Consider the following 72089-nt stretch of genomic DNA (forward strand, 5'->3'; position numbering starts at 1 on the left):
TACAGCAGTTTAACTGAACCCCGTCTCCACATTCCCCATATTTTTATAATTTTTACAAATGTCACCTTTATTTAAACAGGTAGGCCAGTTGAGAACAAGTTCTCATTTACAACTGCCACCTGGACAAGATAAAGCAAAGCAGTGCGACAAAAACAACAACACAGAGTTACACATAAACAAACGTACAGTCAATAACACAACAGAAAAATCGATGTACATTGTGTGCAAATGTAGAAGAGTAGGGAGGTAAGGCAATAAATAGGCCATTGAGGCGAAATAATACAAATTTAGCATTAACACTGGAGTGATAGATGTGCAGATGATGATGTGCAAGTAGAGATACTGGGGTACAAGAAGATAAGTAACAATATGGGGATGAGATAGTCGGGTGGGATATTTACAGATTGGCTGTGTAAAAGGAACAGTGATCGGTAAGCTGCTCTGACAGCTGATGCTTAAAGTTAGAGAGAGAGATATAAGACTCCAGCTTCAGAGATTTTTGCAATTTGTTTCAGTCATTGCCAGCAGAGAACTGGAAGGAAAGGCAGCCAAAGGAAGTGTTGGCTTTGGGGGTGACCAGTGTAATATACCTGCTGGAGCACGTGCTATGGGTGTGTGTTGCTATGATGACCAGTGAGCTGAGATAAGGCAGGACTTTACCTAGCATAGACTTATAGATGACTTGGAGCCAGTGGATTTGGCGATGAATATCTAGTGAGGGCCAGCCAATGAGAGCATACAGGTCGCAGTGGTGGGTAGTATATGGGGCTTTGGTGACAAAACGGATGGCACTGTGATAGACTACATCCATGCTGAGTAGAGTGTTGGAGGCTATTTTGTAAATGACATCGCCGAAGTCAAGGATCAGTAAGATAGTCACTTTACGAGGGTATGTTTGGCAGCATGAGTGAAGGAGGCTTTGTTTTGCGAAATAGGAAGCCGATTCTAGATTTAATTTTGGATTGGATATGCTTAATGTGAGTCTGGAAGGATAATTTACAGTCTAGCAAGACACCTAGGTATTTGTAGTTGTCCACATATTCTAAGTCAGAACCATCCAGAGCAGTGATGCTAGTCGGGCGGGAGGGTGCGGGCAGGGAACACCAGGGAACTGCGTTTACTCTTACCCTTAGTTTTACTTGCATTTAAAAGCAGTTGGAGGTCACGGAAGGAGTGTTGTATGGCGTTGAAGCTCGTTTGGAGGTTTGTTAGCACAGTGTCCAAAGAAGGGCCAGATGTAAACAGAATGGTGTCGTCTATGTAGAGGTGGATCAGAGAATCACCAGCAGCAAGATCGACATCATTGATATATACAGAGAAAAGAGTCTGCCCGAGAATTGAACCTTGTGGCACCCCCATAGAGACTGTCAGAGGTCTGGACAACAGGCCCTCCGATTTGACACACTGAACTATATCTGAGAAATAGTTGGTGAACCAGGTGAGGCAGTCATTTGAGAAGCCAAGGCTATGGAGTCTAACGATAAGAATGCGCTGATCGACAGAGTCGAAAGCCTTGGCCAGGTCGATAAAGACGACTGCACAGTACTGTCTTTTATCGATGGCGGTTATGATATTGTTTAGGACCTAGGTTGAGGTGCACCCATGACCAGCTTGGAAACCAGATTGCATAATGGAGAAGGTACGGTGGGATTCGAAATGGTCGGTGATCTGTTTATTAACTTGGTTTTCAAAGATTTTAGAAAGGCAGGGCAGGATGGATATAGGTCTATAACAGTTTGGGTCTAGAGTGTCTCCCCCTTTGCAGAGGGGGATGACCGTGGCAGCTTTCCAATCTTTGGGGATCTCAGACCATACGAAAGAGAGATTGAATAGGCTAGTAATAGGGGTTGCAACAATTTCGGGAGATCATTTTAGAAAGAGAGGGTCCAGATTGTCTAGCCCTGCTGATTTGTAGGGATCCAGATTTTGCAGCTCTTTCAGAACATCAGCTGTCTGGATTTGGGTGAAGGAGAGGCAGGGGGGGGCTGGGCAAGTTGCTGCAGGGGGTGCTGACATGTTGGCTGGGGTAGAGGTAGCCAGGTGGAAAGCATGGCCAGCTGTAGAAAAATGCTTATTGAAATTATCGATTATCGTAGATTTATCGGTGGTGACAATGTTTCCTATCCTCAGTGCAGTGGGCATGGAGGAGGTGCTCTTATTCTCTATGGTCTTTATAGTGTCCCAAAGCCTTTTGGAAATAGTGCTATAGGATGCAAATTTCTGTTTGAAAAAGCTAGCCTAAGCTTTCCTAACTGACTGAGTGCATTCGTTCCTTACTTCCCTGAAATGTTGCATATCACGGGCGCTATTCGATGCTAATGCAGTACGCCACAGGATGTTTTTGTGCTGGTCAAGGGCAGTCAAGTCTGTGGTGAACCAAGGGCTATATCTGTTCTTAGTTCCACATTTTTTGAACGGGCATGCTTATTTAAGATATGAGAAAAGTACTTTAAATGAGCAACCAGGCATCCTCTACTGACGGAATGAGGTCAATATCCTTCCAGGATACCCAGGCCAGGTCGATTAGAAAGGCCTGCTCGCTGAAGTGTTTTAGGGAGCGTTCGACAGTGATGAGGGGTGGTCGTTTGACCGCGGACCCATTACACATGCAAGGAATGAGGTTGAAGACAGCAGAGGTGTATTTAGAGGGCAAATTGGTCCGGATGATATCTAAGAGGGTGCCCATGGTTACGGATTTAGGGTTGTACCTGGTAGGTTCCTTGATAATTTGTGTGAGATTGAGGGCATCTAGTTTAGATTGTAGGACGGCCGGGGTGTTAAGCATCTCCCAGTTTAGGTCACCTAACAGTACGAACTCTGAAGATAGATGGGGGGGCAATCAATTCACATATGGTGTCCAGGGCACAGCTGGGTATATGCATGTTCTCCCCTACATTTCAAATCAAATCAAATCAAATGTTATTTGTCACATACACATGGTTAGCAGATGTTAATGCGAGTGTAGCGAAATGCTTGTGCTTCTAGTTCCGACAATGCAGTAATAACAAGTAATCTAACTAACAATTCCAAAACTACTGTCTTGTACACAGTGTAAGGGGATAAAGAATATGTACATAAGGATATATGAATGAGTGATGGTACAGAGCAGCATAGGCAAGATACAGTAGATGGTATCGAGTACAGTATGTACAAATGAGATGAGTATGTAAACAAAGTGGCATAGTTTAAAGTGGCTAGTGATACATGTATTACATAAGGATACAGTCGATGATATAGAGTACAGTATATACGTATGCATATGAGATGAATAATGTAGGGTAAGTAACATTATATAAGGTAGCATTGTTTAAAGTGGCTAGTGATATATTTACATCATTTCCCATCAATTCCCATTATTAAAGTGGCTGGAGTTGAGTCAGTGTCAGTGTGTTGGCAGCAGCCACTCAGTGTTAGTGGTGGCTGTTTAACAGTCTGATGGCCTTGAGATAGAAGCTGTTTTTCAGTCTCTCGGTCCCAGCTTTGATGCACCTGTACTGACCTCGCCTTCTGGATGATAGCGGGGTGAACAGGCAGTGGCTCGGGTGGTTGATGTCCTTGATGATCTTTATGGCCTTCCTGTGACATCGGGCGGTGTAGGTGTCCTGGAGGGCAGGTAGTTTGCCCCCGGTGATGCGTTGTGCAGACCTCACTACCCTCTGGAGAGCCTTACGGTTGAGGGCGGTGCAGTTGCCATACCAGGCGGTGATACAGCCCGCCAGGATGCTCTCGATTGTGCATCTGTAGAAGTTTGTGAGTGCTTTTGGTGACAAGCCAAATTTCTTCAGCCTCCTGAGGTTGAAGAGGCGCTGCTGCGCCTTCTTCACGATGCTGTCTGTGTGAGTGGACCAATTCAGTTTGTCTGTGATGTGTATGCCGAGGAACTTAAAACTTGCTACCCTCTCCACTACTGTTCCATCGATGTCGCACATCTCTTTTTGCCTTTGCCCAAACCTTTGACAGTTATAGCAATGCAATGGTTTTGGAACATATGCTCACACATAGTAACTCATATACCCAATCCTAACCTTTTCTGGCAGTACCAGATCCTCAAACTGTAGTAGCGCTGACAAGCTATCCACCTTCTTCCCATCTTGTGTTATCTGGAGGCACTTTGCCTCAATAAGAGAGCCTCCCTTCCAATGGTCCTTTATTTCTTTCATGTTAACAATTTCTGGAAGTCATGTAATAACTCCCTTCATCCACTGCTATCCAGTTTGATCTGGCATGCTACCATCAACCACACGTTTACATACCTGCTTGAGTTTGAGCGCTTTCTCATACTGTTTAGCATTGATACACAAACAAATTAAATTTCACCAGTGATGACCCGTCTTTTTTTTGTCTGTTTTTTGTTATTTTGACATGAATAACATGTCACATAATGATAAAATATATATTTGCAAACTGAGTTAATAAAGCCACATTCAAACAGGTCTCTTTTTTGCTTTCTTGAGTATGGCCGCTCCAAAATGCAGGTGTTTCAAGACTAGTTCAGTGCTTTCTGTGGTGGTGGGGCAGCCAGCGGACAATATGGAGCGTAGGGGTTGGTAATGTTCTCTAGTTGCGCTGTGATTGAAAGAATGCTGAGCCACTCATGGGGACATTACATCAAAGCAAAATCTACAGGGAGAGATAAAAAAAATTCAAGCCCCTTGGGTAGTAAATCTAAGTGCATGTTGTGTAGTAAGCTGTTAGTAGCCAATGTGACTCCCCCTAATAATTTGGTCCCTTTCCCCCTCATAACTGAGCCTACTGTTCTGACTTGGTGGTGCACATGTAGCCTATCGCCTGTTTTAGAGAAATATAGTCATCGAATATTGTAAGAGCTTTCATTGTCTTATATATCCCCTTTAATTAGCCTACGGTTCTGAATTGGTGTACAGGGAGAATACTGTAAGAGCGACCCTTGTTCTGAATTCTGTCACTGTACATTTCAAAGTGCTGAACAAATGGTTGACTATGTCCGTCCTAGCTCACTCATTAATGTCTTATCCGCTCGTTGTCCCCTTATGCCATAGTTCTACATCTCAATTGTTAGTAGAAACCACCTTTGTTTAAGCAAGTTAGCCACATCAGCTATGTTTTTTTTAAAGTCAGTAAATTAAGCTGAATTGACTGTTTTGCTCCCTGACGAGGCTCCGCTGACGGCCAGGTGTAGCAGTGGTAAGGTGTTAGGACTGCTGTTGGGACAGCTTAATGTAGGCCATAACAGTTTGTGGGCACCGTTTGTCACCGTTATAGTGCAATTACTGTAAGGAAGGGCTATTATGCTGTGTCCGTAACCAAGTGGGAATTTACCACATGAAAATCCACTTGAATGGCTCTCCAACTGGTAATTACTAGTAGGAAAGTTGTCTTTCATCCTGAGCTCCAAATTATCCCACATATGGACCTCAGATGTCACCTACTAAGGAGATTACCTCGATAACAGTATTTTAGGCAGTTAAATGTAACAAAACATTTATAGAAAGCAGTCTATTAATATTGTTTTTGAACTCAATAATTTGTTTACAAGAATGATCACTGTAAGCTTAGTTTATGGGTTTTCAGCTTGTTGGCCATTAGCCCATCAGCGTTTCTAAATGAGTTCAAAGCACATGAACGCATCCAACTGCTATTAACAACTTCACAACTTGTACATTTCCACCTCCCACTTGGTTACAATCGCAGCATCAATGCTCCAGGTGAAGAGGGTTAGTGTTGATTGCATTAGTTTTGTAACGGGGCCACGTCCCGCGCATGAGCCATGTGCCCCGTTTTGTCCGACAGCGAAGTCAGCTCAAGACAAAGGAGACGTAGGTTAACCACATGGAGTAACTCAACGTAGCAAACGTTTAATCAAACTGCATTCCAAAAGGAGATGGCTAACAGTGAGCCATATGAACACAATGAATTACTTAAAGGAGTTGGGAAATTCACCTTGATACAAATAATTTGTATCACCTCAATAACCTAAATTGTGATCCTCACACAATCGACAATAAGAATCCACATTTACATGTCCTTTCTACATCGATGTATGAATGACAAATACATCTGTAAATTGCTCTGGATTAAAGTTTGACATGTGCCTCAACCTTCAGTGTGTAGCTTGGCTCTGGTTCTCTGTCCTTCAGTTTAGAAGCCGTCGCCAATTTGATTATATTCAAATAGGTCTCGACAGGAGGCTGACTAGGCCCGTGTTTCCTAACCCTGGTCCTTGAGTACCTCCAACAGTACACATTTTCCTTGTAACCCTGGACAAACACACCTCATTCAACTCATTGAGGGCTTGATTAGTTAACTAGTTGAATCAGGTGTGCTTGTCCAGGGTTACAATAAAAATGTCTACTGTTGGAGGTACTTGAGGACCAGGGTTGGGAAACATCCTCCTAGTCAGCCCAAATCTGATATTTCTTTCTCCTAATTGGTCCTAAGACCAATGAGATTTTTTTCATAGCTGGTCTGATTGGTCACAAAAGAACAATTACTGAAAAATAACAGAATTGGGCTCCCTTCATAAACACAACCCAAATGACAACACTGTAAAAAAAAAAAAAGAAAACTCAACCTGTCAATCACACTTTCAATCCAATCATATCTTTCTCACACACACACACACACACACACACGTGTATGTATTGTAAAATATTAACATTCAATTCCACCCATGAAAATGTTTCATGCCCAAGAGTAATCCATGCCAGTGCAAAAAGCAACTAACACCACCACTCCATTTGGACATGTGTTAAAGGAGAAGGAAATTAAACAAATCTTTTCATGACCATAAAACCATGTTTTCATAAAACTAGATAGGGGTAGACAACTTGAGTCTTAGGTATGTCATAGTTCCAAAAATAAACTAACAATAAAATGTCATTGTTATACTGAAAATAACACATGGTCTGTGGTTGTGAGGCCAGTTGGATGTACTGCCAAATAATCTACAATGGTGCCAGAGAATTTAATGTTAATTTCTCTACCATAAGATGCCTCTAATGATCTTATGGTAGAGAAATTAACATTAAATTCTCTGGCATCAGCTCTGGTGGACATTGCTGCAGTCAGCTTGCCAATTGCACGCTCCCTCAAAACTTGAGACATATGTGGCATTGTGTTGTGACAAAACTACACATTTTAGAGTGGCCTTTTATTGTGCATAGCACAGGGCACACCTGTGTTATGTTCATGCTTTTCAATATGCCACACTGGATGGATTCTTTTGGGAAAGGAGAAATGCGCACCAACAGGGACGTAAACCAATCTGTGCACAACATTTGAAAGAAGCTTTTGGGAAAGGAGAAATGCGCACCAACAGGGACGTAAACCAATCTGTGCACAACATCTGAAAGAAGCTTTTGGGAAATCTTTGGAATCTTTTATTTCAGCTCATGAAATCAACACTTCACATGTTGCATTCATATGTTTGTTCTGTATACAAGTCATAACTCAAACTATTATGCTGTTTTTTTGTGTCAGGCTTCATCACTTTTGCCAGCAGGGGGAAGATTTAGACAGGGCACATACTTCATGAGGTCACTGCAGTCTATCCGACAGGAATTCTCATGCTAGAAAGATACTAATTCTTCTCTACCTAGCCCCAATAACCAGAGGTATATTCATCGAGGTGAAACGTTGCAAATGCTCCTCACTGATTTGAATACACTGAAGGATTTACATGCAAATTCCCAGCACGCTTATGCCAGCAAGCCAGACCACATACCTACAGTTCTATATTCTGATAATTCATCATGCATCTTAAAACGTCCACCATACTGAAAATACGGTTTCAAAAGTATGAAAACTTGACCTTCCTCGGAATGTGTTCAGTAAAAAATGCCTTCGACGCCAAGCCTACTTCAAAACAAAAGGAAATGGCAACCTCAAATAGACATTTTGAATACTTGAATAAACAATACTTCTTCCAGTGTATTGAAAGCAAAAAACAAATTATAGTTCAGATATGACACAGCAAGTGATGAGCATTGCCAACCCCCCCCCCCAAATGTATTATGCAAATGTTATTAGATTTACTAATAAGATTTACTTACTACTGTGAAATTGCATTACAAAGATGAAATTGAACAAGTTACATTAGCATGTTTTTGTAAGGACCAGCATCGCCCACAGTAAGGCAACTGAACATCTCTGCTCGTGGCCTTGCTTAAGAGCTTGACAAAATGGCGCTGAACCAAGAGTTCACTCAACAGTTCCTTCTGCTTGTTTTCTTCAAATTTAATCACAAGCATTGTTTTGGCAGTGTGTTTTGACTGGTGTTTTGGCAATATCCTCCGTGGTGTCCTCCACAGGCGATTCAAGAGAAGTCATTTAAGGGCAGCGTCATCCAAGCTCAGGTAGTAGCCACTGGAGTGTGTAAAGAGACCTCTCCCTTCTGTTCTTTAGTCTTTTTATATTTGCAAAAGCTATGCAACACAAGTAACATAAAGGCAGACCAAATTAACTTTAAGGCAGATTTGTTTCCTTTCTACCAAACTAACATCAACACTAAACACGCTCTGCTTATGACCTGTACGCTCAAGAGTTCAAAAACCCTCAACGCTGAAGAGTGGTGACAGAGGGAAACGCAAAACAAAAAGGAGGTGAAAGCGCCCACTGGGCAGCCATTTAAAGTTGAGGCAAAAATAGGAAACTTTAAGAGGCCAGTTTGTGAGGAGACAACTGGTCAACTATATCAGCCTAGCCCTGGCTTACACTGAAATGGTTGAGGCCCTTGGTGGAACTATATCTGTGCTCCCTGCAAGTGGTCTCAGACACGGAAGCTTTCTCCCTTGCCGTCGATGTGACGCAGGCGCAGGTAGACGTCGGTGCCGATGCCCTGCATGGACTGGATGGACAGGGAACCGCCCAGGTACTCAGCGTATGCCCGGGAGGTGGGCAGCCCAAAGCCAAACCTGACGGGTACAGTTTCTCATTCGTTAATAATATGGTTTGTAAACTGGCACTCATTAACAAATTGATAGATTTTGCATTGCAACATGCGAGGACCACCTTGCAGACGTAAACATTATGCTCAGTCATAAGATTTTTGCACAAATTAAGTATTTCGTAGGTTTCATCTACATGACTACTTAATGGAAAAGAACAGTTAAGACAACCTTTTTTACTTCCATATCCATCCCCCTTCAAGTCTCAATAACTCATAAGATAAAGTAAACCCATGTGACTCAGTGAAATGGAAGCGTGTGATATTTTTCTACTTTAAGTGGCATCACCATGGCACACTGGCAGTCAATTCAACCCAGCATTAAGAACCCATGTAGTAGAAAGGGGATCGACAGACAGGACACAATGAACAGAATTATCACACATATCAATTACCTTGTTCACATTCACCATGAACTGGTGCAAATGTTTTCCAACTGAAATTGTATAAGGCCCGTCTAGCTCACCCGTGCATTGGGCCGGACTGAGGCCCACTGTTGGTCAAGGTGTTGAAAAGGTTGTTCATGCGAGGGTCTTGGTAGCTCTCTTCAGCTGTGCTGTAATGGTAGTCCGTCACCTTGTCCAGGATGCTGTGGGGGATGCCGCCACCACGGTCTGAGATCCTGACGAACATGGAGGATACCCCAGGATTACACAAGAGAAATTAAAAAGGTATTGTATATTCATGTTAACAAATTCTTATTTACAATGACAGCCTACCAAAAGGTCTCCAGCCAGGACGGGGGCTGGTATTAAAAATAAAATACCTGCCACAGTACAATACTGAACATTTGTTTGAATTAAGACAACTGAAACCAAAGAAAGAGAAGGCAGATGCTTACAGTATATTCTGTAGGATTACATTTCTGCCGATTCCAATTATTTTCATCCATGTGCTTGGCAATCTCAAGTCACTTAAACCTAACGCTAGCCCACATCAAGACTACTATGTCAAATGCCGGTACCATCCTTTGGTTTCTTATTCCCCTATTTGGCCACCAGTGGCGGTCAATGACGCTTAAGACTTTATGAGCATAGCCTTATTTTCTATTACAGCACACTAGATGACTGTCATTCATATTCCATTCACCCAGTTCAATGTAACCGTGATATGTTTTGGCTACTACATGATACTCTAAATTTTCCCTATACCCATCACGAGGTTGCTACAACCAAGCCTATAAATAGAAGTTTACAATGTAGGTGCAGGATCATTTTTTTTTGTAATCAAGTTGACAGTGACACATTCAATATCACCTTGTACACTCTTGCCTGCAAACAAGTTAGACAAATTCAGTTTATCCCAGTTGTTTCGGTTTCGTAGCTTCCGTTTAAGGGTGTGTTCGTAAAATCACTGGCTATCTGCTCCGATTCCAGAGCACTCTGATCAGAGTGTGCCAGAGCCCAGAACAACTGATCCCGAAGCTCAACAACCACTGAATAAGACCGGTGCCAGCAAAAGTTGGCAAAAAAAAAAAATTATTAAAATTGTTGCCAGCAGCACAGTCACTAGAGCGAGTAAAATGGTCAATGAGGTGTTCTCTCATTTGTGTCTGGAAGTAGCTAGCAAGATAGTCAACTTTAGCCACTTAGCTTGGGTGCTTGACTGCCGTTTTGAGGTCAGAACGTTTGGATCAACCCTACTCCTCGGTCAGATCAACTAGTGTGTGCGCTGAACGCGCCGAGAGCGAAAAGCTCTGAATTATGAACGGACAACCTGGCAAAGCTCTGAATTCAGGAACACCCAGAGCGAATTTATGAACACAACCTAAGAGTTCTTTTAAAAATATATTTCTCTCAACAGAAATGGGCAGAATGAATACACCTGGTCACAAGCAACCGGTTCACTTTCAAAGCAGTTTACATACTAAGTTGACTGTGCCTTTAAACAGCTTGGAAAATGTCATGGCTTTAGAAGCTTGGAGGTGTACCTGTGGATGTATTTTCAAGGCCTACCTTGAACTCTGTCTCTACTTGACATCATGGGAAAATCAAATGAAATCAGCCAAGACCTCAGAAGAAAAAAAAAATGGTAGACCTCCACAAGTCTGGTTCATCCTTGGGAGCAATTCCCAAATGCCTGAAGGTACCACGTTCATCTGGACAAACAATAGTATGCAAGTATAAACACCATGGGACCAAGCAGCTGTCATACCGCTCAGGAAGGAGACGCGTTGTCTCCTAGAGATCAATTTACTTTTCTGCGAAAAGTGCAAATCAATCTCAGAACAGCAGCAAAGGATCTTGTGAAGATGCTGGAGGAAACAGGTACAAAATTATCTATATCCACAGTAAAACAAGTCCGATATCGACAACCTGAAAGGCCGCTGAGCAAGGTAGAAGCCACTCAAAATCTCCATAAAAAAGATAGACTACAGTTTGCAACTGCAAATGGGGACAAAGACCGTACTTTTGGAGAACTGTTCTCTGGTCTGAGGAAACAAAAATAGAACTGTTTGGCCATAATGACCATTGTTATGTTTGGAGGAAAAAGGGAGAGGCTTGCAAAAAAAAAAGAGCCGAAGAACACCATCCCAACAGTGAAGGACAGGGGTGGCAGCATCATGTTGTGGGGGTGCTTTGCTGCAGGAGGGACTGGTGCACTTCACAAAATAGATGGCATCATGAGGAAAGAAAATTATGTGCATATATTGAAGAAACATCAAGACAGTCACGAAGTTAAAGCTTGGTCGCAAATGGGTCTTCCAAATGGCCAATGACCCCAAGCATACTTCCAAAGTTGTGGCAAAATGGCTTAAGGACAACAAAGTCAAGGTATTGGAGTGGCCATCACAAAGCCCTGACCTCAATCCTATAGAACATTTGTGGGCAGAACTGATAAAGCGTGTTCAAGCAAGGAGGCCTACAAACCCGACAGTTACACCAGCTCTGTCAGTAGGTATGGGCCAAAATTCACCCAACTTATTGTGTGAAGCTTGTGGAAGGCTACCCAAAACACTTGACCCAAGTTAAACAATTTAAAGGCAATGCTATCAAATACTCATTGAGTGCATGTAAACTTCTGACCCACTGGGAATGCGATTAAAAGAAAAAGCTGAAATAAATCATTCCCGTCACTATTATTCTGACATTTTACATTATTAAAATAAAGTGGTGATTCCTAACTGACCTAAGACCCGGCATTTTTACTAGGATTAAATGTCAGGAATGATGAAAAACTGAGTTTAAAGGTTTTTGGCTAAGGTGCATGTAAACTTCCGAATTAATCGTTTTTTTCATGCGTGTGTGTGTGTGGACACCCCTTCAAATTAGTGGATTTGGTTATTTCAGCCACAACCGCTGCTGACAGGTGTATCAAATTGAGCACACAGCCATGCAATCGCCATAAACAAACATTGGCAGAAGAATTGCCTTACTGCAGATCTCATTGACTTTCAACGTGGCACCATCATAGGAGGCCACCTTTACAACAAGTCAGTTTGTCAAATTGCTGCCCTGCCCCGGTCAACTTTAAGTGCTGTTATTGTTAAGTGGAAACGTCTAGGCGCAACAACGGCTCAGCCGCAAAGTGGTAGGCCAAACAAGCCCACAGAACGGGACCACTGAGTGCTGAAGCATGCAACACGTAACTATCGTCTGTCCTCGGGTTGCAACACTCGCTACCGAGTTCCAAACTACCTCGAAGCAATGTCAGCACAAGGGACTGTTCGGTTTCCATGGCCGAGTAGCCACACACAAGCCTAAGATCACCATTTGCAATACCAAGCGGTGGCTGGAGTGGTGTAAAGCTCCCCGCCATTTGATTTTTGAGCAGTGGAAACATGTTTTCTAGAGGGATGAATCACACTTCACCATCTGGCAGTTTCATGGACGACTCTGGATTTGGCGGATGCCAGGAGAACGCTACCTGCCCCAATGCATAGTGCCAACTGTAAAGTTTGGTGGAGGAGAAATAATGGTCTGGGGCTAAAGGACTGACATTGAGAAACAACATTCTCTGGTCTGATGAAACCAAGATTGAACCCTTTGGCCTGAATGCCAAGTGTCATGTCTGGAGGAAAGCTGGCACCATCCCTACAGTGAAGCATGGTGGTGGCAGCATCATGCTGTGGGGATATTTTTCAGTGGCAGGGACTGGGAGACTAGTCAGGATCGAGGGAAAGATGAACAGAGCAAAGTACAGAGCGATCCTTGATGAAAACCTGCTCCAGAGCGCACTGAAACTCGACTGAGGCGAAGGTTCACCGTCCAATAGGACAATGGCCCTAAGCACACAGCCAAGACAATGCAGGAGTGGTTTTGGACAAGTCTCTGAATGGAGTGGAGTGGTCCAGCCAGAGCCCGGACTTTAACCCAATCGAACATCTCTGGAGAGACTTGAAAATAGCTGTGCAGAGGACGCTCCCCATCCAACCTGACAGAGCTTTAAAGGATCTGCAGAGAAGAATGGGAGAAACTCCCCAAATACAGGTGTGCCAAACATGTAGCGTCATATCCAAGAAGACCTGAGGCTGTAGTCACTGCCAAAGGTGCTTCAACAAAGTACTGAGTAAATGGTCTGAATATTTATGTAAATGTGATGTTTCAATTTCTTATTTTGTATACATTGGAAAACATTTCTAAAAAACTGTTTTTGCTTTGTCATTATGGGGTATTGTGTGTCAGCTGTAATGTAAACAAATGTGGAAAAAGTCAAGGGGTCTGAATACTTTACAAATGCACTATGTAAATGCATTTGGGAATGACTGGAGTACAAAAGCACTTAATACACTGACCTGTTCTGCAATCTGTGCTGGTAAAACAATTTAGCATCAGTACATTTGTTCAGTGTCAACATTGATTTACTATTCTTAAATACTGCATGTGAGCAAGTCTGCTGACGGTGCGTTCCTTGTGGTCCTGAACTGCTGTTTCCATGGCGACCACACTGGGCATGATAAGCCTGCAGCTTAAAGGAAACTCACCCTGAGGCGTCAGGTTTCCCATTCAAACAGCTAAACCCAGAGTCTGGGACTCCTAACATGTTGAACGTGTTGCGTTCTCTGCAAAATAAATGTACACATGTACACACTTCCAAAGAAGAAAAAGCCTGGGAGAAGAGATGACTAGAAACGCGTCGGTTGACCGTTTTAGGTGTGGATTAGTTGTCGGAGTAGGGGACCTTGTGCATTTCAAGTAAAATAACTCAGCGTTTATATCCCAGAACAAATTAGCTAGAAACTGCGTAATTCTTTAACCTTGTTAAAGGAGTCTTGAGTAGATCGAGGTAAAGATAATCAAGGTGCCGAAGGTAACCCACTCACCTGATGACAAAGTCCACGTCGTTGTTAGCAATGGTGACTATGACATCAGGCAAGTTGTAAGGCGTGTCGAGATGGCTTTCCATGGTGGCCCTGTGGGAACAGGTTGAGAAGAGGTCAAGGGCAGGCTGTGAGGACATTATCCTGTGGAGTCCTTCAACGTAACCCGAAGCCAGATTGTTTAGAGCAGGGGTGTCAAACTCATTCCACGTAGGACCGAGTGTCTGCAGGTTTGTCCTTTCAATTAAGACCTAGACAACCAGGTGAGGGGAGTTCCTTAGTAATGAGTGACCTTATTTCATCAATCAAGTACAAGGGTGGAGCGAAAACTCGCACTCAGCCTTCCATGGAATGAGTTTGACTCTCACTGGTAGATGACACACCCTAAATACACTGCCTTCTAGGAAGGAGGAACATGAGTCAGAGTGAATGGTCTGTCTGCTAATTGTGACATCTGAGACAGAGCGCCAAGAACAGAACAGATACAACGGACTGAAAGGCTGATTATCTTATTGAAAACACACACCTTAGCAATCCTCTCATAAGTGCCAGGGCAACATTTCACCACCAAGAGCAGTAGCACACAGCTAAATACTTTGAAGAAAAGAGGTTGTCTAGCTAGAGATTTAGTTATGTATACTCTTACAATGGCTACCGTGGAGTCTGATTTCCTGTTAGATAAGTAGTCAAAGGGAAAAGGTGTGTGAGTTGTCAGAAAGTTAGTTAAAAGGATTAGTGAAGTGTTCTGGTACCTCATGGCGTTCTTCAGCAGCTCAGGCAGAATGTAGTCTAGGGGCAGGGGGATGAAGGGGAAGCGGGCCGCCACATGGCCGTTGATACGCACCCGCGGGGAGTTACCGTACTGGTGCTCACACAGACGCCTGCAGAAGACATGAGGGAGGATGCACACACACACTTACAATTGTGTACTGATACAGTACAGTACTGATACAGTGCATTTGGAAAGTATTCAGACCACTTCACTTTTTCCACATTACAGCTTCATTCTAAAATGGATTAAATAAAACATCTCAATCAGCTGGAAAGAGGTTAAGTGAGGGCTGAGAGAGCGAGAAAGCTGCACATCCCTAGAGGGGCTGAACTGGGACAACAAATGCACAGAGGCTTGTGCTTGTCTGTGTGAGTGGATATGCTATATCTTGTGTAGGTTGCATTGTGCCACACAAAACTGTGGTTATGACTATGAACTTAATACCTTGATACAGAGCCAGTGGAGTAAGCCAGGTAGCCTATTGGAGGTGACTTATGGTAGAGAAATTAACATTCAATTCTCTGGCAACAGCTCTGTGGACATTCCTGCAGTCAGCATGTCAACTGCACGCTCCATCAAAACTTGAGACATCTGTGGCGTTGTGACAAAACTGCACATTTTAGTGACCTTGTTGTCCCCAGAACAAGGTGCACCTGTGTAATGATCATGCTGTTCAATCAGCTTCTTGATATGCCACACCTGTCAGGATTATCTTGGCAAAGGAAAAATGCTTACTAACGGGTGTAAACAAAATTGTGCACAAAGTTTGAGAGAAGCTTTTTGTGCATATGGAGGGCCCAGCAGCAAAAGGCAGAGAGGAATAGGAGTTAAAGGATTGGAGGGATAGAGATGAAGCGAGGAGAGAAGAGGAAGAAAATAGTGGAAGGAGTGGATGAAGCAGAGGGAGAGGACGAGGGAGAGCATACCCGAGAAGGGAGCCTACGTTTCAATGGCGTGTGCCTGCCCTAAGTCCCACCATTCACCCTTGTAGCACCATGAAGGCATTCAGAATGCAGTTTGCAAACAGTCACTTCGTGATATGGCTACAGTGGCAGGAAGAGGGGATGCAAGAGTGTGGCATCTGGGTGTGCGGACCGAGTTGTAACTCATTTGAAAGCAGGTTAAGTTTGAAGGGCACAAGAGAGGGTGTGTGGGAGATGTGTAGAAACCTCCTTCGGGTGCGCTACGTGTTGTGCCACTTGCAGGATGGGGCCGTGCTTCCAGAAGTTCCATGACATGTTGTAGACTAAATCCAAACACTAAAGTGAGTGTGAAACATGAATTTGTACTACAAGTCGTGTCTCTGAACAGATGTTTTAAAAAAAAAATATTCTATCCAAATAGTTGTTTCATTCACATAATTGTCGTCAAAGTAGGCTACTATTTCTACATTGTGTGTCAGGCCTGGTCTGTACTAAATCTTATTGAGGTTACCTACATTTTGAAATAGTCTGAATAGTTTGAATTTTTACAGTTATCCATTAACAATTGGATAAGGTGGAACAAAGGCCCATATACAGTTCACAATGGCAGGCCCTGTGACAAGTCTGTACATGAGCTATATTTTCTTATCACAGAAAAGTAGGGGCAAATAGAAGGCAGAGCGTGACCTGTGGTCTAATACAGAAGTAGTGAGATTCTAAACTAAAGTAACGGAGCCACCACTTACCTTGCAAAATCAACCCACTTCTCAATGATCTTTTTGGGGGAGAGTCGCCTGCAGATGATGCCCACAAAATCAGGCTGCATAGAGGGATGAAAGGTATAAGAGGAGAAGCAAAAGCTTTATTCTTGACACGCTAAACATGAGATAGTTTGCCCAATTTCTTAAGAGTCAATGTAATCTTAGTCAGAATTTACTACATGTGCTAAATGGGGCAAGTAATCTCAAAATGTTTCAGAAAGAAACCAGCCGTCAAAGGATTTGATAAAACAGTGAGCTAGGTCTAAGTGTTGTTGGGCAACAAAACCATAACGGTCGGCGAGGTATCAGGTACTAGCGGCTAACTAACAGTCTCTAGACCTGGCAGACATGCTTCATCATCCTGACCACCAAAACGTTACATAGATCTTATAACTGAGTCAGATGAAATTATTCTGAGGCCCACTCACACTGGAACTTAGGTTTACGAGTGTTTTAAAAATGCATCTTTCCTACAACGGCAGAAGATGTAACATGCATTTCCCAAAACGACCGTTCTCTCTGCATGGTGTTAAGTGCGTCGTTGGCACATGTGTCGATACTGACAGAATCAAAAGGGTGTGCTGCTCTTGGATCAGCTTTCTCCATTCAAATCATACCTTAACATTATTTTGGGTGATAATTTTATAAACTAGGCAAGTTGGTTAAGTACAAATTCCTATTCACAATGGACAGCCTACCCCAGACGACACTGGGCCAATTGTGCGCCGCCCTATGGTACTCCCAATCACGGCCAGTTGTGATACAGCCTGGAATCAAACCAGGGTCTGTAGTGACACCTAGGCACTGAGATGCAGTGCCTTAGACCGCTGCACCATTGGACATTAGAATATAAAAATCGGCAAATGCATTTAGGAAATCTGTTCCAAAGTATTCCCACACAATTTGAAATGATGTTTTAGTCAAATGTTATATCCGTTTGGGCTTCTTGCAGTCAATTTGCAGTCCACAAATTATTTGGAATTATTTTTAGCCCCGCGACCACACCATTTATTAAAAATCTGCCTGTGGCTGAATCTAGTTGATCCCTGTCCTAGAGCTGTATTACCACCTACAGCTGCAAATATTGAGGCAGCTTATTCTAATGCTTACCCAATAATAACAATAATGCACTAAGTCCCAGACTTGGCACATCATTGCGCCTGATAGATTACACATCATGTAATATATTGACACAAATTACAGACGGTAGCCTACAAGTAGCAAAATAGAACTAGATTGAACATGAAATGCATTTTAATATGATTAACATAAGCCAATAGCATACCTATATTTTATTGCAGTCATCTCTGTATTCATTTAAAGCATATTTTTTATACATGGCTTGTTTGTATCAATTGCAAAGAGATTGGCAACTTTATTCGTAGTCAACTTTGTTCTGAAGTTAATCGGCAGTCAAAGACGGATAAACCATGCGATGTCTAAAGTGACGCGAGGGGGGGAGCATCTAATGAAGCACTTAGCTGTTCTACGAGTGGCCTGAGGCAGGCGTTTGATTACGAGCGTTCTCAAGTGAACGATGGTTTTGGGAAGCAGCTCAGATTTAACAATCCTCCTACGAAGGTTCTGGGGAACCGGGCCCTGTTCTTTGGTTGCATAAAGCGCATCAGGGGTTAATATAAGGACACAAAACTGGCTCTAGTAAAATTCATGGGGCCAGCAGACTGCACCAATAATAATGGCTTTGTCCATCTGACATGTTTTTTTCTTTTAGCTCGCATGAGTGATGCATAATCTAGAATCTGTCAATCGGGAGTGACACTGCATTTCACTGCACTGGTGGGCTAGTATTCACATTTTAGTGTATGCTAGAGTATCTATAGATATATTTGGAGATACTACTGCACAAATAAATTAATCAGATGTTTATTGTAATGCTTATAATCCAAACTAAAAGTGTTTGCAAGGCTGAAATGTTGGGTTCATGTTCTGGTGGGCACATTTAGTGTGAAAATAAATTAGTTATCCACGTATGCTTCGCCTCTTCAACTTATAATACTGCCCTGTAATAACCCCATGCGTGTTCCTTTTCTCAGTCTGTTAGCAATTGATGACTAGAAGGTTGATGGGAGACATACATTTTCTTCATGCAGGGCAAGGTGGTGTGTGGCTAACATCCGGATGCCCAGACGGGAGGTGAGGGTGGTGTCCAGAAAGTTACGGACCAGGGTCTCATCCTGGAACATCCAAACAAAACACTCAAGGCCAGGAATACATTACACCATGCTGTAAATCCTACGGTAACATTACAAAACAAAGAGTTCCAACAACCAACTTAGAACCAATTTAAATAAAGATCTACAACCTCAAGTTGTATTCCATACGACTGGCAGCAACAAGATGATAAAACAGCTGTTAAAGTGGAAAGTCAATGACTTGAATCAGCTGAAATTACATGCTTACGACCATTACCTGGATGTGCCGCCGACACTCCCTGAAGCCTTCAGCCAGCAGAGTAACCACATCCTTGTGGTCATCCAGGAGCTGCTGCACCAGCTTACTGTATCGAGCATCCATCTCCTGGTCCTTGATCTGACAAACAGATGATGCAGAGTGAAATCCATTTGAATTTAACCATTATTCAAATTCAGAGCTGGGATGAATTCCATTCTTATTCCGGTCAGGTGAATTGGTAAATTTCTCCACTAGAATAAAATATACTTGCAGAAGTGGCTTGAAATCAACTGTTTATCCACACACACCCCTCAGAAAGTATTCACCCCTCTACACACAACATCAAATAATGAGTGATTTTTTTTTTATGTATTGAAAATGAAAACAGAACAATATAATTGACCTAACTATTCACAACCCTGAGTCGATACATGTTATCTTTGGCAGCGATGACAGCTGTGAGTCTTTCTTGGTAAGTCTAAAAGCTTTGCACACCTGGATTGTGCAACATTCGCCCATTATGCTTTAGAAAAATTCTCAGGCTCTGACTAGTTGGTTGTTGATCATTGCTAGACATTTAAGTCTTGCCATAGATTTAAGCAGATTTAAGTCAAAACTGTAACTAGGCCACTCAAACATTCAATGTCATCTTTGTAAGCCACTCCAGTATATACAGTGCCTTGCGAAAGTATTCGGCCCCCTTGAACTTTGCGACCTTTTGCCACATTTCAGGCTTCAAACAAAGATATAAAACTGTATTTTTTTGTGAAGAATCAACAACAAGTGGGACACAATCATGAAGTGGAACGACATTTATTGGATATTTCAAACTTTAACAAATCAAAAACTGAAAAATTGGGCAATCTGGGTAATCAAGTCTCCGTATAAATGCACCTGCACTGTGATAGTCTCAGAGGTCCGTTAAAAGCGCAGAGAGCATCATGAAGAACAAGGAACACACCAGGCAGGTCCGAGATACTGTTGTGAAGAAGTTTAAAGCCGGATTTGGATACAAAAAGATTTCCCAAGCAGCACTGTGCAAGCGATAATATTGAAATGGAAGGAGTATCAGACCACTGAAAATCTACCAAGACCTGGCCGTCCCTCTAAAAACTTTCAGCTCATACAAGGAGAAGACTGATCAGAGATGCAGCCAAGAGGCCCATGATCACTCTGGATGAACTGCAGAGATCTACAGCTGAGGTGGGAGACTCTGTCCATAGAACAACAATCAGTCGTATATTGCACAAATCTGGCCTTTATGGAAGAGTGGCAAGAAGAAAGCCATTTCTTAAAGATATCCATAAAAAGTGTCGTTTAAAGTTTGCCACAAGCCACCTGGGAGACACACCAAACATGTGGAAGAAAGTGCTCTGGTCAGATGAAACCAAAATTGAACTTTTTGGCAACAATGCAAAACGTTATGTTTGGCGTAAAAGCAACACAGCTCATCACCCTGAACACACCATCCCCACTGTCAAACATGGTGGTGGCAGCATCATGGTTTGGGCCTGCTTTTCTTCAGCAGGGACAGGGAAGATGGATAAAATTGATGGGAAGATGGATGGAGGCAAATACAGGACCATTCTGGAAGAAAACCTGATGGAGTCTGCAAAAGACCTGAGACTGGGACGGAGATTTGTCTTCCAACAAGACAATGATCCAAAACATAAAGCAAAATCTACAATGGAATGGTTCAAAAATAAACATATCCAGGTGTTAGAATGGCCAAGTCAAAGTCCAGACCTGAATCCAATCGAGAATCTGTGGAAAGAACTGAAAACTGCTGTTCACAAATGCTCTCCATCCAACCTCACTGAGCTCGAGCTGTTTTGCAAGGAGGAATGGGAAAAAATGTCAGTCTCTCGATGTGCAAAACTGATAGAGACATACCCCAAGCGACTTACAGCTGTAATCGCAGCAAAAGGTGGCGCTACAAAGTATTAACTTAAGGGGGCTGAATAATTTTGCACGCCCAATTTTTCAGTTTTTGATTTGTTAGAAAAGTTTGAAAAATCCAATAAATGTCGTTCCACTTCATGATTGTGTCCCACTTGTTGTTGATTCTTCACAAAAAAATACAGTTTTATATCTTTATGTTTGAAGCCTGAAATGTGGCAAAAGGTTGCAAAGTTCAAGGGGGCCCGAATACTTTCGCAAGGCACTGTATACACATTTGGCCTTGACTTTTAGGTTATGGTCCTGCTGAAAGGTGAATTTGTCTCCCAGTGTTTATCCTCTTGGTCTTTTAAAATATTCACAAAAATAAAATCTTTAATTTAAGTAAAGTGAATGGAAAAAAAGTTAAACAAATTATTTCTCAAACATGGGTGTCACAATTATTGGCACCCCAAGAAATTCTTACTGAAGTATATCCCAATTTTAAGTTTAAGTTCAGCTGAGTGATTAGGAACACGTAAGTGGTAAGCCATGACTTACCATATGAGGTAACAGGCCAAGTTCTTATAGTCATCCATTACTAAATTGGAAAGACACGATAATACAGTAATGATGTGCGACAAAAGGTTGTGGGGCTGCACAAATCAGGAAATGGCTATAAGAAAATAGCTCAACGGTTGAAATGCCCATTTCCCCTATCAGGGCAATAACTAAGAAGTTTAAAGCAACTGGAGATGTTAACAAATCGGCCTGAAGAGGATGTGTGTCTATATTGACCCCACGCACAGTGAGGATGGTTCAAGTGGCCCAAAAGTCTCAAACTACAATTAGACGCCACCTACATAACCACAAGTTGTTTTTAGGGTTGCCATAAAAAAAGCCTTTGCTGTCATCAAACAACAAACTCAAGCGCCTACAGTTTGCCAAACGTTACTGGCACTTTCAATGGGACCAGGTACTATGGTAAGATGAGACCAAAATAGAGCTTTTTGGAAACAAACACCAGAGTTGGGTTTGGGGTATACAGAAAGATAACCATGCAGAAAACTACCTCATCCCCACTACGGACAATTCCTTCGACCTCATGGCTTGGTTTTTGCTCTGACATGCACTGTCAACGGTGGGATCTTATATAGACAGGTGTGTGCCTTCCCAAATCATGTCCATTCAATTGAATTTACCACAGACTCCCATCAAGTTGTACAAACATCAAGGATGATCAATGGAAACAGGATGCACCTGACCTCAATTTCGAGTCTCATAACAAAGGGTCTGAATATTTTTTTCACTTTGTAATTGTGGTAGTGTGTAGATTGCTGATAAATATATATATATATAAAATATATATATAAATACAATATATAGTCAATTTTAGAATAAGACTAAATGTAACAAAAGTTGGAAAAAGTCAAGGTGTCTGAATACTTCCCGAAGGCACTGTATGCATGCATGCAATACCTATCCTCTGTATACCGTTTATAAAACTGGTTGTATCATCTCAGCTGGATTTGTTACAATTCTTGCAAAAATAACCTTTCAAAATACTATACTTTTCATCCAAACAATGACACTTCCAGTCAAACAAATACAGCAGGTGAAATCTTTGTCTTTCCTAATGTTCTTGAACTTGGGATTTCATTTGAAGTCGTCATACACACACATACATATATATCTATATCTCTATAGCAGAGCACCCGGTGCCCACTCCACAAACAAATACATTAGTCAGTCTGGAGGTGTCAGGCCAGTCTGACAGCCTCTCCAGCTCCAGAGATAAATATGGAAGACCTGAGGGTCAACCCAACCTACTCCTCAGTGTGGCCGCTTGACTACTCACCACTGGGAAATCACTCAACACATGGTAGGCTCGAATGTAGAGCTCATGCTGCAGGAGGGAAAGAGAGTGGGTGTTGATTAGAATTCCCTCTGAGCACACTTAGTTAAGAGGAACCTCCTCTGCCTCCATAAGTGGGCCACAACACATCCCATGGGCGTACGTACATGTGTTCTGGCCTACATTCCAAAAACAGAGGATGTTTATGAGATTATAGCCTAGGTCTTCCAATATGACTCAAATTCTGAATAGTTGTTCGAGTGAATGAGTAATATTTCCCCATCTTAAAAAAAACAAACAATGTACAGTAATTTGTGCATCACTGGTTATGCGTTTTTGGTAGGAGAATATTCAGAGAAAGCATGAGGCCTACAGGCCTTGTAATACTGATCATGCATTGCAGGCACCAATTGTTTTTGTGTGTGAAAATGAAGTGCCTCTGCTGTGTGAGAAATCTAGTTAAAAGTTCATACAGTGTCAAGACAATCAGATGAAGTAAATAGGCCATGGGAAGAGAAAGGAGAGAAGAGAAGCCAAAGGGAGGAGTAGAGAAGGTTTCATAGTACTGCACATGGCAGCTAAAGAACAAAGGAAAACCTCCAATGTCACAGACGGCGTATCTTTTCAACTCAGCTCTACAGGAGAAGAACTTTCCACACTCAGGCAGAAATTGGGTATGCTGATAGACATTACTTTATCGAATTGATTATGGTTCTGTAGGCATAGAGTGATGTGGCTTTGTTTGTTAGTGTAAAGAAACCCTTCTCACGAATTTAGGAAGCTACGTGATGCAGCTAAGCTAATAAACACTAGCAGAGTGTTGTGTAACAAGTCAATTCTCAATGAATGGCTGTTCAAGGTTAGTCTATTTTGATAGACAGTGACAAAATTGTTTCAGACACCTGTTGACCACATGCCCTCCTCTCCCAGACGAGCACAATGATTGGAATGAGAGACTTGTCCCGCAAGTTGCAAAGGGGCCGTTACACCACCAGAAAGGTAAACCAGACATGTTGACAAAGAGAAGGGACTCACCACTTGCAGGATGGTTGGGTTGCAGCCAATGATGAAGGGAAGGCTGCGGAAGCCCTTTATACGGTGGGCAATGCGCACAGGCAACTCCTTGTGCAGGTACTTGGCACTACTCTACAAACAGACAGGGTGGAAGGGTGAGACACATACACACCGCAGACAATACAGAGCAAGGCAAAGTGATCAATGACTAGACACAACAAAAAAAGTTATGACCCAGGTTATTTAGAGTCGCATACTGTACTATAGTAAAATTATATTTCCAGTGAGAGTGCTACACGTAAACACTCAAGCTGACATTCCTAAATCAGCATATGGGAGAAAAATCAAGTGAAATATTGGTCCAATATTTGTTTAAGGAACACTCAAATATAGATAAGATGCATCACTTATCAAGTCAACTTCAAGGCAGTCATCAATCCCGCAGACAAAGCGTGTCTAAGGCCTATTATGATGAGAAGTAACCAACAATATTGTCCAAAGACTGGACAGAGGAGTGGTCAGTTACCAGGATGTGGTTTCCATCCGGAGACTTCCCAGCATAGAGCAGGGTGGTTGGTGTCAGTCGGACCAAGGCCTGGGGAGAGCGAGAGAGAGGAGAAAAACAGTTGTAGGTCTGGTTTAGTGGATTAACTCCAATATTAGATACAATGGACATAAGCAAACAACAATGTAGTGTGAATTCATGATACGGATTATGGACACAATAACTCAATAAATACCTGCAGTCAACTTGTGCACTAGGTAAAAGGGATAGTTGAACTTTGGCAATGAGGCCCTTTATCTACTTCCCCAGAGTCAGATGAACTCGTGGATACCATTTACGGAAGTTAGGGGTAGTTTCGTGAGCCAATGCTAACTAGCGTTATGACTGAAAATCTATGGATATCTACTAGCATGCTAGCAGATACACATAGACGGTCATTGCACTAGCAATTGCGCTAGTTAGCAACTTCCTTCAAACTGCACGCAGAAACTGAAAGTGGTATGCACAAGTTCATCGGACTCTGGGGAAGTAGATGAAGGGCCATCGCCAAAATCCCCAAGTATCCCTTTAATAGATAAAGCTGATCAAGGTATTCATCTCGCCTGTTGCATTATTTTTTCATTATGAAACCTTTCCCCCAAAGCAGCAGATTGAGCAGTCACATGGTATGTTTTTGTTTTTAATTATAAAATACCCACAGAGTAAACAGAAGCTTCCACAACCTGACAATCCACTGTTGTGCAGTGCAAGAGGTGATCAAGTTAAAATTGAAATTCTCTGTTTGCTTAACTTGAATCAATCCCCTCCTGGAACAAAATCCCAGCTGTCTAGTATGTTTTGTGTGCAGCAAACCTTTTGAGATAACTTTATGAGCTAGGGTGTGACATGTCTGTCCTTGCAATTTGTTTATATTCGCTTCCACTTGTTAGCATTTAGTGCCTTCTGAAAGTATTCACACCCCTAGACTATTTCCACATTTTGTTGCGTTAGAGCCTGAATATAAAATGGATTCAATTGAGAATGTGTCAGTGACCTACCCACAATACCCCACAATGTCAAAGTGGGATTATGTTTTTAGACATTTTTACAAATTAAAAAGAAAAACTGAAATGCCTTAATCAACCCCTTTGTTACGGCAAGCCTAAATAAGTTCACGAGTGAAAATGTGACTAACAAAAAGGTGCTCTGTGTGCAATAGTGTTTAACATGATTCTTGAATGAGTACCTCATCTCTGTACCCCAACATACATAAGGTTGAGCAGTGAATTTCAAACAGATTCAACCACAAAGACCAGGGAGGTTTTCCAATGCCTCACAAAGGGCAACTATTGGTAGACATTGAATATCCCTTTGAGCATGGTGAAGTTATACATTACACTTTGGATGGTGTATCGATACACCCAGTCACTATAAAGATACAGGCGTTCTTCCTAACTCAGTCGCCAGACAGTAAGGAAACCACTCAGGGATTTCATCATAAGGCCAATGGTGACTTTAACTGTTTTAGAGTTTAAATGGCTGTGAGAAAACAGAGGATGGAACAACAACACTGTAGTTACACCACAATACTAACCTAACTGACAGAGTGAAAAGGAAGCCTGTACAGAATACAAAAATTCCAAAACATGCAATAAGGTATGAAAGTAAAACTGCAAAAAATGCCGCCGCCCCCCATTGTGTCATTACATACAAAAATCTGTAGCGGCTTTTTTTGGTCCTCCAATAATTGGTATCGGCGTTGAAAAATCAGTCACCCTCTAATCACTAGATTTGATTTACTACAAGATTAAGGGTATACTGTGCAACTTTCATAAGGTCTGGATGCCTTATGCAATACTGTACGACAAAAGGAGTCTATTGAAAACAGGGATTCCCATTTAGGCAATCCCTAGCCCAGTCCTAGCCCTGGGGGTCTGCAGTACTGTTGGTTGTCACTCTGGTCTTGGCCTAACACAACCGAAACGAATAATCAATGTTTTCATTAAGTTCCTAAAGCTGACTAGGGGTGTTTTGGGGGCGAGGCAGGGCAGTGGTTCCCTAGGGCAGGACGGGGCAATTCAGCTATATTGTGTGCAAGTAAAAAATGCTCTACAGTACTATTAGGCCTATGATATGAATTAGTGCCCGCCGTAATTATTGTGACAGTGAAGCATTTTTCCTTATTTTGGCTCTATACTCTAAAAGTTTGGATTTGAAATCAAACAATGACTATGAAGTTAAAGTGCAGACTAACCTCAAATTAAAGCTGTAATTTTCATCCATATCGGGTGAACTGTTAAGAAATTACATAACTTTTGTACATTGCCATGAATGAATAGTGAATAATGAGTGAGAATGTTAGAAGCACAAATAGCATACCCCCAAGACATGCAACCTCTCACCATTACAATAACAAAAAAAGGTTAACATTTTGGTATGATGTGTGTGTGTCTAACTCTCCCTCATCATTATTCACGATTAATTCCGGATTATCCATAATCATGATAACCTGAGGTATGTAGCTATCTATGAATGAAGAATGGGGTACAACATTGCACAGGTCTTATTTTAATAATTCCAACCAGTGTCATATTCACATGGCAAAGTGTAGGCAGCCTGGCATTATTCAAATGTCAATAGCTCTTCAACCACTTGACTTAGCAACCTTATTTAAACTGTTCATTATTCCTCACAAAAGAGGCACCTTTGATTCTATTTTTTTTTTTTTTTTAAAACACAGAACATAAAACCGCAAGAAAGACTACCGACTTACAGTTCATAAGGAAAGTCAATTTTAAAATACACTTAAAAATAAATACTACAACATGTAAAGTGTTGGTCCCATGTTTCATGAGCTGAAATAAAAGATCCCAGAAAATGTTCCATACTCACAAAAAGCGTATTTATGACTCAAATTGTGCACAATTGTTTTTACATCCCTGTTAGTGACCATTTCTCCTTTTCACCAAAATGTGCTGTTTTATCACACAATGCCACAGATGTCTCAATTTGAGGGAGCGTGCAATTGGCATGCTGACTGCAGGAATGCCCACCAGAGCTGTTGCCAGTGAAATGAATGTTCATTTCTCAACCATAAGCCACCAACATCATTTAGAGAATTTGGCAGTATGTCCGACTGGCCTCACAACAGCAGACCATGTCTGGGCAAACGGTTTGCTGATGTCAACGTTGTGAACAGAGTGCCCCATGGTGGCTGTGGGGTTATGATATGGGCAGGCATAAGCAATGAACAACCAACACAACTGCATTTTATCAATAGTCATTTCAAAGCACAAAGATACCGTGACGAGATCCTGAGGCCCATTGCCATGCCATTCATCTGCCATCATCACCTCACGTTTCATCATGATAATGCACGGCCCCATGTTGTAAGGATATGTACACAATTACCGGAAGCTGAAAATGTCCCAGTTCTTCCATGGCCTGCATACTCAGCAGACATGTCACTCAATAAGCATGTTTAGGAGGCTGTTCTGGATCGACTTGTACGACAGTGTTCCAGTTCCTGACAATATCCAGTAACTTTACACAGCCATTGAAGAGGAGCAGGACAACATTCCACAGGCCACAATCAACAGCCTGATCAACTCTATGCCAAGGAGATGTGTCACGTCGCATGAGGCAAATGTGGCCACACCAGATACTGCTTAATTATATAATCCACGGCCCAACCTTTTTTTCTTTATAAAAAGGTATCGGTGAACAACCAATGCATGTCTGTATTCCCAGTCATGTGAAATCCATAGATCAGGGCCTAATTCATTTATTTCAATTGATTGATGTCCTTATGTGAACTAACTAAAATCTTTGAAATTGCTGCATGTTGAGTTTATTTTTGTTCAGTGTATATGAAAAATCACTCTGGTGTTCAATACATTTTGTTTGGTGTCTAACATTTTTTAAGTTGGAAGCAGTGTGTATGCGTTTGTGGGAGAGAGAGTGGTGTGTGTTTATGAGAGCGAGCGAGACCAAGAGAGTGTGGGAAGGAGTCCGTGTGGGTCTGTTTACTGAAGAGTAAAGAAGATTTCATGCAGTGTTTTCATCTTACTGCCACAATCACATGCAGATCATTAGACATGTAAACTCAGCAAAAAAGGAAATGTCCCTTTTCAGGGCCTTGTCTTTCAAAGATAATTGTAAAAATTCAATTAACTTCACAGATCTTCATTGTAAATGGTTTAAACACAGTTTCCCATGCTTGTTCAATGAACCATAAACAACTAATGAACAAGCACATGTGGAGCGGTTGTTAAGACACTAACAGCTTACAGACGGTAGGAAATTAAGGGCTTGTAGGCCTGTCGTAAGGCAGATCCTCAACCAAACATCAGCTGCAACCAGACAGGACTGGCAAAAAGTGCTCTTCACTAAAGAGTAACAGTTTTGTCTCACCAGGGGTGATGGTTAGATTCGTGTTTATCGTCGAAGGAATGAGCGTTACACCGAGGCCTATACTCTGGAGCGGGATCGATTTGGAGGTGGAGGGTCCGTCATGGTCTGGGCGGTGTGTCACAGCATCATCGGACTGAGCTTGTTGCAGGCAATCTCAATGCTGTGCTCCAACCACTAGGCTATGCTGCCACCCCATTAAAAACTGTTTTAAAAGTCACCATTGTCCTCATGATGAAATCCCTGGGTGGTTTCCTTCCTCTCCGGCAACTGGGTAAAGAAGGAAGCCTGTATCTTTGTGTGAGTGGGTGTACGGATACACCATCCAAAGTGTTATTAATAACTTCCCCAGGCTCAAAAGGGATATACAATGTCTGCAATTTTATTTGACCCATCTACCAATAGGTTCCCTTCTTTCCAAGGCCTTGGACAATCTCCCTCATCTTGGTGGTTGAATCTGTTTGGAATTCACAACTGGGCAGAGGGACCTGACAGTTAATTGTATGTGTGGGGTACAGAGGGGAGTTAGCCATTCAAAATTCATGTTAAACACACAGGCTGAGTCCATGCAACTTGTGAAGCAAATGTTTACTCCTGAATTTATTTATGCTTACCATAACAAAGGGGTTGAATACTTATTGACTCAAAACAGTTTAGATTTTCATTTTGAATTTGTACAAATGTATAAAAACAGATTCCACTTTGACATAATGGGGTATCCAAATATCTGTCGAATCTCGAACCAATTTTACCAGGGTTTGACAAATGTTTGCCAGGTCAGTTTAAGGACCTTGGATTGTCCGGTGTGTGTCGATTACATATCCGTGTCGTTCACGTCACTCCCACTAATCTGAAACTAGCTATATATAAAAAAATATATATATATATATATATATATATATATATATATATATATATATGTTACTAATTTATCGAGAACGCAAACCTGGTACTTTGTTCATCATTTTTCACATGGTCATAATCTTTCACATGGTGGTTACAGTTGCTTACTTCTTGGGGCCCAAGGCAACGCACCAATGTGTACAAACATTTTTACCGAAGATATCAGCTACATTAGCTAGTTAACCATCCGTTCTAACCCGCTAACGTTAGATAGCTCACTACAGTAATACCTAGCTAGCTGCTAAGGACAGTGTTGATGCTTACTGGTCAAAAGGGCAAGTCAGAGGAACAGAATTTCCTTACCTTTTCTGCCGAGGCATCGATTGCAGACTGGTTGTAAAACGACGTGACGGTTTTTGACCTCTCTCGTGCCAGTTCTGTATGTCCCTGTATTGAAGATGTAGAACGAAATAATTTGCTGTCTGTTGAGATGGGGGTGATTGTTTTCGTGATGGGGGCAAGCAAAAGCTTGCTCAACCTCGGGCTCGTGATAGTAGAACCACAGCCCAGCATCTCGAAAGCAGTACCTGTCACTCTACGACGCATTTTGGATATATATTTACAGGAACAGGAAAATCCTGTTCTGAGGTTGTTCAAATTATTTGATGGACGACCCTTGTGATCGTGCAAAAAGGCACGTATCTGATACAGTCAAACTCATGAAGAGTACGGAAAGGTCACTTTATAAAGAGATTGACCAGTCTGCAACAGTGTTTTTCAGAAGACGCGTCGGTTTAACCAATCGCAGAGAGGAGAGGCGGGGAATGGTGTATTGCCACGCCCACATCCTATTGTCTGTACGGTTTGTGTGCGTGCACAGAATAATGGTAGTACCAAGAAGAGTGGGAGGTTCTCAATTGCATTTCCTTGATATCTCGCATCCTCTCGTATAGCCTCCCCAAATCCATTGAATGTGAAAATCAGAGCGGAGGGACCTCTGACCTTCTCACCAAGTGGGTTTTGAGGAGGCGTCACATGCAATGAATTATTGTGCAACACATTTAGCAAGGCACCAGTTGAGCAAAAGAAAGAGAAAAATACTTATTGATTTTCCATCTAATTAGTTTGCAAATAAAACAGTCTATCTTAAAATAAAAACAGTATATCATGATGAGGTAAGTTTAATGAGGTTTATTTTCTTTAAGTGTAGGGTTTTGTCATTATCTATCTCTATCATATTTCGAGACATTTCCCCACAAGGTGCCACATGTTGATCTGTCATTTAAGAAATTGCTCATGCTCCTGTGAACTGGTTTACATTTCCCCTAGAATAGGGGGAATTAGATTATGCTGAACAGCAGGGGGCTCCGGTTCATCGCCCGTGACGTGAAATGGCTTTAAAAAATGTAACCTTTATTTAACTAGGCAAGTCAGTTAAGAACAAATTCTTATTTACAATGACGGCCTACAAATAGAACAGTTTAATCTGTGCCGCTCGCTCATGACAACAAGGCAGCATGGTACATCTATTTTCCATAAAATATGTTTGAATTTTCAAACTAGTTTTCCCTGGAAAGGCAGAAAAAGCGTATTTTGAAAACACAATCCTACTCATTATTCCTCGTGCTTAATTACGTCTCTTGTTTTGAGCCAACTTCGCTGTGGGCTTTGAACGAGGCACCTGGCACATGCCTGGGAGGCAAGCCCGGTTCCAAAACAAATGCAATCAACTTTCACTCTGCACAAAGACAACCCGGACCAGATTAATCGAATCCCCTCAGATATACACTAGGCAGCCAAATTCGGATATTTATAAATTAGTCGCTTGACCAATCAGATCAGTTCAGAAAAAGATTGGACGTGAGCGCAGCCTACTTGATATAAATTACAAAAGTATGGGACTATGTCTAACTAGAAATTAGTTACTAGGGCAAAATATCAGAATTGGGCTGCCACAACAATGTGGCAGATGTTCCTAATGAACAACTCATATCCATCAACCCCCCCCCCCAAAAAAGCAATAATATAGTGTAGCGGTAGGGCGGGCTGGCTGGCCCACAAGTGACGAGTGTGAAGTAACACAAGTGTAAACAAAAATTGACCTTCCTCCAGGGAAACGACCCAGTACTTTTATTCAAGAAAATAAACAGAATGCGCCACAGCGCTGGGTAACAATAAAACACCAACCAAAAACCTAGCTCCTCTTTGAGCCTTTCCACACGGGTCTTCCGGTCCCTCTGCAACCGGACAGCTAACCTGTTTACCAGCGTATCAAACAAAATGAAACAGAAATCCAACAGGCTTGTCCTTCCTGGGGTCAGATCTACGGCCAAGTAACGTCCGGTAGGTTCCTGTCCAGTTGGGTTCGATATCCCTAACAGCGTTGGCGGGCTCTGAATGTCAGCTCTTGCTGATTCAGACCAAAAACAAATCTGGCCAAAACCAGGTTACAACAGCCACCACCCAACCTACAAGCTAATTATATCCAGATGTGTGTAATTAGGGTGGCCTGGAAGGGTAAGTCTGAAAACCCCTGACAAAATTAGGTTTAGGAGTAAACCATCACTTTAATAAAAAGTTTCACTAATAAGTACCTCTGTGGCAGTGTAACGGTAGATTTCCTCTTCGTCTGAAGAGGAGTAAGGATCGGACCAAGATGCAGCGTGGTAAGTGTTCATGACGATTTATTAAAAATGAACTGAACACTGAAATACAAAACAATAAATGATGTGATGAAAACGAAAAACGAAACAGTACCGTGTGGCGACAAACACTCACACGGAAACAAACATCCACAAACCAACAGTGAAACCCAGGCTACCTAAGTATGATTCTCAATCAGAGACAACTAACAACACCTGCCTCTGATTGAGTACCATACTAGGCTGAACACAAAAACCAACATAGAAAGACAAACATAGACTGCCCACCCCAACTCACGCCCTGACCATACTAAAACAAAAAATAACAGAACTATGGTCAGAACGTGACAGTACCCCCCCCCCCCCCCCCCCCCCCAAGGTGAGGACTCCGGCTCTGGCAGCTCCTGGCTGGCTGACGGCTCTGGCAGGTCCTGGCTGGCTGACGGCTCTGGCAGGTCCTGGCTGACTGGCGGCTCCTGGCTGACTGGCGGCTCTGGCGGCTCCTGGCTGAGTGGCGGCTCTGGCGGCTCCTGGCTGACTGGCGGCTCTGGCGGCTCCTGGCTGACTGATGGCTCAGACGGCTCAGGACAGACGGGAGACTCTAGCAGCTCAGGACAGACTGGAGACTCTAGCAGCTCGGGACAGACGGGAGATTCTAGCAGCTCGGGACAGACGGGAGACTCTAGCAGCTCGGGACAGACGGGAGACTCTAGCAGCTCGGGACAGACGGGAGACTCTAGCATCTCGGGACAGAGGGGAGACTCTAGCAGCTCAGGACAGGAGGAAGGCTCTGGCAGCGCTGTACAGGCAGGAGCACCTGTAGGCAGAAGACGGAGAGACAGCCTGGTGCTGGGGGCTGCCACCGGAAGGCTGGTGCGTGGAGGTGACACTGGATAGATCGGACCGTGCAGGCGCACTGGAGTTCTTGAGCACCGAGCCTGCCCAACCTTACCTGGTTGAATGCTCCCGGTAGCCAGGCCAGTGCGGCGAGGTGGAATAGCCCGCACTGGGCTGTGCTGGCGAACCGGGGGACAACATGCGTAAGGCTGGTGCCATGTACGCCGGCCCGAGGAGACCCACTGGAGACCAGATGCCTTGAGACGGCGATGTTCTCCTGGCTGTGCCCAGGGTCCTTTACCGTCCATAATGTCCTCCCAAGTCCAGGAGTCTTGTGTTCGCTGCTGCTGCTGCTGCCCGTTACCACGCCGCTTGGTCCTTTTGTGGTGGGTGTTTCTGTAACGGCAGATTTCCTCTTTGTCTGAAGAGGAGTAAGGATCGGACCAAGATGCAGCGTGGTAAGTGTTCATGACGATTTATTAAAAACGAACTGAACACTGAAATACAAAACAATAAACGATGTGATGAAAACGAAAAACGAAACAGTACCGTGTGGCGACAAACACCTACAAACCAACAGTGAAACCCAGGCTACCTAAGTATGATTCTCAATCAGAGACAACTAACGACACCTGCCTCTGATTGAGAATCATACTAGGCTGAACACAAAAACCAACATAGAAAGACAATCATAGACTGCCCACCCCAACTCACGCCCTGACCATACTAAAAAAAAAAATAACAGAACTATGGTCAGAACGTGACAGGCAGGAATTGCTTAACCACTCCTAGGGTCCACACAAAACATGAAACATGACATAATACAGAACATTAATAGACAAGAACATAACTACATAAATAAATAAACAATTACAAAAGGCACACATAGCCTAAATAGCAATACATACACACAAGCTATCTAGGTCAAATAGGGGAGAGGCATTGTGCCGTGAGGTGTTGCTTTATCTGTTTTTTTAAACCAGGTTTTCTGTTTACTTGAGCAATAATAGCTCTATCAATTGTGTCAGTGCAGTACATGTTGAGTGCCCTTCTCTATAAGCATGCTGAAAGTCTGTTGTTAATTTATTTACAGAGAAATAGCATTGTATTTGGTCAAACACAATTTTACCAACAGTTTGCTATGAGCTGGCAGAAAGCTTATAGGTCTGCTGTTAGAACCAGTAAAGGCCGCTTTACCACTCTTGGGTAGTGGAATTACTTTGGCTTCCCTCAAGGCCCGAGGACAAAGACTTTCTTCTAGGCTCATATTAAAGATATGTCAGATAGGAGTGGCTATAGAGTCAGCTACTGTCCTCAGTAGCTTTCCATCTAAGTTGCGAGGAGGATTGTCATTATTGATTGATAACAATAATTTTTCCACCTTTACAAAATAATTTTTCCACCTTTACAAAATTCAATCTTGCAATGCTTGTCTTTGATTATTTGTTTTTATGCATGAATATGATGGCTCACTGTTCGTTGTTGGCATTTACTCCCTAAGTTTGCCCACTTTGCCAATGAAGTGATCACTAAAATAATTGGCAACATCAAATGGCTTTGTGATGAACAAGCCATTTGATTCGATGAAGGATGAAACTAAATTTGTCTTTCTGCCCATAATTTCTCCAAAGTTTTTTTCCATCATTCTTTATTGATGGAAAATTGATCTTGGATTCATTATAGAGTTTCTTCTTGTTTTTTTTGTTTAGTCACATAATTTCTCAATTTGCACTAAGTCAGCCAGTCAGATGTGCAGCCAGACTCATTAGCCACTCATTTTCCCCAATCTCTTTCAACCATACAGTTTTTCAATTCCTCATCAATCCATGGAGCCTTAACAGTTCTAACAGGTGAATGTTTATTCATGATTGGAAGAAGCAATTTCATAAATTCATCAAGTGCAGTGTCTGGATGCTCCTTATTAATCACATCAGACCAACAAATATTTTAAACATCATCCATATAAGAGTCAAAGCAAAATATTTTGTACACTATTTTAGGCCTAGCTTTTGGAACTTTGGCTTTCCTGGATATAGCCACTATATTGTGATCACTGCATCCAATGTGTATTGATACAGTTTTAGAACAAAGTTCTACAGCATTTGGAAAAATGTGATCTATACATGTGGATGATCTTGTTCCTGTAGTGTTTGTAAACAACCTGGTAGGTTGACTAATAAACTGAACCAGATTACAGGCACTGGTTACAGTGAGAAGCTTCCTCTTGAGCGGACAGCTTGATGAAAACCAGTCAATATTCAGCTCCCTAAGAAAATAGACCTCTCTGTTTACATCACATACGCTATCAAGCATTTCACACACATTATTTAGATACTGATGGTTAGCACTTGGTGGCCTATAGCAACACCCCAAAAGAAAAGGCTTTAGATGTGCCTAGTGAACCTGCAACCACAACACTTCAATAACACTTGACATAAGATCTTCTCTAAGCATTACAGGGATATGGCTCTGTTATATAGAGCAGCACCTCCCCCTTTCCTGGGTAGTTTATCAGAGATAGACATAATAGGGAAAAGAGCAAACAAAGAGAAAAAAATATACTGTGGAAGGACCACCAGGAGGCAGGCTGGTCGCACGGACCAGAGAGTATCTCTGCAGAATCTCATGTGGAGATTCTGTCCATAACTGTTATTCTGCTTTACTGTCCGAGATTCATCAGTCATTGTTATCATGGATTCACACACAGAACTGTTGTCTAATGACTTACAGAGAGCCGTCATCTTGCCATACTCCTGTTTCAACTCATCGAGCTGACCCTGGGAGAACTGCAAGCTGTTCTTCAGTTCCTGGACCTCTCCAGTCAGGTCATCCATTATTTTATTAGTTGAATCCACCAGTATTTGGACACAACATTTGAAGTTATTTTCTTGTAGTAACATCTCTTTGTTCACTTAAAAGGTGTGAACAACAGGTCCTAAACCTGTGATGGACACCACTGTCCTCAACGGTACTCCTGCTGGCTTTGGTGTTTGTCATGGTAGCTAGCAACATAGGTTACGCTGTTACACCTCGCCTGCCAGATAGGGCAGGTCACAGGGAAGATTGAAAACAACAAACAGCAGCGATCTAGAGAGCCACAAACCCGGGAAAATCCATGGTCCCTGCCACAATGGCTAACCAAGTCACTGGCTGTGTTCAATACCATAAGAAACTCCGCTAGCTTGATAGGCAGTTAGCTAGCAACTAGGCTAGCTGCTATGCCAAATAGCTCCTGCCTTAGTCGGCAGGGTCTGATGAGGGTCTTGATTTTCGTGCTTTGTGTCTCACAATTTAAAAGGTTAGTCAACGATTTTGGGAGTGATCCCTTTAATTGTTTCATGTTTGTTTGATGGGTTCAATCAGTGCCATTTACACAGTATGATATGGTCTTGACGGAAATAGTTACATGTTGTGTTGTTGTGACATGCTGTGCCCTGTTATGGGCAGTTAGGGGGATGTCTTTGCTGGACCACTGCAGTTCCGCCAAGTTCACAGCACACACCTCCTCCTTATAATTATTAGGCCGCTGGGCTCGTGTGCCAATCCAGCTAAACAGGTAGATAGAGCCCTGCCCTGAGAGGGAGAGAGCGATATAAAAGATGTGGACAGAAAGGTAGGAGAAAACAGAAAGGAGCGGTGTGGAGGGAAAAGAGAGAGGGAGGGGGATAACGCGAATGTCTAGCAACCGAAAGGTTGCAAGTTCTTATCTCATCATGAACAACTGACATTAAAGCTAATTAGAAACTTCTCAACTACAGTACTTGCTACTTTGCAACTAAACTCAGCAAAAAAAGAAACGTCCTCACTGTCAAAAGCGTTTATTTTCAGAAAACTTAACGTGTAAGTATTTCTATGAACATAACAAGATACAAAAACTGAGACAAACTAAAGAAGTTCCACAGACATGTGACTAACAGAAATTGAATAATGTGTCCCTGAATAAAGGGGTGGTCAAAAGTAAGTCAAGATCTGGTGTGGCCACCAGCTGCATTAAGTACTGCAGTGCATCTCCTCCTCATGGACTGCACCAGATTTGCCAGTTCTTGCTGTGAGATGTTACCGAACTCTTCCACCAAGGCACCTGCAAGTTCCTGGACATTTCTTTCGGGGATGGCCCTAGCTCTCACCCTCCGATCCAACAGGTCCCAGACGTGCTCAATGGCTCTTTGCTGGCCATGGCAGAACATTGACATTCCTGTCTTGCAGGAAATCACACAGAATGAGCAGTATGGCTGGTGGCATTGTCATGCTGGAGGGTCATGCCAGGATGAGCCTGCAGGAAGGGTACCACATGAGGGAGGAGGATGTCTTCCCTGTAACGCACAGCATTGAGATTGCCTGCAAAAAGCTCAGTCCAATGATGCTGTGACACAACACCCCAGACCATGACGGACCCTCCACCTCAATCGATCCCGCTCCAGAGTACAGGCCTCGGTGTTATGCTCATTCCTTCGACGATAAACGCAAATCCAACCATCACCCCTGGTGAGACAAAACCGCAACTCGTCAGTGAAGAGCACTTTTTGCCAGTCCTGTCTGGTCTGCGACGTTGTTGCCAGTGATGTCTGGTGAGGACCTGCCTTACAATGAGCCTACAAGCCCTCAGTCCAGCCTCTCTCAGCCTATTGGGGACACTCTGAGCACTGATGGAGGGATTGTGCGTTTCTGATGTTACTAGGGAAGTTGTTGCCATCCTGTACCTGTCCCGCAGGTGTGATGTACCAATCCTGTGCAGGTGTTGTTACACGTGGTCTGCCACTGCGAGGATGATCAGCTGTCCGTCCCGTCTCCATGTAGCGCTGTCTTAGGCGTCTCACAGTACGGACATTGCAATTTATTGCCCTGGCCACATCTGCAGTCCTCATGCCTTCTTGCAGCATGCCTAAGGCACGTTCACGCAGATGAGCAGGGACCCTGGACATCTTTCTTTTGGTGTTTTTCAGAGTCAGTAGAAAGGCCTCTTTAGTGTCCTAAGTTTTCATAACTGTGACCTTAATTGTCTACCGTCTGTAAGCTGTTAGTGTCTTAACAACCGTTCTACAGGTGCATGTTCATTAATTGTTTATGGTTCATTGAACAAGCATGGGAAACAGTGTTAAAACCCTTTACAATGAAGATCTGTGAAGTTATTTGGAATTTTACTAATTATCTTTGAAAGACAGGGTCCTGAAAAAGGGATGTTTCTTTTTTTGCTGAGTTTACTTAGCATGTTAGCTAACCCCAGCCAGCCAATTTACATACATAATAATAGGAAATGCTCTGATCAACTGAATTTTACAAAAATAGAAACAGTGATCATTGCAGTCTCTCTATATTGGTGTACCCTCAAAGCTCAGAGCTACAGTGGGGAGAACAAGTATTTGATACACTGCCAATTTTGAAGGTTTTCCTACTTACAAAGCATGTAGAGGTCTGTCATTTTTATCATAGGTACACTTCAACTGTGAGAGACGGAATCTAAAACAAAAATCCAGAAAATCACATTGTTTGATTTTTAAGTCATTCATTTTCATTTTATTGCATGACATAAGTATTTGTTACATCAGAAAAGCAGAACTTAATATTTGGTACGGTCTTCCAGCATGACAACGACCTGAAACACACAGCCAGGGCAACTAAGGAATGGCTCCGTAAGAAGCATCTCAAGGTCCTGGAGTGGGCTAGCCAGTCTCCAGACCTGAACCCAATAGAAAATCTTTGGAGGGAGCTGAAAGTCCGTATTGTCCAGCGACAGCCCTGAAACCTGAAGGATCTGGAGATGGTCTGTATGGAGGAGTGGGCCAAAATCCCTGCTGCAGTGTGTGCAAACCTGGTCAAGAACTACAGGAAACGTGTGATCTCTGTAATTGCAAACAAAGGTTTCTGTACCAAATATTATCATTCTTGAACAGTCGTAACCTTGCATCTGCAAAAACCTGAGCCATACGTATCGTCCAGTACTATACAAATTGGTTTTATAATTTATTTACTAGCTAACTAAATGGTAACACAGGATAAACATACAGACTTAATGCATTAGAAAGTTCCCTAGCGGACTGACAACGATATGTCTGCTTGTTACAAAAGACATGGAGAGGGCGAGAAAGAGACACTTAACATAAGTACATTTTGAAACTACTTATACTTTGCACACAATCCGCCACCCGCTTTGCGTAAGAAATCATGAATGTATTTACGTGGAAATGCCTTTGTTTGCCGTGTATCTTTTCTTATCGAGCCTTCTTGGAAAGGGGGTTGGTTGGGTCTTTTCGCAGCATGCTTGTAAGGCTCTGATTGTCCAAAAGGGGTCCCTACCCCTCTTCTACTGATCTCCTCTGCAGTCGTCCGGTATCTTGTCATGTAGTCCTGAACAGAACTAGAGTTTATTCTACTTCCATTCACTCTGGAAGATGCTTCTATGAAGATAGGCAAGCAAGCCGTGTAGATGGTTCCGAGTGGGGTGATGAGTCGCGTCCTACGGTGGTTTGAGAAGAGTAGCAAAACGGTCCCACTTAAATTCACTTTTATAGATACTTTACGTAGGACCGCTAATCAGCCGTACCAGTGATTGTCCGGGAGGTGACTATCGTCTCTACCTCGTTGAGATTCAAAGTTTAAACCACTTTTAACAAGAGCTGCAGCTCGACGCCTTTCTGGTCAGATATGTTAATTCTTAACCCATAATTTTATACACTTTGTTCAAAACTCTGACACGCTCTCTGACCTCTCAAGGGGGCGGTGACTACATACTTGTACAAAGTTATAGAAACAATTTCCTTTTATAGTTTCTAAAATCTCTCAACAAAAACACTTTCTTAGTTGTTCATATGTCTATTCTTGTTCTGAGAAATGAAGGATATTCCATGCGAGAATTTGCCAAGAAACTGAACACGATGTGTACTACTCTCTTCACAGAACAGTGCAAACTGGCCCTAACCAGAATACAAAGAGGTGTGGGAGGCCCCGGTGCACAACTGAGCAAGAGGACAAGTACATTAGAGTGTCTAGTTTGAGAAACAGACCTCAACTGGCAGCTTCATTAAATAGTACCCGCAAAACACCAGTCTCAAAGTCAACAGTGAAGGCAGAGTTCCTCTGTCCAGTGTCTGTGTTCTTTTGCCCATCTTAATCTTTTCTTTTTATTGGCCAGTCTGAGATATTGGTTTTTCTTTGCAACTCTGCCTAGTATGCCATCATCCTGGAGTCACCTCTTCACTGTTGATGTTGAGACTGGTGTTTTGCGGGTACTATTTAATGAAGCTGCCAGTTGAAAACAGGTTGTTAAAAATATTTGCTAATTTATATAAATAAATAAAAAAGACCTTATTTACATAAGTATTCAGAGCCTTTGCTATGAGACTTGAAATTGAGCTCAGGTGCATCCTGTTTCCATTGATCATCCTTAAGATGTTTCTACAACAGTCCTTCTGTGGTAAATTCAATTGATTGGACATGATTTGGAAAGGCACACCTGTCAAAGGTCCCACAGTTGACAGTGCATGTCAGAGCAAAAACCAAGCTATGAGGTTGAAGGAATTTTCCATATAACTCTGAGACAGGATCGTGTCGAGGTACAGATCTGGGGAAGGGTACCAAAATAAATTCTGCAGCTTTGAAGGTTCCCAAGAACACAGTGGCCTCCATCATTCTTAAATGGAAGAAGTTTGGAACCACCAAGATTCTTCCTAGACCTGGCCGCTCAGCCAAACTGAGCAATTGGGGGAGAAGGGCCTGGTCAGGGAGGTGAGGTGACCAAGAACCCGATGGTCACTCTGACAGAGCTCTGTAGTTCCTCTGTGGAGATGGTAGAAACTTCCAGAAGGACAACCTTCTCTGCAGCGGGGCCTCCCGGGTGGCGCAGTGCTTAAGGGCGCTGTACTGCAGCGCCAGCTGTGTCATCAGAGTCCCTGGGTTCGCGCCCAGGCTTTGTCGTAACCGGACGCGACCGGGAGGTCCGTGGGACGACGCACAATTGGCCTAGCATTGTCCGGGTTAGGGAGGGCTTGGTCGGTAGGGGTGTCCTTGTCTCTTCGCGCACCAGCGACTCCTGTGGCGGGCCGGGCGCAGTGCGCGCTAACCAAGGTTGCCAGGTGCACGGTGTAGCCTCCGACACATTGGTGCGGCTGGCTTCCGGGTTGGATGCGTGCTGTGTTAAGAAGCGGCTGGTTGGGTTGTGTATCGGAGGACGCATGACTTTCAACCTTCGTCTCTCCTGAGTTGTAGCGATGAGACAAGATAGTAGCTACTACAGCAATTGGATACCACGAAATTGGGGATAAAAAAGGGGTAAAAATTGTTTTTAAATAAATAAAAAATAACCTTCTCTGCAGCACTCCACCAATTAGGCCTTGATGGTAGTGTCTAGACGGAAGCCACTCCTCAGTAAAATGCACGACAGCCTGCTTGGAGTTTGCTAAAAGGAACCTGAAGGACTCTCAGACCAGGAGAAAAAGGATTCTCTGGTCAGATGAAACCAAGATTGAACTTTTTGGCCTGAATGCCAAGCGTCACGTCTGGAGGAAACCTGGCACCATCCCTACGGTAAAGGATAGTGGTGGCAGTATCATGCTGTGGGGATGTTTTTTAGCCGCAGGGACTGGAAGACTAGTCAGGATTGAGGGAAAGCTGAACGGAGCAAAGTAGAGCGATCCATGATGAAAACCTGCACCAGAGCGCTCAGGACCTCAGACTGGGGCGAAGGTTCACCTTTCAACAGGACAACGACCCTAAGCACACAGCCAAGACAACACAGGAGTGGCTTCGGGACAAGTCTCTGAATGTCCTTGAGTGGCCCAAGCAAAGCCGGACTTGAACCTATTCAAACATCTCTGGAGAAACCTGAAAATAGCTGTGCAGCAACGCTCCCCATCCAACCTGACAGAGCTTGGGAGGATCTGCAGAGAAGAATGGGAGAAACTCCCCACATACAGGTTTGCCAAGCTTGTAGCATCATACTCAAGAAGACCTGAGGCTGTAATCGCTGTAAAAGTTGCTTCAACAAAGTACTGAGTAAAGGGGCTGAATACTTATGTAAATGTGATTTTTTTTTATTACTTTGAATACATTTGCAAAAATGTCTAAACCTGTTTTAGCTTTGTCATTATGGGGTATTGTGTGTAGATTGATGAGGGAAAATAACAATTTAATAATTCTAAATAAGGCTGTAAGGTAATTTTGTGGAAAAGTCAAGGGGTCTGAATACTTTCCGAGTGCGCTGTATGTACAAATTACCTCGACTAACCTGCACCCTTGCACTTTGACTCGGTACCGGTACCCCCTGTATTTTGCCTCATTGTTTTGTGTAACTTAAACTAAAGTTTTTTTAATTAATTTTGTAAATATTTTCTTAACCGCATTGTTGGTTAAGGGCTTATAAGCATTTCACGGTAAGGTTGTACCTGTTGAATTTGGTGCATGTGACAACTTAAATTACATTTGTAAACTGACTTATCTTATAGAACAAAATGTATAAGACCTAAGCCTGTGTTGCCCTCAGACCTTATTTTTTGCATTCATCCCAAAACCCCATTCTTTTCCACCATAGGAATGGATGAAAAAACCAGAGGTAACTCATTACCGTTTTTTAGGACTACAAGCTGGCGAGCTCTATAGGGCGGGGTGGTCGTCACTAGTTAACACAGCCACAGTCATAAACCCTGCCTATTTCTAAAATGTTTCTTCTTAAAATTCTATGTTTAACCCAAACTCAACCACACTGCTAACTTTCTGCCTAACCTGAAACTTAAATGAAGACCAAAAAGCTCATTTTTGTTTTCATTAAGTTAAGATAGACAATTTTGACTTTGTGGCTGTACTAACTAGTGACAACCCAATTGGGGGGCTGGCTATAACATTACATGAAAATAAATATTACAAGAATGATTTATTGAAAAACAAACCTTAACTGTTCACATAACTTATTCTCAGAAAATGTAGGGCCAAATAAGGAGCATGTTGGGCATTGTAAAACTAAAGCATTTAAGCGGAATGGATATCATGAAAAATATTTCCATGTAATAAAGTTTTAAACCATGCTTGTCATCTTTCAGCACATACCTAACAAACTATAGTATTGAATTCAAATGAGTAAAACATGTGATTCTGTTTTGAATTAACCAATCCACTGTATGATCTCAGAATCTGTTTCAAATCACCAATTTCCTTATGTTTCAGTGTGTGAAAAAAGTATTATTTAACAGATACAATTACATCCATTCTTGCAAATATGTTACCGTGATCTAGAATGAAAACTCACTCAAAACGCCATTCAGTACTTTGTATACAGAGGCCATGCTGTGCCAAGCATGGCAGTAATGGTAAGTCCAAAACAGAGTCATTTTATAGAATCCTGGTCAAATGAAATGTGATCTTCAAAGTGACATCTTCTTTCCCAACATTATGCACCAATCCTCATTCAATTCCTTCTTGCTTGTCTTTAATTGCAACCTGAAACAAAGTTGAGAGATATGAATTTAGTAGTTACACATTCTGCTGATCAAGTAGGTCTATACTCACCAATATGTATTATTATTAGTTTTCAAAAATACATTTCCATTTTAGTCATTTAGCAGATGCTCTTATCGAGAGCAACTTAAAGTAGTGAGTGCATACATTTTCATACTGGTCCCCCATGGGAAACCAACTCACAACCCTGGCATTGCAAGTGCCATGCTCTACCAAGTGAGCCACACACAAAGTTTTAACCCAAATAGTATTGCAGATGAGTGTTTCAGGTAAATTACTAAGCAAAGGTTGTTGGAAATGTAGTTAGCGCGTACATCACAGGACAGGCTCGAGGTAATGGCTGGAGCGGAATAGGTGGAATGGTATCAAATAATCAAAACACATGGTTTCTATGTGTTTGATGCCATTCGCACCGTTCCAGCCATTATAATGAGCAGTCCTCCCCTCTGCAACTTCCACCGGAGTACATACATTTTTGGCAAAGAATAATATTTTCCACAACCAGTTCTAGTATAGAAGACAATCCATATAATATTATATAGACAGTTCGCTACAGTAGAACTGTTCCACGAAATGTATCGATTAAGAGATGTGATGATGACGGTATCTCATGTACTCACCCTGAATCGCTCCTCCAACAAGGACAGCTCACTGATGAGGTCAGTGATTGCATTAGTGAAAGCCTCCTGAGGACTGTAGTCTGGTGTGGTCTGAACACGGATCACAATCTTGTGCTCCAGAGGATGAGGGACCTTGTAGCCAGCAAATAGCACTTGGGGGTCTTTCAGAAGTTGTCTGCAAATACAATACATTTTAGTTATGATTGAGGAGCTTCGCAATTATCATTGATTAGACAAGAATCACACTCACTGTCTGATGATGTTACCAAGCGTGTGATCCTCTTTGTTCAACGTGAAGAGGCAGGCGTTAGGGACTTTTGTGTCCTTGATGATTGTGATTCTAAAAACATTTTTTTGTAAGAGTATTTCACTTTCAGATTCATATTCAGTGGTAATGGCAGAACAATCATTGTGGCGTGTAAATTAGCTAGCTAGTTTATGCTGAATTGAGCTAACATATAGTAGGCAACAAAGCCATAACTATATAACTCTGGTAGCCAGTGGACGCGAATTTGCTATTTGATAATGCCTGACAGACTTCCCTAGCTGCTACTCTTTAGCCACTGGCAACGCACAAACATAGCATACTAGCTAACTGTCAGGCTATCACAATGATATGTTGTAGCATGCTACCTATCTAGCTACTTCCTGAACCAGAATCTGGGATTCTCTTCTGAGAATCGCCATATTCAACGTCTCCTGTAAACCCAGATTATGATTCAGATACCTCCTTACCTGGCAGTTAACTATGATCGCTAGCTAACCTAAACCAGAATAACAATAGCTAAATGAGCTAATCCTAGCTAGCTGAACGTCAGCAAGGGATCAAGTAATATGTTACAGTAGCTATCTAGCAATATGTATAAAACGTACTTCTTTTCCCCTTCAAACAACAGAAATGACTCGAATGCCGGTGGCGCGTTCATATTTGAACAGTTAGTTATCTACGTAGTTGCATATAAGAATGCAGAAACAGCGAACACACAACACAGTTCTTGAATGAGGGACTCAATAGCTGGTGGGACCAACTTCCGGTAGCGTTTCTTATTAAGGGATTTCAAAATAAAGGTCTTCATACAAGATCTGTGCGTCTTGATGAGTGAAATCATAGAAATTATAGAGCCCTTATCAATGGCGGTCTGGACACCAACCTGTACCTCAAAAAGAGAATCAGAAGACGACTAAGGGTTGCTTCAGAGTCTTGATTGAGAAGTGCATGGGACGATGAATGAGGAGATAAATAGGGAGGACAAAAGGAGGATAGGTACGGAGGTAAGGGCACTGATCCAAGTGATGAAGAGAAACTGCAGCGAAGGTGATCTTGAGGCAGTAGACCTGGACAGCTGGCTGAATGACCTCGAAAAGTTGAAAGTGGCGTTCAAGAAATGCACTGGAGAGATGGTCGAAATGATAGAGAGCTTGGCAGAAATGCAGGCAACCATAGCCGAGAGCAGAGTCCTCAAGCCTGAGAAAAATAACTCTGTCCAGAGCTTTGTAAGTTACTCCTACTTATTAAGTGTAGTCACATCTGCTATGTGTTATGAAGTAGTTATAGAGTATATCTAGAGATTGTCTATAACATAGCACTGTCCTGATAGTTTGTTTGTTGTTTCTGGTCCTACAGAGCTCAGGGAAGGTCTCTGGTCCTGTGTGGCATGACTGGCCTCTCACCTCTTGTGACTTCAGCACCGCAGACCCTGGATGAAGCCCTATGGCCCTGCCCTCTGCTGTGGCCCCTCCCTCCCCAGAGGATGTCCCAAGGCCTTTGACTCCTCCCAGCCCTGTCTATGTCTTTTTTGCTCCGCCTGGTGTGGAGTACTTCTTATACCACCGCAGCCCTTATCTGGACCCCATCACTAACCTGAGCGAGAACGGTAGGAAGCTGCTCCAGGAAATGGAGCAGGAAATAGCAGGTAGCCCAGTGGTTAGGGCGTTGGACTAGTAACCAAAAGGTTGCAAGATCGAATCCCTGAGCTGACAAGTTAAAAATCTGTTGTTCTGCCCCAGAACAAGGCAGTTAACCCACTGTTCTTAGGCTGTCATTGAAAATAAGAATTTGTTCTTAACTGACTTTCCTAGGTAAATAAAGATAAAATATCACATTCTACTACATATAATAATACAATTAAATTATATCTTTACATTAAAAAGGGGGGGGGGGGGGGGGGGTTATATCCTTCCTGTTTGGCCCTGTCCGGGGGTGTCCTCGGATGGGGCCACAGTGTCTCCTGACCCCTCCTGTCTCAGCCTCCAGTATTTATGCTGCAGTAGTTTATGTGTCGGGGGGCTAGTTTGTTATATCTGGAGTACTTCTCCTGTCCTATTCGGTGTCCTGTGTGAATCTAAGTGTGCGTTCTCTAATTCTCTCCTTCTCTCTTTCTTTCTCTCTCTCGGAGGACCTGAGCCCTAGGACCATGCCCCAGGACTACCTGACATGATGACTCCTTGCTGTCCCCAGTCCACCTGACCGTGCTGCTGCTCCAGTTTCAACTGTTCTGCCTTATTATTATTCGACCATGCTGGTCATTTATGAACATTTGAACATCTTGGCCATGTTCTGTTATAATCTCCACCCGGCACAGCCAGAAGAGGACTGGCCACCCCACATGGCCTGGTTCCTCTCTAGGTTTCTTCCTAGGTTTTGGCCTTTCTAGGGAGTTTTTCCTAGCCACCCTGCTTCTACACCTGCATTGCTTGCTGTTTGGGGTTTTAGGCTGGGTTTCTGTACAGCACTTTGAGATATCAGCTGATGTACGAAGGGCTATATAAATAAATTTGATTTGATTAAAAACCGAACTCTATCAGAATTCCAGTCATTCCAATACATGTTATACCTCTTTATCTTCAAGAATAGGACTTGGAAATATGCAAGTATACATTAGCCAAATTATTTTACCTGAACATAACCCCAAAACTAAGGATTTATTAGCCAGCTCTACTCTTTTGTTCATGATGTTGTTGTCATGGAGGACTGATTGGACTCATTGATTCAAGTTGAAAAATACATGCTGCGTGCGCTCATGGAATGGCATGCTTTGAACACTACTGAAAAGTGCTATTTACATTTGAAAAATGTATGCCATATGCTGCATTTGCTATAGGCCTATTGTTAACCTTTTTGTTGGTGACACTTTGATATCTTGATAATATTCTGCTGTTTAAAGTGCAAATTCACAGATGAAACAATAACAACCCCCCCAATGTTTACAAACATTAGAGAAAAACAAGTTTATATTTTGGGTTCACATGGAGTGTGACAGTTGAACTAAGCTCATGAGTAACTAATAAGTTATATTCTTCAAGCATCAATGGATATGTTTGGACACACCTACTCATTAAAGTGTTTTTCTTTTTTTGTGTAATAATAGTGAAGACATCAAAACTATAAAATAACACGTGTTAAAAGTGTTAAACAAATCCAAATATTTTTTTTATTTTATATTCTTCAAAGTAGCCACCCTTTGCCTTGATGACAGCTTTGCATTCTCTCAACCAGCCTCACCTGGAATGCTTTTCCAATAGTCTTGAAGGAGTTCCCACATATGCTGAGCACTTGTTGGCTGCTTTTCCTTCAATCTGCGGTCCAACTCATCCCAAACCATCTCAATTGGGTTGAGGTCGGGTGATTGTGGAGGCCAGGTCATCTGATGCAGCGCTCCATCACTCTCCTTCTTGGTCAAATAGCCCTTATACAGCCTGGAGGTGTGTTGGGTCATTGTCCTGTTGAAAAACAAATGATAGTCCCACTAAGCGCAAACCAGATGGGATGGCGTATCACTGCAGAATGCGGCCAGGGGGCCCGTTTTTAGGAACTCCGGGTGGAGTTCTTCACCATTGTGTTGGAATATAAGTTATTGTAATGGAGGCCAAGTCAAAGTGCTGAAAACATTCCATTTGGAGGGAAGCTGTACCTTCTCTGTACACTATGAACCTCACTGTTCAGCCAAAGGGAGAGCTCTTTCTTTAGCCAGGTTGAGACCAGGAAATCCTCCCCCTGAGGGTAGATGTGGACTAGAGCCAACACACACTGCTGGACTGACTCTTTCACTCTTGAATGCTTTATCCTGCACATAGTCCTCTAGAGTTCCTACATACAGTGCCTTCGGAAAGTATTCAGACCCCTTTACTTTTTCAAACAAAATAATACGTTAACGCCTTATTCTAAAATGTATTAAATGGTTTTTTCCCCTCCTCAATATACACACAATGTCCCATAATGACAAAGCAAAAACTGGTTTTTATAAATGTTTGCAAATTTATTAAAAATAAAAAACAGAAAACCACATTTACATAATTATTCAGACCCTTTACTCAGTACTTTGTGGAAGCACCTTTGGCAGCAATTATGGCCTCGAGTCTTCTTGGGTATGACACCACAAGCTTGGCACACCTGTATTTGGGAGTTTCTCCCATTCTTCTCTGCAGATCCTCTCAAGCTCTGTCAGGTTGGATGGGAAGTGTTGCTGCACCGATATTTTCAGGTCTCTCCAGAGATGTTTGATCAGGTTCAAGTCTGAGCTGTGGCTGGGCCACTTAAGGACATTCAGAGACTTGTCCCGAAGCCACTCCTGCGTTGTCTTGGATGTGTGCTTAGGGTCGTTGTCCTGTTGGAAGGTGAACCTTCACCCAAGTCTGAGGTCCTGAGCGCTCCGGAGCAGGTTTTCATCAAGGATCTCTCTGTACTTTGCTCCGTTCATCTTTCCCTCGATCCTAACTATGTCCCAGTCCCTGCTGCTGAAAAACATCAATTTTCACCCTATCATTTGGACTGAGTGCACTGAGCACCTTGGACTCTTTGTCATAGCACCTTTTCTGTTCACTCCTTTTTCTCAGTTTGTCAAGAATGACCGTGTCATCCTTCTCTGTTTCTAGGAGTACTGGCAACCTAGTTTTTAGTTTCCTGTTGAACAACAGCTCTGAAGGCGACAGTGGAGTAGCCCTGTAGTGGAGTAGCCCTGTAGTTTAACAAAGCTAGATACGGATCTGTCTTTGAGTCGAGAGCTTTCTTAAGCAGTAGTTTCACTGTTTCGTAACCGTTTTCGACGAACCCATTAGACTGTGGGTAGCGGGCTGGATGTAACATGCTTGAACCCCTCCAGTTTAGCAAAATAACTGAAAGCTGAACTGTGAGGCGTTGTCTGTACGGACTACCTCTGCGACCCTATGACGAGCAAAGAATGACTCAACGTGAGTTATCACCTGATTAGCAGTAGTGTCCTTCAGCAAAGCCATCTCTGGGTAATGAGAGTAATAGTCCATAGTAGAACATAGTTCTTGCCCTCAAGAGAAAATAGATCTATTCCTACTTTGCCCCATGATCTCGATACCTCTTTTTCCTCAACCCACATTGGCTCTTTGCTCTGTTTTGACCTGTATTTCTGGCATGTTTCTCAGGCTCTGACTATCTGCTCTATATTAGCATTCATCTTGGGCCAGAATAACACTACTTTTGCACGTTGTTTTGACTTTTCCATCCCTATTTTGATCAGCATGTTTTTCTATAACATACTTGGTATCACAATTCTTGAACCTTTAAACAGAATTCCATTAAGTACAGATAGCTCATACCTGTATTGACCATAAGGGTATGGTGTAGCTTGTACAGACCACCCGCCTGTTATGGCTTGAATCACCTTTTGCAAACACTCATCTTCTGCAGTAGCACGTGAAATAACACATTTCATCTGAGACTGGGCAATTCTTTCTGATAAGGTTTACATGTATGGCCTCATCCTGCTAGTATATTTGGTTTGGTTCTAAGCTGTTAAAAGCTCTGGACAATGGGTCTGCCACTAACAATTCTTTCCCTGGCCTGTACTCGAGTTGCAAGTCATATTTCTGAAGTGTTAGAAACCGTCTCTGTACCCTTGACCATTCTTTGCAAAAGTAACCAAAGGTTTATGATCTGTGTTAGCCATAGAAAAATGGAATGTCTGACATGCATATGACAGTGCCAATGTCTCTTTCTCAATCTGAGCATAGTTACACTCAGAAATTGTCAGAGCCCTGGAGGCATATGCAACTGGACACCATTTAATGCCATACTGCTGTAACAACACGGCACCTAAATCTGCTTTTGAAGCATTTGCTGAGATTTTGTTTTTGCGCTTTTCATCATAGAACCTCAGTACTGGAGCATGCATTTTAATGCATTGAGCTCCTCAAATTCTTTCTGGTGTTTACTGTTCCAACACCACTCTGTAGTTTTACAGAGTAAACTTCTCATCTGACTCTTGTGAGTTGCCAGATTAGGTACAAATTTACTCACATACTATACTATACTTAAGAACCTTTGTACACCCTCTTGATTGGTAGGCGGTGGCATGTTCTTGATGGCTTTCACTTTGCTCTGGTCTATCTGAAGTCCTTCACATGTTAGTTTTTCACTCAAGAAGGTTATTTCTGTCTTTCTGAATTCATATTTGCATGCATTTAGCTTTAGCCTGTTAGCTCTTACTAGATCAAGTGCTGCTTTCAACCTTGTGTTGTGCTCTTCAAGAATCTGACCCCATGTTAGCACATCATCAATGTACACCTTTGTGCCTGGCACACTCTCAAATATCTGTTGGACTATCCTATGATAGACTTCTGGTGCTGAAATGAGACCAAACGTGAGCCTTTTAAATGAGGACCTACCAAAAGGAGTATTGAAGGTACAAAGCCTTGTACTCTCCTTGTCTAGACTGATCTGCCAAAACCCTGAGGAGGCGTCTAGCTTTGAGAATGATTTAGCCCCTGCTATGCCCCAGGATATCTCCCCTCTGGTGGGCAGCTGAAAGGGTTTCCTTTTTACATACTTCTTTAGACTTCCATACAGTCTGAGCGAGCCGTCTTTCTTCTCAACTATTACTAGTGAGTGGACACATTCAGTAGGCTCTTCTACTTTGTCTTGGATATGTAAGGACTCTAGCCTCAGTAGCTCTGCTTTTAGCTTGTCTCTTCGTGATAATGGGACCTTTTTACAGTAGGTGCATGGATCACTGGTCTATATGGCTGCTCTAACTCGATTTTGTGCTGAGTTTTCCTACTCCCTGAAAAACATCAGTATATGTATCCTCAACATTAGTCATTTCACCATTCACTGTATGAACCCGTTTCACTAGACCCAGTAAGTTACATGACTTGAACCCAATGATGGGTGTTTTTTCTCTCTTTACTATGACAAATAGAACCTTGTGAGATTGATCATCTACCTCCTGTACCAATGTGCATGTCCCTGAAGTGGCAATTGCTTCACCACTGTAAGCTTTCAGTATTATCCTTTGTTTTGACCACTGGTTTTACCTGTAACCGTAACAATTCAGTCTATGGAATGATGTTGACCTGTGCTCTAGTGTCAAGTTTAAACACAATGTCAGTTCCATTAGTCTTGTATTTTTATTTATTTTATTTAACCCAGTAAGTTGACTGAGAACACATTCTCATTTACAGCAACAACCTGGGGAAAAGAATGGCCAATCGTAAACTGGGGATGATTATGAGGGCCAGATTGGGAATTTAGCCTGGACTCCAGGGTAACACCCCTACTCTTACAATAAGTGACATGGGATCTTCAGTGACCATAGAGAGTCAGGACACCCATTTTACATCCCATCTGAAAGACAGAACCCTACACAGAGCAATGTCCCCAATCACTTCCCTGGGACATTTTTTTTAGACCAGAGGAAAGGGTGCCTCCTATTGGCTCTCCAACACCACTTCCAGTAGCATGTGGTCTCCCTCCCATCCAGGGATCAACCAGGACCAACCCTGCTTAGCTTCAGAAACAAGTCAACAGTGGGATGCAGGGTGGTATGCTGCTGGATGTAGGTAGCTGTCCAGTCCTTGTCCGGTCCTGCAAGTGCGACTGTTCCCACAAAGAGGTCACCCAAAGACCCATCACTGTCCTCGTTGTCACTGCTATTGTCCGTTCTGGTCCTCTTTGACACGGTGTACTGTATTTTGTTGTCTCCGCTGCCTGCATTTGAGTGCAAAGTGGTTCTTCATGCCACGGTTGTAACACTCTCTTTTCTATATGCTGGGCACTGGTGAAGTCTGTGCTCTCCTCCGCAGTTGCTGCACGAGAGCTGTTTCCCTGAAGTGCGCTGCTGACTGCTGTCGGCACTGTCCTTTGAAGTGAGCCTTTTAGCTGTAGCTCTTCCTTTGCTAACATACTCCACTTTGCATACTATGTCACTAAGAACACCACTGTCCATTGACCATATGCGACTCTGAGTCACTTCTCTAGCTTGACACATTTCTATTGCTCTTTCTAGTGTCAATTTATTCTCACCAAGTAACTTTTCTCTCAGCCCCTTGTCTCTCACCCCCATGACAATTCCATCTCGTATCAGCGAGTCTGCAATTTCACCACAATTACACGACTGACATTTCAGTTTCAAGTCCATAATTAAATTCCTTTAATTTTTCATTCTGACATCAACTGTTGAAAACATACTTCTCAAATGTCTTGTTTCCTCATCCATTAGCTGAAAGCTGTTGTAGACATCAATGGCGTCCGAGCCAGCTACTGTACAACCTTCTGTCTTTTTCAGCCTCTCCTATCGCCGGTCAGATAGAAGATGAAACGCTGCTTGAACCGCTTCCATTGCTCTTCAACGTTTCTTTTAAGTTTCAGTTCTGTTAGAGGCTTTCGCTGCTCCATGTTGTTAGCCAGCTAGCACTGCAAAACAACTAGCTACATGCACTGCATGCTCCGTTAGCACCTGCATGTTTTTTTTTTACCACAGTCTTGTTAGCCCAGTGGTTAGTAAGCTAACATTAGCTAAAGTTAGCTAGTTGACATGAAGCCTCTTGGCTTCTTTCAGCATTTTCTACCAAAACTCGATGATGGATGAGACAACGGTGAGTTCTGTCACTCCTGGTACCATGTTGTATCTTATTGTCTAAGAAATACTAAAGAAAACAACTGTTCTTTAAAACATAAGTTCTTCTTTATTCAAGTTAACAGGAGCCGTACAAGAATTGTGCATTGAGCTGGGATCTCCCGCTCTCACACCTCTCTGCGTGGGCTGTGCGTCCCCTAAGTGGTCACGTGGCCTCTGATACAATATGCCACATCTGGAAGCTAAGACATTGAACCTAACTAGAGTGAGTATGAATTACTTGCAGTGTCAGGTGAAGTGAAGACTGGCGAGTTTGGGCCTTGCCCTGATGATGACAAAGACGAATCTGACCCAGTGGTACTGAGATTTTTGGAGAGAATGGATACTTGCTGCATGCCTTATCCATATGTGGTGTCAGGTTGAGTGAAAAGAGGTTGGGGACTGTTGAATTGGTGAAAGTAACTGGAAGTGGACTTGTGATGATTTTTTTAGTGTGTCTTCCACCCAGAGGGAGTGGTGTCTCTGCACCATGCGCCTTGGGACAAGACCTGTGACTTTCTTTCCTCTCCAAAGCAGGGCGCAGTTGAAAGGAGTGATAACTGGGGTAGCATTAAGTGTTGTGGAGGATCAACTGAAATGGAAGATTCCTGGTGTCTGTGACATCTGCCATTTGGTGCGACACAGACCTAGTGGAGAGTGTGGTGAAACAGAGAAAACACTGTCTGTCCTGCTGAGTTTTGATGCAGAGTCTTTACCCCAAAAAAGTCAAGTTAGGGTGTGTCAGTTATCCCATGAGAGCTTTTGTCCCGAACCCATTATGGTGTTTTGGGTGTCAAGTTTTATGGTCATGCAGCAGTGTGTAGGAGGGAGATACCTAGTTGTGAGAAGTGTGCAGGAGGGCATGAAACAAAGGAATGTGTAGCACAGGAGGCTACTGAGGAGAGGATGGCTCATAATAATGACCGGAATGGAGCGAATAGAATGACATCAAATACATGGGAACCATGTATTGATGTATTTGATACCATTCCACTTCTTCCACTCCAGCCATTACCCCGTGTCCCTCCTCCCCAATGAATGTGCCACCAACCTCCTGGGATGTGTAGTATTGGTGGAAAAAGCTGTGTGTGTTACCTGTAGGGGTACCCAGGCCAATAGAGGGATAGGAATAACATATGCTTCAGTAAGGTTGGCTTCTTAGCGTTCATAGTTATGGTTGACCGCAGAAATTTGATGTAAATCACAGAAAATAGATGTTCTGGTGGCAGCTGTAGAAAAGTACTCGGTTTACAAGGTTTTTCTGCAGAAGAGCTACAAGGTGTATTGAACGATAGTGTCCAGTCCTCACAGGCTGCCGGCTTGGTGTAGGATCAGATAGGGCCAAAGTAGTGGAATAGTGGTAAGGTTTTAAAGAGTGTAGGGTTAGTTGGTAGGCAATTTTTTATTCTGTTCCCCCTCTCCTTTTTGTCACAGTGGGGATTTCTCTTTTGAGAAAAACTCTTTCCTCTCTCCTTTGTGACCCTAAAACCCATAAGTGATCGAAGAGTGTATCAATTCGTTGGTAAGCAAATGGAAGACAAGCATTCACTCCTCGATTCCCTCCTTTAGGCGAGGAAGCACAAGTGTATCCTACCAGAGTCCTTCACTGAAAAGTTTTGAAATCTGCCACACCCCCTTTAAATCAACTATCGTTTTCTGGAATGAGAAAAGCATACAAACATTTAAAAACATTATGCTACGTATCCTTTCATGTATAAAATGTCTTGCAAATTCGTTTGTATCACTTTGTACATTTATTTTGGGATTCCACCCTGTAAACGTAATTTGCCTGATGGTGTGCGATTGGAAGACAGTCTCATTTCATAGGAGCGCATTTCAAGTCCACGTTCCCTCTCCTCGCCGCCTTTTCTTGATTACCTTTGACCTTTTTCAAAAGTAGGCCAGAGAGAGGACACCGGAGTTAATACTATATCTTAATTGAGAAAATTAATGCTCCAGAACAGTAGATGGACACACAGTAGGTGGCGACATGCACATCTAACGTTTGTTTGCGACCTCCATAATACAATAGAAGAAGACTTAAAAAAAAATATATATATATATATATATATATATATATATATATATATATATATATATATATATATATATATATACTTTTTTTTACGTTTGAAGCTACATTCCAAACCGGAAGTTACCCGATTTGCTCTACAGGCGGAAAAAACTGAAACATAGGAAGAAAACAGACAAATAGTAGCAAGCTAGCTACGCTCCTATTTAGCTAGAAGTCTGAAGAAATTAGGCAGTATACTTAGCTCGATATTATTATTATTTTTTAATCAATACGCTTTTGTATTTGCGTGTGCCCTGTGTTCATCCAAGCCTGTCCACAAATATAACAGACGGGTCACAAATTGAACAACCAGGCAGGAGGTTGAACTATGCAAACGCCTGTCTTTTCCGACGAAAGGAGAGGGCAGATGAAGACTTTAAATCAGCTAGCTAGCAAGCTTACCATCCATTAATTCGTCTTGTGATATTTGTGTGGTTATTACTGTCTTTATTCGAGAACAATAGAGATAGACAACTACCGTGGTTACTAAATACGTGCCCAGAATTGTCATTCATTGACGGCCTCCAAGCCCCGGGGCTCTCCCCCGGCCGGCGACAGAAGCATGGCAGGAAATCCAAGGAGGGGCGCGGGTCTCATCGGCTTGATGAAGGACGCATTTCAGCCCAATCACCAGCCTCTCCAGCCTCCCCAACCTGCGGTGGTAGACAAGAAAATGGTGGAGAAATGCTGGAAACTTATGGATAAGGTAGGTAACAAGCCATCTAATTTCCTCAGGTCTTATGTTAAGTCCTTTTAATAGGTAGTGCAATTGTCCATTTAAATAGCCAGAATACTCAGAATATGAAATTCAAGCTTTGCAAATGCCCATAGTGTAGCAATAGCAAAACAATAGGACGGTGTACCTTTCATATGCGGTGAGCAATTACCACAAGACTGATCATGCTAAGGCACAACTATTTATTCTGCAAAAAGAAGGTAACATATTCAGACATTTTTTTATTTATAAAATGGGCTCCAATACATTGTTCCCCAAATGGCCACAATTACAAATTATGCTGATTGGGCAATTTTGACTTAAGCAGAGTGTACAAGTTGTCTTTGGCAGGAAAACACTTATTCAGTTTCACAACAAAGTCTGTTTTCAAAGTCTGATGAACTAACCATCAGGTGGTTATTACACTCTTCCTCTTTTGCTCGCTCACTCCAGTTTGAATGAACACAAGCGTACCAGTTCTATGTGTCAAATGGCCTATTCAGATATTACAACAATACCAAGTAGGCCTAAAAGGTTGTTTTTTTTCATGTGTATTTTACATTTGACACAACTTGAAGAAATGATAGGCCTTCAAAATGGTCTGTTTCCTTTCCTACTGCTGGTGTGGTAAAAATATCAACTACATTTTCTACAAATCAAATTTTATTGGTTGGGTACACTTATTTTGCAGCTGTTATTACAGGTATAGTGAAGTGCTTATAAACAAAGTTGATAAGGACTACTTGGTGTACTTTCAAAAAGGACAGTTGAGACACTAGCAAGGTACTGGCTAGGCCTGGTTGGGTGAACCAGCTGAAATATAAACATCAACCAGACTGTAATTAAAAAATAAAAAAAAGTTTAATTTCACACAGATGCACGTTGGAGAAACACATCCAGGGTCCTCTGACCTCGTCTCATCCTCCCTTTCCCACGCAGGTGGTACGTCTCTGCCAGAACCCTAAGGTGGCCCTGAAGAACAGCCCCCCCTACATCCTGGACCTGCTGCCAGACACCTACCAGCACCTCCGCACCATCCTGTCCCGCTACGAGGGCAAGATGGAGATTCTCGGGGAGAACGAGTACTTCCGGGTGGTGATGGAGAACCTGACCAATAAGATCAAGCAGACCATGAGCTTGTTCAAGGAGGCAAAGGAGCGCATGTATGAGGAGAACTCTCAGCCCAGGTAAAATGTAGGAGGATATTGAGCCTGCTGGGTGCCAGTCTGTTTCTGCTTTTTGTTGTTCAGCTTTAAGGCTAGAACCAAACTTGAATAGTAGGCCTAGTTCCTATCAAAGGTTTCTTTTCTCGGTATCAAGGTGACTGGTATATCTTATTTTCAAAGAGTTTCTCAAGTGATTTTGACCACTTGCGGGGAGGTATAAGAGCATTTATGCATGTCTCAGCAGTGTTAACCTACTCTTGAGTGAAGCTTAAAAATAGGAACGCCCTAGTGGGAGATGCTGTGTGATCAGTGTTTTGAATTTCTTCCAAGAAACTACCCCACACCTCAATCCAATGTCTTATGAATAAAGTACATGTTGTGTTATTTTTAACGATTTATAACCATTTACACACAAAAAAAATACTAGAAAATGGGAATTGGACATTTTTTGTTATTTAGGTACAGCTAATGTTCTGTAAAGCTGAGTGATGCAAGAACCACCTTTGCTAAATGATGACCAGATCTGTTTAGGGTATATTTCCTCTTTTAATCAAAAAGACACTACTAAGCTAAAACCCATCCTGTTTACTTTAGGTTTCAGTGAAGCAATCATAGAACTGTAATCTCATTCTAGTTCTGTGAAAGCAATGATGCTATCAGTGATTCTTCTTACTCACAAGTAGCACAAATGCATGAGCCATTATAGGAAATGGACGTGCTAGTACTTGTATACAACATGAAATAGTTTGGTCGGAAAAATAGTTTTTTTTCTTAGGGTGAACATCTTAACAAGTATTCGGAGGAATGTAAAAAAAATATGTTTAGATCCTGTGTAAACTTTTGTGGTCTAAAGATAAACCCACCAGGCTGTATCCAGCATATACCACCACACAGATTACACTTCTAAGAACCTCATCACACTTTCTTACAACTGAATGGGTGAGCAAGTAAGATGAATGTAATTGATTCAAACGCAATTGCTTCTCTATTGCACTTTCCCTTTGATCGCCTGTAGTGAATACTCCAGTTGGTATTGCATACCAGTCCCCACTCAAAGGTATTAGTTTAGTAGACTAATGTGAATTTAGTATCCAATCCTAAGCGGCTAGGCTTATACTACCTAGCCTAATTGTTTGACCAGGGGGTGCCAAAGTCAAGAGAATGCATTACCATTAGTCAACCTCAGGGATATATGAGGTTTGTTTGAGGACCTGATTTGCTAAGATGAGATATAAGATACCCTTTCTCCATAGGCGAAACCTGACCAAGCTGTCGCTGATATTCAGCCACATGCTGGCTGAGCTAAAAGCCATCTTTCCCAATGGCCTGTTCCAAGGAGACAACTTCCGCATCACCAAAGCTGACGCCGCTGAGTTCTGGAGAAGGTCTTTTGGTGATAAGTGAGGTTTTTTTTGTGGCTCATCTATTATATAAAATGTCCTTCAAATTAAACGCTTAACCAAAACATGCCTGGGGATAAATACAACTTTTGTATCACTAAACGCTTTCCCCTCTGTAGGACCATTGTTCCATGGAGGACGTTCCGCCAGTCTCTTCATGACTTCCACCCAATCAGCTCAGGCCTGGAAGCCATGGCTCTCAAGTCTACCATCGACCTCACCTGCAACGACTACATCTCTGTCTTCGAGTTTGACATCTTCACCAGGCTCTTCCAGGTAATGATTTGCATGCATTTGCATTTACGTTTCTCCAACTCAAGTAATGATGGTGATGGATGCATTTGTATAACGCTTTTCCAGGTGCCTAAAACACTTTAGATTGAATGGGGGAAACTCAACTCATCCACGACCAAAATAGTTTTGCACCCATTCCACCACCAATATATAGGGAATGTGCTTTCACTGCTCCCCATTCCTTTCCTGAATCACTCACTATCATATTACTTTGGGTGAGAGCATCTGCTAAAATAATACAAAGTGACTTACAGTAAGTGCATTCAGGACCACTTACTTTGACATGGTCACCGAGTCATTGATTTAATAATTAAGGTACCACCCTAAGCAACTTGCGTCTCTGCCATTGGACGTTTCCAAAAATAGATGTAGCAACTAAGGATTCTAGCTTTAAGCACAACGGCAACTTTATTACCTTCTGCAGTCACAAAGTTGTTTTCTCTCTGGGGCGCCAAATCTATACAGAGCTCAACTGCTATGTAGAGTTCACTGTAGAAGTTAACAAAACTGTTGGAGGTGGCTAAGGAAAGGCCTGTGACACCACTGTGTGGGTGGTTAATTTCAACCATGGGTACTTTTTTTAGGCCATAAGGACATGTGAGTACAAAGGTAGAAATAGCTGCTGTATCATTATTTAGGGTGGGATGGTTAAAGTTCAGTCAGTACGTGTTCAGTATTCTGACTGTGCGTGGCCTTTACAGTAGTTCCCTCGACTGTGTGTGCACAGAGGCCACAAGTGTTTCCACAGCCTGACTCCCGGCAGACTGAAACCAAAATTACTTCCTCAAATTAGCCTTGAGAATTGAACTGGAGATGCTTGTAAATGTTTAACCAATGTAGTGCAGCAGTGGTAACCAGCCAGTGGCCCTGGAGAGTTACTGGGTATGCTGGCTTTTGTTGCAGCCCACCACTAACACATCAGCTTGAACATGATAATCAATTAATCATCAAGACATTGAGGGGATTTAGAGCTGGGCTGGAACAAAATCATGCACGCCCTGTAGCTCTCCAGACCATGGTTGGTGACCACAGTTGTAGTAAATATCAGGTGAAGGACAAAATCAAATGTATTTATCAAGCTGTTTTTACATCATCAGATGTCATAAAGCGCTTATACAGAACCCAGCCTAAAACCCAAAAAGGCAAGCAATGCAGATGTAGAAGCACGGTAGCTAGGAAAAACTCCCTAGAAAGGCTGGAACCTAGGAAGAAACCAAGAGAGTAACCAGGCTCTGAGGCATGGCCAGTCATCTTCTGGCTGTGCCGGGTAGAGATTATAAGAGTACATGGCCACTAAGGCCAGATTATTCTTCAAGATGTTCAAAAGTTCATAGATGACCAGCAGGGTCAAATAATAATCAGTGGTTGTAGAGTACAACAGGTCAGCACTTCAGGAGTAAATGTTAGTTGGATTTTCATAGCTGAACATTCAGAGGTCAAGACAGCAGGTGCGGGAGGGAGAGGGTCCGGGACAAGATAGCTTGTCTGGTGAACAGATCAGGGTTCCATAGACACAGGCGAAACAGCATAAACTGGAGCAGCAGCACGAACAGGTGGACTGGGGACGGGGGCAGACGGGAGTCATCCGGCCAGATGGTCCTAGGGCTCAGGTCCTTCAGGAGGGGAGAGAAATATGGGAAAATTAGAGAGAGCATACTTAAGTTCACACAGGACACCAGATAAGACAGGAGAATTTCACCAGATAGGACACTCTGACCCTAGCTCCCCGGCACATAGACTATTGCAGAATAGATACTCCGACGATACCCATGGACAGAGCCAACCAGGCAGCATATAACCCCACCCAATTTGCCAAAGCACAGCCCCCACACCACTAGTGGGAAATCAACAGACCAGGGCTGGTGGTCATGATATTTTGTCAGCCGATGATTGTCAAGCAAATAACTGCCGGTCTCATGGTAATTGACCTTTCATTTACATAAACACATCACACAAGTCACTGATGCAGGCCTTTGGACCATCTACTTTTTAAAGTCTAATAAATCCATGTAATATAGCCTTCACCATCACAATAAATCCATGATTTATTTTAAACAGGTCTAAAGAAACATGATATGAAGAAATGGCAGTCTATTTCAGAAGAACAGAATAGCATACTGAGTTGTCCTTATGTTAGGTCCTGATCTGGTTATGCCAAATGCCTGTGGGCTACACTAGTTCATTTAGCAGACAAGATTTGCTTAGAATTCCGTGGCATTATTTTATAGTATAAAGAATACAATTGAACATAGCTGAATAAAATAGAAAGGATATTTTCTCCAAATTATTTGAGGGAGTGCGCACATGCGCCTATTCTGTTATTTATGTAACTTTAGTTGTGATACAAATGTTGGGCTATAGGTTTAGATTTTTAATAGTTTCTAAGGCTGCATGATGTGACGCATGGTGATTTGAAAAAAGTTGCATGAAAGGCATGAGCTCTACTTTTTGTTGTTGCGCAGGCTGTAAATACTTCATCACTCCCTCACTCACAATTTGACAAGCACTTGATAATGCCTCAACTTTTCCAGCTTCATCCCCTTTGTGTGGCCTTAATGCCCCCTAAAAAAATCTGTGCCTTTTGCAGCCAGTGCCCCTAGGCTCTATATATTAAATATAATTTGCTTCTCCCAGCTGCCTGCCGAAGCACCTCTCCATCACGTGATCGGGTCTTTCTCACAGGCTACAAGGGAAGACAGACACATCAGGGCGCGTCCTTATCTAATTCCCGAGGCGCATATTGAAGATATTGGAAGAACTGTCCACATTTACTTTTCGTCAGCCAACAAGATGATTAGACCTAACGAACAGCAAAAGCATTAGCCTATATTAATCTACTATACCCCATAGTACAAAAGTTGATCTACTCTATTTTGTGCGAGAAATAAATATTCCAAATATTATCTGGGATGCAATAGATCCCAAATTAATACAACCACTAGCATCAAAAAAACTGTTTTAAGCAATGAGCCTGACGCAACAGATGACAAAGTTTATCAACATTTTAAGATAAACAATTAGGCTATTTCTTCACATTATAAGCACAGCAATGCTCACACGTCAGTAGGCTATAAGCGCTAACGTTCCATTAGCAGGAAAGTACCATTCTCAAAAGTGACCACAAATGCGAATAAGCACCTATTATTGCTTTTATTATAAAGGTGCATTTTTATGGTGAAACTCCAAACTTGTAACTCAAGCACTGCGTATGTATGCCATTTTTAGGTTCTACACCCTTTGTAAAACAGATTAATGTGCTTTATTTTAAGAAGTTATTTGGCCACTTTAGTTGTGATACAAACATTATCAAAGCATATAGGCCTATGAGCTAGGCTACATGAGCTATAAGTTTAAAAAGTCTCAAAAAAATAATGCGCTGTTTGCTTTAAGCTGGGCATCATAAAATATACAGTAAAGTTGAAGTCGGAAGTTTACATACACTTAGGTTGGAGTCATTAAAACACGTTTTTCAACCACTCCACAAATTTCTTGTTAACAAACTATAGTTTTTGCAAGTCAGTTAGGATATCTACTTTGTGTATGGCACAAGTAATTTTACCAACAATTGTTTACAGACAGATTATTTAGCTTATAATTTCAGTGGGTCAGAAGTTGATTGTGCCATACACTAAGTTGACTGTGACTTGATGTAAACAGCTTGGAAAATTCCAGAAAATGAGGTCATGGCTTTAGAAGCCTTTTGATAGGCTAATTGACATAATTTGAGTCAATTGGAGGTGTACCTGTGGATGTATTTCAAGGCCTACCTTCAAACTCAGTGCCTCTTTGCTTGACATCGTGGGAAAATCAGCCAAGACCCCAGAAAAAAAATTGTAGACCTCCACATGTCTGGTTCATCCTTAGGAGCAATTTCCAAATGTCTGAAGGTACCACGTTCATCTGGACAAACAATAGTACGCAAGTATAAACACCATGGGACCATGCAGCTATCATACCGCCCAGAAAGGAGACGCGTTCTGTCTGATAGAGATAAACGTACTTTGGTGTGAAAAGTGCAAATCTATCCCAGAACAACAGCAAAGGACCATGTGAAGATGCTGGAGGAAACCGGTACAAAATATCTATATCCACAGTAAAACGAGTCCTATATCGACATAACCTGAAAGGCCGCTCAGCAAGGAAGAAGCCACTGCTCCAAACCGCCATAAAAAAGCCACAGTACGGTTTGCAACTGCACGTAGGGACAAAGATCGTACTTATTGGAGAAATGTCCTCTGGTCTGATGAATCAAAAATAGAACTGTTTGGCCATAATGACCATTGTTATGTTTGGAGGAAAAAGGGGGAAGCTTGCAAGCTGATGAACACCATCTCACCTGTGAAGCACAGGGGTGGCAGCATCATGTTGTGGGGGTGCTTTGTGGATATTATGTGGATATTTTGAAGCAACATCTCAAGACATCAGTCAGGAAGTTAAAGCTTGGTCGCAAATGGGTCTTCCAAATGAACAATGACCCCAAGCATACTTCCAAAGTTGTGGCAAAATGGCTTAAGGACAACAAAGTCAAGGTATTGCAGTGGGAATCACAAATCCCTGACCTCAATCTCATAGAAAATTGTGGGCAGAACTGAAAAAGTGTGTTCGAGCAAGGAGGCCTACAATCCTGACTCGGTTACACCAGCTCTGTCAGGAGGAATGGGACAACATTCACCCAACTTATTGTGGGAAGCTTGTGGAAGGCTACCTGAAACGCTTGACCGATGTTAAATGATTTAAAGGCAAAACCTCTGACCCACTGGGAATGTGATGAAAGAAATGAAAGCTGAAATAAATCATTCTCTCTACTATTATTCTGACATTTCACATTCTTAAAATATGGTGGTGATCCTAGCTCACCTAAGACAGGGAATTTTTACTAGGATTAAATGTCAGGACTTGTGAAACTGAGTTTAAATGTATTTGGCTAAGGTGTATGTAAACTTCCGACTTCAACTGTAATTCACAAGTGATAGGCTATTGTCACCCATCAGACTTTTTTTTGTATTAATCTGGTCTTTTCTAAATAATACGTGTTGAATTTGTTTTGATTTAGAATGGACCATTATCATGCGCTGTCTCGAAACGGGCAGCTGGAAAAATATCTGTCACCTATCCACTTAAATAGCGAATGGAGGATGCTTTTCACGTGGTTAATTTTAATGCCAGTCAGGTAGGCTAAACTCCTGTTGTAAAGAGAAGCAATGTGCTTAATATTAGGAAAGCTGAGAAATATATATATATATAGTAGGCCTAGCCTATAGAAAGCTGATGGGATCCTCCTCTTTTTAATAGAGGCCATCACTCTGTTCTCAAGCAATTGCAAAGCATATAGAAATGTTGCGCAACATGAGCTCATGGGCGCTCATCAAATGTTTGATTAGATTTTTGATTACATTTGTATTGATGTCAGAGTGATTAGAGGGACAATGGAATGCTGAGTACCAGGCAGTTAACAAGTTTGGTAGGCTACTAATGACCATCAGAGCTTGGAGAAGCCTAAATACCGTGACTAAACGGTCACGTGGAATTTGAATGTCATGACTCGTGACAGGTGGTAATACGGTCACTGTAACAGCCCTACCACCAACTTACTACCCACAAAGATCTCCTCCACCACACAAGCCTGAGGGGGCGCAAAGCCGCACAGGAAGATCACTTCAGTGACTCAACCCACTCAAGTCGAGTATTGCAAAAAAAAGCCTGCCATGACGTGATGCTGCTCTCCTAGGGACATTATGGAAGAGCACTAGTAAGCCAGTGACTTATTCCCCGTAATCGGGTCAGAGGCATTGAATCCCAGTGGGAACACAAGTGTTTTTTTTATTATCAACTAGGATTATGATTTGTTGTCAATGTTTTGACCGTGGTTTGTGTGTTGTATTGTGCAGCCGTGGTCATCTCTCCTGAGAAACTGGAACAGTCTGGCTGTCACACACTCCGGGTACATGGCCTTCCTCACCTACGACGAGGTCAAGGCCCGGCTTCAGAGGTTCATCCACAAGCCTGGCAGGTGAGACACACACACTCACAAATACACATGACATACACACACTTGCATGCACTTCCATACACACTAACACACAAACAGTGAGGCACACAGACCATCCAAATACATCATGTACACTCACAACTCCCCTTATTGACCACACACACCGCACTGAAGGTTGATCTCAAATCCAATTTTATTGGTCACTTACACATGTTTAGCAGATGTTATTGCAGGTGTAGCGAAATGCTTGTGTTTATAGCTCCAGCAGTGCAGTTATATCTAACAAGTAAAATCGAACAATTTCACAGCAATACACAAACTACACACAAATCTAAAGGAATGGAAATAAGAATATATACACTCCCGTTCAAACGTTTGGGGTCACTTAGAAGTGTCCTTGTTTTTTGTCCATTAAAATAACATAAAATTGATCAGAATTACAGTGTAGACATTGTTAATGTTGTAAATTACATTTGTAGCTGGAAACGGCTGATTTAAAAAAAAATATATATATATATATATATATATATATATATATATATATATATATATATGCTATTCAATGCTAATAATTGCCAAGAAACTGAATATCATAGCTGTGTACTACTCCCTTCACAGAACAGTGCAAACTGGCTCTAACCAGAATAGAAAGAGGAGTGGGAGGCCCCGGTGCACAACTGAGCAAGAGGACAAGTACATTAGTGTGTAGTTTGAGAAACAGACTCCTCACAAGTCCTCAATTGGCAGCTTCATTAAATAGTACCCGTTGTGCACCTGGGCCTCACACTCCTTTTTCTATTCTGGTTAGAGACAATTTGCACTGTTCTGTGTAGTACACAGCATTGTATATCTCATACAATGCTGTGTACTACTCCCTTCACAGAACAGTGCAAATTGTCTCTAACCAGAATAGAAAAAGGAGTGTCACTTTCTTGGCAATTTCTTGCATGGAATAGCCTTCATTTCTCAGACCTAGAATAGACTGAGGAGTTTCAGGAGAAAGTTATTTGTTTCTGGCCATTTTGAGCCTGTAATCGAACCCACAAATGCTGATGCTCCAGATACTCAACTAGTCTAAAGGCCCGTTTTATTTGCTTCTTTAATCAGAACAACAGTTTTCAGCTGTTTTAACATAATTGCAAAAGGTTTTATAATGATCAATTAGTCTTTTAAAATTATAAACAATGATTACCTAACACAAAGTGCCATTGGAACACAGGAATGATGGTTGCTGATAATGGGCCTATGTAGACGTTTCCAGCTGCAATAGTCATTTACAACATTAACAATGTCTACACTGTATTTCTGATCAATTTGATGTTAGGCCATTACGTGGCCCCAAACTTTTGAACGGTAGTGTAAATATTTGGATGAGCAATGTCAGAGCGGCGTAGACTAAGATTCAGTAGAATAGAATACAGTATATACATATGAGATGAGTAATGCAGAATATGTGAACATTATTAAAGTGACTAGTGTTCCATTATTAAAGTGGCCAGTGATTTCAAGTCTATGTATATAGGGCAGCAGCCTCTAATGTGCTAGTGATGGCTATTTAACAGTCTGATGGCCTTGATATAGAAGCTGTTTTTCAGTCTCTCGGTCCCAGCTTTGAGGCAGCTGTACTGACCTCGCCTTTTGGATCTACCGTTCGTCTGCCGTTCATTCGGCGTGCTGTATTTCAGGGATCATTCTACATGTACAACCGGTTTGCAAATTACGACAGGCCCTCACACACCACACATCTCCCTCTGTCCCAGCTATATCTTTAGACTGAGCTGCACTCGGCTGGGCCAGTGGGCCATTGGCTACGTCACTGCAGATGGGAACATTCTGCAGACTATCCCCCACAACAAGCCACTCTTCCAGGCCCTCATTGACGGATACAGGGAGGGATTGTGAGTACCATGACATAGCCAAGATGAAAGAATGACCAACTACTACCTTCTCTGGTTCAGTGAAGGCGTTTGCTGAATCTGTTATGAAGTTTCCTCTGAAAGTGGTTGAAATCAGTTTCTAAGACTATAAACTAAAGTCACCACAGAATTGCACATTAGTTGAAATAACAGGAAATCATACAGCCTGTGGCTTCAACTGGCCATTGAAATGTTTTGGTTTGTTGCTCTCTCTGTCCAGCTACCTGTTCCCAGATGGCCGGACCCAGAACCCTGACCTCACAGGCCTGTGTGAGCCCTCCCCACAGGACCACATCAAAGTCACACAGGTCAGACACTCACGTCCACAAAGTACAGTTCGTAATTCAGACTTCAGATTCACTTGTGTGACTCAAAAGTTTGCTTACTGTAATTTTCCATAGCTTACAACGCCCTAAACGTACGTTTGTGTACTTATTCCAATTTATGTCCGTCTTTCTCAAGTCAGAATGCTGTCTGTATAGATGGCTGTTTCCTAAAATCAGAAAAGGAAATATTTGTTCAATTGTAGTATGCATGCGCTGAGATATTCTGACATTTCTGTTGTCTCCTTTCTCTTCTCTGTTTTACAGGAGCAGTACGAGCTCTACTGTGAGATGGGCTCCACATTCCAGCTGTGTAAGATCTGTGCCGAGAATGACAAGGACGTGAAGATCGAGCCCTGTAGCCACCTCATGTGCACCTCCTGTCTCACTGCCTGGCAGGTTGGTCCCAGAGTTGCTTCACCCTGAAGGAGTGTCTGTTTCACTCACGTATTTTATACATTTGATCTGGATTTACTCTATTTTGGTCCTGTACTGTTACTCTCCCCTCTTCCTCTCCTTTATTTTTTAATTCATTTTTAAAAAAAATCTGTCTTTAGGAGTCGGAGGGGCAGGGCTGTCCATTCTGCCGCTGTGAGATTAAAGGCACAGAGCCCATCGTGGTGGACCCCTTCCGCCCCAAGAACAACGGCAGCGGGGCCTCCTTCGCCAGCTTCCAGGGACCCTACGGGGCGGAGGGAGGGGGCTCCCTGTCAGTCTCCCCGAGCAACGATGAGGACGATGACGAGCGCCTGGAGGACCCCCACCTCAACATGAGCAGGCTGGCCTGCACCAAGGCAAGACTTCCTCACCCCCAGCCACCATCTGGAATCAGTCAGACTTTGTCATGTTCTCTCTCTTTCTCCTACACACACCATCTCACAACATAATTGTTTCCTTATGTGCTCAATGTGAAAAGGCAATCTATAAAAGACTTGGTTGTTTTCAGAATTCGCCAATCAGATACACCACCCAGTAAATCAACAACAACAACAACAACAGAAACAGCTCCTCTATAAGTTGTAGAAACAGTCTGACCTCTCTAGTTTGTTTTAATGTCTCCCCTGTGTGTTTTCAGGTAGAGCGTCCACCCTCCCCTGTGACGCCACTGCCCCCCGTGCCCCCCCGGCTGGACCTGGTGCCGCAGAGGCCTCCCAGCTCCCCAGGGGCCCTGGGCCAAGGAGCCACACCCAAGGCAAGTGGAGGACCTAATCCATCAATCACTTAATAAAATTCAAGTTTTCTTATGTATATAATGGTGTGTGACCATGCATGTCATGTGACATTTATATTTAACTAATTTAGCAGACACTCTAATCCAGAACGACTTCAAATTAATTTCCAATTATAAATTGCATCCAGTCATATTAATATGTGCTCTCCCCAGATTGCAGCCCTCCACAGAGACAAACCTTTGCCTCTCCCTCCTGCCCTGCGAGAGTTACCCCCACCTCCCCCACCCGAGCGTCCCTCTCCCCTTGGACCCACAGAGGGCCGGCTCCAAAGGAGACCCCTGCCATGCACCCCTCCGGAGCCCAACTGGGCCTCCAACTACATGGTTCCCCGGCCTGTTGCCAAGGCCCTGCCACTGACCAACGGGCCCAGTGACAGTGACTGCATCCCCAGAGCAAAGCCACTGGCAGCGACCAACGCTATCTACTCCTTGGCAATCAGGTATGGCATTTGTATAGATATGGATAAAATATGTGTGGATGTAATGTAGATGCTAAATTTTGATTAGTCGCTCAGGTGCCAGGAAAACATTCCCCACACCAGTACACCACCAGGCAGGATGGGGCTATGGACTCATGCTGCTTACGCCAAATCCTGACTCTGCCATCAGCATGATGGAACATGAACCAGGATTTGTCGGACCAGGAATTATTTTCCAGTCCTTGGTTTTTTTGGCCCTTTTTTCTCCCCAATTTCGTGCTATCCAAATGGTAGTTAGTCTTGTCTCATCGCTGCAGCTCCCGTACGGACTCGGGAGAGGTTGAGAGCCATGTGTCCTCCAAAACTCGACCCAACCAAGCCGCACTGCTTCTTGACACAATGCCCACTTAACCTGGAAGCCAGCCGCGCCAATGTGTCGGCGGAAACACCATACACCTGGTGATCGTGTCAGCGTGCACTGCGGCCGGCCCGCCACAGGAGTCGCTAGTGCGGGATGGGACAAGGAAATCCCTCCCGGCCAAACCCTCCACTAACATCGACGACGATGGGCCAATTGTGTGCCGCCCCATGGGTCTCCCGGTCGCAGCCGGCTTCGACAGAGCCTGTACTCAAACCCAGAATCTCTAGTGGCACTGCGCCACTCGGGAGGCCTCACTGCGCCATTATTGGTCGGTTTGTGACACGCATGTTAGCTTGCATGGTTCTTGTCATTCTCTTTCAACCTCTCATCAATGGTGCGGTGTTGCAATCTACTGAAAAGATAGCCTGCAGAGTTCTGTCCTACTATCCAGGTCTGTACCCAAACAATTTGAACTTCTACTTTTAAAAATCCACCTCTCTAAAAACAAGGCTCTCACCGTTGCCGCCTGCTTGTAGACCACCCTCTGCCCCCAGCTGTGCTCTGGACACCATATGTGAACTGATTGCCCCCCATCTATCTTCAGAGCTCGTGCTGCTAGGCGACCTAAACTGGAACATGCTTAACACCCCAGCAATCCTACAATCTAAGCTTGATGCCCTCAATCTCACACAAATGATCAATGAACCTACCAGGTACCTCCCCAAAGCCTTAAACACGGGCACCCTCATAGATATCATCCTAACCAACTAGCCCTCTAAACACACCTCTGCTGTCTTCAACCAAGATCTCAGCGATCACTGCCTCATTGCCTGCATCCGTAATGGGTCAGCGGTCAAACAACCTCCACTCATCACTGTCAAACGCTCCCTGAAACACTTCAGCGAGCAGGACTTTCTAATCGACCTGGCCGGGGTATCCTGGAAGGATATTGATCTCATCCCGTCAGTAGAGGATGCCTGTTTTTTTTTTTTAAATGCCTTCCTAACGATCTTAAATAAGCATGCCCCATTCAAGCAATTTAGAACCAGGAACAGATATAGCCCTTGGTTCTCCCCAGACCTGACTGCCCTTAACCAACACAAAAACATCCTATGGCATTCTGCGTTAGCATCGAACAGCCCCCGTGATATGCAGCTGTTCGGGGAAGCTAGAAACCATTATACACAGGCAGTTAGAAAAGCCAAGGCTAGCTTTTTCAAGCAGAAATTTGCTTCCTGCAACACTAACTCAAAAAAGTTCTGGGACACTGTAAAGTCCATGGAGAATAAGAACACCTCCTCCCAGCTGTCCACTGCACTGAAGATAGGAAACACTGTCACCACTGATAAATCCACTATAATTGAGAATTTCAATAAGCATTTTTCTACGGCTGGCCATGCTTTCCACCTGGCTACTCCTACCCCGGTCAACAACACTGCACCCCCCACAGCAACTCGCCCAAGCCTTCCCCATTTCTCCTTCTCCCAAATCCAGTCAGCTGATGTTCTGAAAGAGCTGCAAAATCTGGACCCCTACAAATCAGCCGGTTTAGACAATCTGAACCCTTTCTTTCTAAAATTATCTGCCGAAATTGTTGCCACCCCTATTACTAGCCTGTTCAACCTCTCTTTCGTGTCGTCTGAGATTCCCAAAGATTGGAAAGCAGCTGCGGTCATCCCCCTCTTCAAAGGGGGGGGACACTCTTGACCCAAACTGCTACAGACCTATATCTATCCTATCCTGCCTTTCTAAGGTCTTCGCAAGCCAAGTCAACAAACAGATTACCGACCATTTTGAATCTCGCCATACCTTCTCTGCTATGCTATCTGGTTTCAGAGCTGGTCATGGGTGCACCTCAGCCACGCTCAAGGTCCTAAACGATATCTTAACCGCCATCGATAAGAAACATTACTGTGCAGCCGTATTCATTGATCTGGCCAAGGCTTTCAACTCTGTCAATCACCACATCCTCATCGGCAGACTCGACAGCCTTGGTTTCTCGCCTGGTTCACCAACTACTTCTCTGATAGAGTTCAGTGTGTCAAATCGGAGGGTCTGCTGTCCGGACCTCTGGCAGTCTCTATGGGGGTGCCACAGGGTTCAATTCTTGGACCGACTCTCTTCTCTGTATACATCAATGATGTCGCTCTTGCTGCTGGTGAGTCTCTGATCCACCTCTACGCAGACGACACCATTCTGTATACTTCTGGCCCTTCTTTGGACACTGTGTTAACAACCCTCCAGGCAAGCTTCAATGCCATACAACTCTCCTTCCGTGGCCTCCAATTGCTCTTAAATACAAGTAAAACTAAATGCATGCTCTTCAACCGATTGCTGCCTGCACCTGCCCGCCTGTCCAACATCACTACTCTGGACGGCTGTGACTTATACGTGGACAACTACAAATACCTAGGTGTCTGGTTAGACAGTAAACTCTCCTTCCAGACCCACATCAAACATCTCCAATCCAAAGTTACATCTAGAATTGGCTTCCTATTTCGCAACAAAGCATCCTTCACTCATGCTGCCAAACATACCCTTGTGAAACTGACCATCCTACCAATCCTCAACTTCGGCGATGTCATTTACAAAATAGCCTCCAATACCCTACTCAACAAATTGGATGCAGTCTATCACAGTGCAATCCGTTTTGTCACCAAAGCCCCATATATTACCCACCATTGCGACCTGTACGCTCTCGTTGGCTGGCCCTCGCTTCATACTCTTCGCCAAACCCACTGGCTCCATGTCATCTACAAGACCCTGCTAGGTAAACTCCCCCCTTATCTCAGCTCGCTGGTCACCATAGCATCACCCACCTGTAGCACACGCTCCAGCAGGTATATCTTTCTGGTCACCCCCAAAACCAATTCTTTCTTTGGCCGCCTCTCCTTCCAGTTCTCTGCTGCCAATGACTGGAACGAACTACAAAAATCTCTGAAACTGGAAACACTTATCTCCCTCACTAGCTTTAAGCACCAACTGTCAGAGCAGCTCACAGATTACTGCACCTGTACATAGCCCACCTATAATTTAGCCCAAACAACTACCTCTTTCCCTACTGTATTTATTTTATTTATTTATTTATTTTGCTCCTTTGCACCCCATTATATTTATTTCTACTTTGCACATTCTTCCACTGCAAATCTACCATTCCAGTGTTTTACTTGCTATATTGTATTTACTTTGCCACCTTGGCCTTTTTTTGCCTTTACCTCCCTTATCTCACCTCATTTGCTCACATCGTATATAGACTTGTT

The 72089-nt window shown here is 42.8% G+C and overlaps 3 protein-coding genes across 3 annotated transcripts in view; 1 reads left to right on the forward strand and 2 right to left on the reverse strand.

Annotated features, from left to right (window-relative positions):
- Positions 1 to 7335: 7335 nt before the first annotated feature.
- LOC139423165 (branched-chain alpha-ketoacid dehydrogenase kinase-like) lies at positions 7336 to 30304 on the reverse strand. Its single transcript, XM_071174872.1, has 11 exons — positions 29899 to 30304; positions 24325 to 24393; positions 23820 to 23930; positions 22788 to 22835; positions 19070 to 19189; positions 18736 to 18834; positions 16625 to 16698; positions 14936 to 15064; positions 14187 to 14276; positions 9390 to 9545; positions 7336 to 8891 (listed from the first exon to the last, which is right to left on the reverse strand). The coding sequence occupies exons 1-11, from the start codon at positions 30139 to 30141 to the stop codon at positions 8747 to 8749; spliced, it is 1284 nt and encodes a 427-aa protein (XP_071030973.1). The 5' UTR covers positions 30142 to 30304; the 3' UTR covers positions 7336 to 8746.
- A 12557-nt stretch (positions 30305 to 42861) lies between these two features.
- LOC139422023 (RNA polymerase II subunit J) lies at positions 42862 to 45097 on the reverse strand. The gene is made up of 4 exons (XM_071173165.1): positions 44951 to 45097; positions 44328 to 44417; positions 44078 to 44252; positions 42862 to 43439 (listed from the first exon to the last, which is right to left on the reverse strand). The coding sequence occupies exons 1-4, from the start codon at positions 45001 to 45003 to the stop codon at positions 43404 to 43406; spliced, it is 354 nt and encodes a 117-aa protein (XP_071029266.1). The 5' UTR covers positions 45004 to 45097; the 3' UTR covers positions 42862 to 43403.
- Positions 45098 to 55114: 10017 nt separating this feature from the next.
- LOC139423179 (E3 ubiquitin-protein ligase CBL-like) overlaps positions 55115 to 72089 on the forward strand; it is a 21410-nt gene continuing 4435 nt past the window's right edge. Inside the window, exons 1-11 of the mRNA XM_071174903.1 lie at positions 55115 to 55721; positions 56670 to 56917; positions 58150 to 58296; positions 58416 to 58572; positions 64479 to 64600; positions 66340 to 66477; positions 66716 to 66803; positions 67086 to 67217; positions 67376 to 67612; positions 67894 to 68010; positions 68203 to 68489. Of these exons, the coding sequence (XP_071031004.1) occupies positions 55578 to 55721; positions 56670 to 56917; positions 58150 to 58296; positions 58416 to 58572; positions 64479 to 64600; positions 66340 to 66477; positions 66716 to 66803; positions 67086 to 67217; positions 67376 to 67612; positions 67894 to 68010; positions 68203 to 68489 (1817 nt within the window). The 5' untranslated portion in view covers positions 55115 to 55577. The remainder of the gene's footprint in view (positions 55722 to 56669; positions 56918 to 58149; positions 58297 to 58415; positions 58573 to 64478; positions 64601 to 66339; positions 66478 to 66715; positions 66804 to 67085; positions 67218 to 67375; positions 67613 to 67893; positions 68011 to 68202; positions 68490 to 72089) is intronic.

The sequence above is a fragment of the Oncorhynchus clarkii genome, chromosome 12 (assembly GCF_045791955.1).
Source record: "Oncorhynchus clarkii lewisi isolate Uvic-CL-2024 chromosome 12, UVic_Ocla_1.0, whole genome shotgun sequence".
NCBI classification, from domain to species: domain Eukaryota; kingdom Metazoa; phylum Chordata; class Actinopteri; order Salmoniformes; family Salmonidae; genus Oncorhynchus; species Oncorhynchus clarkii.

What these genes read in the sequence shown, in the direction of transcription:
- LOC139422023 (XM_071173165.1), bottom strand. Translation starts at nt 45,003, where the DNA reads ATGAACGCGCCACCGGCATTCGAGTCATTTCTGTTGTTTGAAGGGGAA. An exon ending in TTGTTTGAAGGGGAAAAGAA is followed by an intron (nt 44,418 to 44,950) that starts GTACGTTTTATA and finishes AAATGTTTTTAG; the next exon opens with AATCACAATCATCAAGGACA. An exon ending in TGTTGGAGGAGCGATTCAGG is followed by an intron (nt 43,440 to 44,077) that starts GTGAGTACATGA and finishes ACTTTGTTTCAG; the next exon opens with GTTGCAATTAAAGACAAGCA.
- LOC139423165 (XM_071174872.1), bottom strand. Translation starts at nt 30,141, where the DNA reads ATGCGTCGTAGAGTGACAGGTACTGCTTTCGAGATGCTGGGCTGTGGT. An exon ending in TCGATGCCTCGGCAGAAAAG is followed by an intron (nt 24,394 to 29,898) that starts GTAAGGAAATTC and finishes CGCTCTCCCCAG; the next exon opens with GCCTTGGTCCGACTGACACC. An exon ending in ACCCAACCATCCTGCAAGTG is followed by an intron (nt 22,836 to 23,819) that starts GTGAGTCCCTTC and finishes TCCCTCCTGCAG; the next exon opens with CATGAGCTCTACATTCGAGC.